Raw genomic sequence first — 55,560 nt, forward strand, 5'->3', positions numbered from 1 at the left:
TCACAGGGGCAAAAGGTGATGAAAATATTATCAAAAGTTACAGATATTGTCAAGTCAACAAGATTATGAACAATGGAAACAGGACTGGAACTGCTCTTTAACCCTTCACCCCCTTGCGTTGTACAAAGGCCCAACAACATTATAGAAACTAAGGTGGTTGGGTCTAACTATTCGGGAGATGGGGTTGATGACCATTAATTTAATTTGAACTGGTCGGTCCTACAGGATTTTTACAGATTAGCTTGTAAATATGAAGGATACACAATCCGCTGGTCATTGGGTCAGCAACAAGGATATAAATCAATTTACGAGACATAAATCAATTTACGAGACATTGTACAGATGTAATTGTGTATAGTGTGTTGGTACTTAAATTTGCAACTTGGATTTTTTCAAAAGTTGTCAAAGAACATTCCAAAGTTCTGAACTATATATAGATAATCAGGCAGGCAGATCCTCATTTACATATTCAGTATTCATTAACAAATCAGTGATTTTTATCGTGATCATGTGACATTATAAGTCAATTGTATATGCCAGACCTTGAGCGGTAAAAGATGATATTTAAGTACAGATGTTTAGAGAGAGATTCAAATGGTATAAATTTTACAAAGAACATCATTTTGGGATGGCTATGGTATTTCAAACCCTGACAGAGCAATAACATTTGGTAATTAAATAAATATGCATACATTAAGTCTATCCATTACATTACAGGTTCAGATATATTATTGTTTGTGTGTTTTCTATGTGTTGCTATGATACAGTAACCAAGGAAATGAGCAATTTCAGGACCAGCTAGGTCAAGCTCTTTCCTTCATTTTGTCCAACCCAGTTATTGTCCTGTTTTATGTTGTATTATTGTCACCACACAGGAAGTAAAAGTTACCATATAAATCACTACTTAAATGGAAACTTTCTCAGTAGTAAGTTAAAGTAAGTACCAAATGCTGTAGTTTATGTGGAAATATTTTCCCTGGGATACTGTTTGAAGTATTTTCTGTGTCTTTAATACCTGTGTACAACCTTGTAAACACTGATACACTTTTGTGTGATGCTGTGACAATCTTGTCTCAATATTTGTGTATACATGACAATATGCAAGTTTTTCATGAACTATTCATGAAATATTCATGAATTATTCCGCAGTGTTCTCATTTATATTAAACATGGATGTAATAACTTCTAATGTTGTAACCAACAACTTTCAAGTTAACTTTACAGACAAAAGTGGTATAGTTCGTCATAAATTATTATTTTTGACATTCAATAGAGCTACCATTTGATAATCATTTTGGTATGTTCACAACTAAACATTAACCTAATAATGTCAGTCCACGGTCCCATGGCTTCAAGAATAACATGTTTTAGAATGAGTGTGGTTCATAGCAGATACACAAACTGCATTGTAATATATGCCAATAACATGGATTCTAATGGAGTCATTGTGGCTGGTCTACTAGTCGCATCATTCATGTACGGACTGTGTTGGTAACCTAAGCCATGGAAACATGAACAGACTGTGGTGGGAGAGAAACAGGAAGCTCTTGAAGATTTTCAGAAAAAAGGCCAAACAAAATAACACCATGTTTTGGCTATCGTTCCTGTAATGTTGATAATTTTACTGTCAAAATACTGAAGTTTTAGGTGAACTTCTCAGTTAGTCCAACAGTTGCACATATACGATAAAGTATGTGGCATGGCTTTAAATTAATGAAGTAATTTTGAAGTATTACATGGACAAACTTGATGTTGTTTGTTTTTCTATGTCATGGAAAAATATTTACTACTTAAAATCTATCATGTACTTATAGACAATCTGTGTAGGAGAAAGTATGTGTAAAATATAACATCACTGTGCTTTTTGTGCGTTTTTTGCTAATTGTCGAGCTAATTGTAATTTATGCTGAAATTTTGTTTTTGTATATGGATTTTTTAGTCACTCATTAGCATGTATTTCTGCCAAACACCAGAAATTGCATCTTTTTTCTGTTCAGACCAGAAATGAGACAGAAAGAATGTTATGTTCTTTCTTTTGGCAAATTCAAAGGTTTAAAACGATGTCACCGACATCTTAAGCAATACAAAGTTAACAACTGTTAAGATCATATTGTTGTTTCCACTTCATAGGTGTTATTTCACAGTGACGTTTATAACTTTTGTTTAATTAAAATCGGAAGAATTTCATTTAAATTATTAATTGAGTAGATTTTTTAAATGTTATGTGGTGATAGGCATTTGAATTAGTATCTTGATTGTTTGATTTTATATTCGATGATAATTTCTCTTTCTAGAAAAGCAATAATAACATTGATAAATCAGATATTTGAATTTCTACAGATTTATTAGACTATGTTTTAAATAAAAAATAATGTACGATAATAAAGATTGACTTTTTTCAATAAATACGACTATCAATGTGTCTTTTTTGTGAAGTGGTATCGTGGGAAGGGTAATAATATCCAAGGGAAACCAACAATATCAAGAGGGGACTCATGGGAAATTTAAGGCATAGGTGTCGTGGGACAGCTCATAATGTTGAAGGGGGTATCACAGGGCAGTCAGTGGTATTCTAGGGCACTTAATAATGTCAAGAGATGTCCCAGGGTAGGTCATGGTGCTTCAAGGGCAGCAAATGGTATCCAAGGGGTATCACAGGGCAGTCAGTGGGGTTTTAGGGCACCTAGCAGTGTCAGGGGATGTCCCAGGGCTCGCAGCACTGCTCTCCTAGGGCAGTAAACAGTATGTACATACTCAGCATGGTTTTGTATGATTTACTTCCTTATTGGGACAAATGCACCATAACACGCTGTTCAGCCAATAGAGAAAATGGTATATCATGAAAATGATACGTGGAAAGTGGCATTTTAGACCTAAAAAGTACTTGGAAAACAGATGACAAAATCCTTGAAAGTCCTTGAATTTGAAGTGACTTTGAGCATATTGACCAAAAATGATATTCTTTTGGCAGGTTTCCAGGTATAACACGATGACACTGATGTCTTAAGCAATATAAAGTTGACACAAATGAACTTGAAAAGTTGAAATGACGTCAAAATGTTGAGTTGTGAGGGAATGCTGTACATAATTTGACAGAAATATGTGGATTTGCACTCTGAGAATCAATGAACAACCAGTTTTTGAAACAACATACTTTATTTTGATAAATTGAAAAGTGTGTTGATTTTGCTATCAAACTATAAATTGGAATGTAACAGAATTCAACATCGTAACATAAAATACTACGACAGACAAGATACCGGGAGATTTCATATTACGTCAAAGGCATCTGTGAACACTGAATTGGAGATCTATGACAAAATACAGAATTCGCCATATTTGATCAGGCTACATACATGTTCCAGTCACTGAAAATATGAATAGATGGAACAAAACTCCACACACCTACAAACGTTGAAATTAAACTACACTGAGTGTAAAACAAAACATATAACTGAGTTTTGTAAAACCAGTAATGATTGACATATTAAAATTATACATTTGACATCAACATCCAATTCACACTAATTCAAATCAGATTTGTATTCTTGAAAACCCATCAAATTATATTATGACATCCATCCCTGGAGCCAGTCCAACATTAATTTGTTCTAAAACATTGCAGTTTGGTTGGTTTTGCTATCGAAAACAGTGAACTTGGGCGACAGTATGGTGATAAAAGGGTTAGGAACACAGTTTCTGTCACCACCTGGCATGGCTTTGTCAGTTGCTAGTTTGAGATACATGTACACTTTAAGGTAGAAAACGCCTTGGGGACAGATGTTTGGACTCTAAAACTTCTACAATTCCTTCCTGATATACCACTTGTGGAGGTTCATTTTAAAGCTCTTGGTGTAAGAAAACTTTTCACAGGCTTAGTTTTTCGAAATTCGAAAATTTTATTTTTCTCCATAGAATTAACACAGGGATAGTGGCCATTTAGAATTTTAATATCTGTAAATCTTGAGTTATTTGTTTCTCTAGTACCAAAATTTGCATGATGATCCCCATTTTTTATTCTTGATTTTGAAACAATGTTTGAAAGATTCCTCAAGGAAAGTTTGAGCAAAAGTTTAAGTCTTTCGCTTTTGAGGCGCACTCTACCTTAAGGTGAAGAATTACAGCTAGAATACTTGTACAGACCGAGGTTGAATCTTTTGAAAATGTTTTCACACACTCCTGCTTTGGAGACACTCTGAATTTGATTAGAAGGCCACCTATCTTTCGGTAATGTGTGCAGCTTAAATAAGGCCACCTAGGTCAAAGGAAAATCAGTACCTAGAAAACAGTGTGCTAAAAATATGTCTATAATTCATAATGAAAGATTGATAACAGATCCTGTTTTCTGTAAAAAAGCAAGATTAAATAAAGCAAATGGCGGATAGCCTTCAAAACATTAGATACAATTTACAGGCTAAGCGATCTGAACAGGAAATAAGACAATAACAATACATATTGTTTATAAAGTGAAACTAAATTTAGCTACCTGAATACACACACTGACAACATACATCTTTTTCTCCATGCCAATCTAAAATACACATGTCATAAATAAAACAAAACCTCTAACAAAAATAGGACTGTATCTTTATATATGTGTGCTTGGTAACAAAAGAAGTCAGTTTTGATGTCACCTCTCACACTTGCCTGCCGCATACTTGTGAGAAACAAAGTGGCTATAATACACAATACTATCTTACAGAGCAGTGTTCTATAAACTTGAACTTCCATTGAATATCAGTGTTACAACTTAATTTTAACCAAAGATATTCAACAGATTTGATTGTTGTTTCCCAAGTTATCCATGGAATTTTCCTGGATACTACCTTTGATTTCTGTTGGCTTGAAAAAAAGAAATTGGAACTGAACGTCTGAAGAATTAAGTCAAATGGGGAAATAAGTCTTCATATAGGACTCAGAGAATAGCTGCCAGCATTGGAAATCAATAAAACAAAAGTTGCGAAAAGAGAGACAGCGAGAAAGAAAAAAAAAAGAAAAACACAAGTAGAACTATATCATATTGAGTTTCAAATTCTGGTGACTTCAAGGAACTGGAATTTTGGGATTATATGTTGTGCAATAAAAGTGCTATGATGTCAAAAGGCCACAAATAAATTTAAAAGAAATGATGACTGTTGATGAAAGCCATAAACGTTATGTGCAGCTGGCTAGAACTCAAATACATATTCCCAGACTTGCTGGTGTCATATATTCTCTGGCAAACGTGTTCTTGTAATGTCTTCAATGTGACCAGAAAAGCCTAGGAAACCTGTCTGTTCTTGAAATTAAAGCTACTTGATAGGATTTTGCTAAATTTGTTTTACAGTTTTACACGTTGGTAATGCCTCCCTGGTGAATCAAGCGTGTGCCGCTGGATTGCTCATGGCATCCAATACGCATTCCACTTGTCAGATCTCCGGATTGGTTTTCACTAGGGTCGTGACTTGACCTACTTTTCCAGGCTGAGAAACCATGTCACTTGAGCAATGACCGACTTGTGACGAACAACGAAGAAGAAATCATCTGACTTGAGAAATCATTAAAACCTTGCTGAGCTCTCATAAAAACGGGCCACAAGGTGCCACAGAAACTTAGATCTGCTTCGGAAAGCAAAATCAACAGTTCCGAAAGCAGCACAAGTGGGGTAGCCAGAGAAAATATCTTGCCAACAAACCTATCAGTGTACTAATATTCAACAAAAGCCAAAACATGTAATATGGAATAAAAGACATATCAAACAAGCAGAGTCATGATTGCAGACCTGAGTGTTCAAACCAAATGTACCGTATCTACAAACATATTTACAAATGTAAGAACCATCAATTGATTGGTTGTCTGACAAAAATGGCACCTGCATGCTCTAACTTGACAAGTTTTGATTGACCTCATCGTGTGATAAAATATAAATTACACTAATTTCATTTGAAAACCAGCATTGTGACAATTCAGAATGGATATCCATGATAACAAACTAAGTACACAGTCATTGTGATTTCTGTGATTCTCTTCTCTGAATTTAAAACTTGAAATCCCTGGTAATTGTCCTTGACTGTAAGTCAAAACTAAGCTGCAATAACTCTTTAAAATCATATCATGTATAGGTATGATTGTGAAGTCTGTACATCTATTTTCAATCAGATTGCCTCTACATATTACTTCATAAACTCTACAATTACTCAAAGTAAGTTTGCTAGGAAATATTTGATTATTGGAAATGTCTGTGTTTTTGTCCAGTGTGACAAATGGATCTCATACATAGGATTAACTTTTCAACAGAAAAACCACACTCAAATATAACAATGACAGACATCATAACATTTTTGTAAAACTAAGACAAGAAGTTGTGTGAGTAAATGAATGAAAGCTGCGATCTCAACCTGAACCCTTTCACAACCATAGTTTAGCCCAAACCCATTGTTAACTATGGTGAGTGCGGACCGGTTTACAAGAAGTCAAGGGTGAACAGGTTAAAATTGAAATTACAAAACTCAACAATTGCAAACTTGGAGAGGCTTGTCAAAACATCTACTTTCTCTGTCAATGAAGTGAAATCGTCTGGGATCTGCAAACTCTCTTCATTTCTGATATAATTCCTCATAAAAGGAATCAGCCTTTCAGATCTAATGAAGTCACTTCATGACTTCTGAAGTTGAACAACTGTTGGTATCCTGTGACAGATAGTGGTGACGTAGAAATATCAAACACCATATCATATCATATCATATCATATCATATCATATCATATCATCATTATATTATATCATACCATTTCACATCAGATCTCATCACTTTGCTTTGCATCATATCATATCATATCATATCATATACCCATGCCCATATTGCTACATCCTAGTGACGTTCAACGTAAAATATCAGCCGTGATATTTCACGGTAAACGTCGAGATATGCACGATGAACGTCATCAGTTTTAGAGTTTTCCCGAACTACATTAGCAGTTTGTTGGTAAACAACGTAAACAACAAAATGGCTGCCGCTCCCCGCCTGCGAAGCGATGTCGCCGACGTAAAAACTTGAAGGGCTTCGAGGAACACGGGTATTTCTGGTCGCAAAATACGGGAATATCACGTTGAGTCTTGAAATGTTTTACAATGGTATTTTTTTTGGTCAAGTTCTAGCAAACATACTGCCGTTCGCACGGCGCCGGCACTGTGCACGGTCTCCACCGAACATGTAGTGAGCGCGTGGCGTGACAGCGATGTCGCGCGCGCGACGACTGTTGACATGGCAACTCTAAAGGTAAACTAACAAAATGGCGTCCCCTCTCCGCGCGAGCTCCGTGCTGTACGACGATCGAAATCAGGATAGATTTAAAGCTGAGCAGTTTTTGATCGGTTACAGTTGTAATAGCATATTGCACCTTAAAATGTTCCTTCTGTATGACGATTTTTGAATCCCGGTATCTTAATTCTTCTTGGGTTTCATTGAGATATGGACGACTTGCAGCGATGTCGCGCGTGATGTTTACATCTTCGTCGTATACTTTATGAATGAAGCCTGTTCACATAAACATTCTGATATTATGCGCAAGGCGTAATAAAGTAAAGCCTCAAAATTAAAGGTTTTTCGTTCTATTAGTAAAAATTCCCTAAAATTATGGGCATGGATATATGATAAATCGGTTATTACCCAATATCGCCTGTTCCTTGTGTCGTATCAGCATTCGTGTCATTTGTGCTGCGTCAAACACTCGACTTCGTCTCGTGTCTGACGTAGCACAAATGACACTCATGCTGATACGGCACAGGAACAGGCGATATTGGGTAATAAACTCTAAATATCATATCATATCATATCATATCATATCATATCATGTCATGTTATATCATACCACACCATATCATATCATATGGCCTATATCATATCATATCACAGCAAACACAACAGATAAAGATTTTTGTAACGCTTATTCTATCCATTTACCATCTGCCTTGTTGGAGCATTTATCACATGGTTGATACATAAGTCAGTAGTTAAATGGACAACACGGTAACAGGGATGGGGGTATCTCATGATTTGAAAAGTTTCAAAGTATTATACACTGTGAAAATAATGCTGCTTTCACAATCGGTATTACGCTTAGTGAAAGAGCTGCTTTTTGTGATTATTTTTGTTGAAAATAACCAAAAGTACATACATACAACACTTGACAAGCAGAGAAAACATCAATATAAAATGGCCTCGTGTTACCTGCAAACTATCTTTTTAAAACTGTTTTTGTCATTCGTCCAGATCATAAACTTAGAAATGTCAAACAAGAGTTCTGGATCTTAATTAAAACTGTTTCCATTAAAACTAAAAATACCAAAATAAGCATTTTTCTTTTCTAATAATTCAGATAAAAACTGAAATACAGCAGTTGTCATGGTGACAAGAAAAACATACTATTTCTAGTGAAAAATATGAATAAAAATAACATGATTGTTTGCGTGAAGAGTTGTAGGAGTGTAAATTACATAGTGAGATTATTGAGTATAATGACAACATCTTGTCCAAATAACCAGGTCACTTTAAAACCATTACATCCACTGTAGAATATATATATATATACATAAGATATCTGATGTAAGTATTTCTGAAACATGTTGAAATAGGAACAAAGGTGAAGATTGGAAGACTGGACAGTCAGTAAACTCATCTACCACAACGTCTAATAAAAGACTTCCTTATATAACGTTTCTTTTACATCTTTTACATAAAAACAAGAATTTACAAAAGTACAAAATAACGGTAACTATTCTGTACGGCACGACGTGGCTGATTAAAGGTGTTGGATGTTTTCTCAAATCTTTAGCAGGCAGAAGGAAAGTTGACTTTAATTAAGTGATTGCATCGCAAAAGACACCCTCAGATTTCCAGCAAGCAGGGAAAAAAATGAGAAATTTGTCACATGATTGGGGGAGGGGGAGGAGGCAGTTGATGTTCACTTGATGTAGAAAGTAATATTTTTATATGTCTATGCACAACGCCAAGTCAAAGATCAGATTGGAAAAAATTGCTTGTACATATATAACTTACTCTATTTCTAGAAGGTCAAGATTAGCAAAGTCTGGAAGGCAGTGGTATTCGACTCAAAAAGTAAAGCATAACTACATTTCTTTTCAATTTGTTTCTAACGTTTTCAGAAATATAAAAATACAAAGTTGCATTAATGTGCTTGAAAGGAACACACACTGCATTAAGTAATCTCTAAAATATGCTAACAAGCACCAAATGAAAAACATTTGTGGAAATCAATGTTGAGGTGGTTGCTCAGCGAATGAGAAATTTGTTCAATGATCGTTTGTAACTATGATTTTGTCAAGCAATAAATCAGCATCAGTGAAGCAATGCAATGAAAGAATTCATTGATTCAATGATGCAGGTCAATGAATGAATGAATGAACATACAACTGGCCTTAGAAATGAATCAATGACTGTGTAAAACTGTCATAATCATTAAAGGTATACTGTCACCTGTTCCAATTTTGCCACAGTTACCATGGAAAGAGAAAATCTAACCAATCACAGATTTTAAGCGGGTGGCCGCTTTTTAAAAACAGCGCCCTCACATGGGCATTTTGGATACTAAGGAATGCCCCTTTTACCATATATGGGCATATTTAGATTACAGTTGACTGTATACCTTTAATGTGAATCTGAAAATAACTTAGTGACAGCAGCAAATCAATACCATATTGTTTCTTTCCTGCCTCAGCAACTTGGCTGCTGTATGAAAGGTCTACACATACAATGAACTCATCATTTAAGATAATAAATGAATGTCTCAATCAAGTTATCAAATGAACAAATCAGTGAAGTTATCAAATGAACAAATCAGTGAAGATATAAAATGAATAAATCAATGAATTCACAAAATGAATCCACCGATAAGCATTGACAGTTGTCAATTAGCTGCCCTACAATACAATAATATGTACAATTACAACTGCATCAACTCTTCAAATATTTATATGTGAAACTTCCAAAACACAATGACTTAATCAATTTTCCCATGTCAAGCAATTCTGGTTTTATGAGACAATTTTGTTTTGGGCTGGAAACAAAATTACATTTGACTTCTAATGTACAAAGTAAAGGCCCACTACCAATTTCCTGAATTTGTGAGTTTTTTCAAGTGGTCCGTCCATAAGCAGAACGTCATTTTTTGAATTCAGGTGATATTCTTGCAAAACTTGTAAGCGATTCCCGGTAAAAATGTGAGCTAGGTAAAACTCTGTGGTAAGTAAAAAGTGTGACAAAAGCTATGTGGAATGGAAAGAATGGGCAAAACTTTATGGTGAATGAATATTTGGAAAACTCCAAGTACGTGAATGTTTTGCAAAATGCCAGGTAAGTGAATGTGGGTAAAACTCTGCCTGGGAAGAACTCAAGGTCAAATACAAGTTCTATAACACTGTGGTATGTGGTATCTATGGAAAACTATGTACGTGGTCAGAGAGTGTTTGGCAAAACCTATGGCAAGTGAAAGTTGAGATGATACTGTGTGGTAAATGAAAGATTTGTAAAATTTGGTGGTGAGTGTAAATTTGAACAAAATAAAAGTCATGGATCAGTGTACATACTGTAAAGCCTGGCAAAGTACACGACAGGTCAAATTTGACAAATCACAGAGATAGGTTACAGTATGCGAAATACAGGTACTTTCAGATGGGCAAAAGCTTGGCAAGATTGTCTGATAAAGGAAAGCTACACACACTATAATGGGAAGTGTGGTAAGAGAACACCCAGTTAAACTATGTCGCAAGCTAAAGGGCTTGTTGATTAAAAAACAAGGATTCCTACAGTTGAGAGGATGGAAGCATTTGATGTGAAAATATAGGATTGCAGTCTATCATCAGATGATTTCAGTGTGTTTGTAAATTAAGAATTTGACAAATTAGAGTTCTGACTGGAATTTACCGACATGTCATGAAGAAGTGTCATAAACCTTCCTGTGTTGGTTAATGAACTGAGAATGCACACTAAAGTCAAGGCTGGGGACCCCATACAGGAAATCAGATATAGAGAGCAGGAAATTGTAAATGCATAATGAAATAGCCGGAAATGAAGAAGAATTGAAACTGGTTACCTGAATACTGCTTTCAGAAAGCAAGGCAGTTTCATACACATCAGATCAAGGAGTTCACTGTCTGTGTGAACATGCCTTGATTTCAAATTTTTTTTGTAAAATCTCAACTTTTTATGCAGTTTTGTCCAAACTTTCAATTCACAGGATTTCTCAGGGTGTGGTTATCTTTGTCAGCAATATTTGGCATAGGAGCAGATGGACATTAACCCTTTGAGCGCCAAAGTTTATTTTTGTCCCCTACATAAAATAAATCCCTGTCAATTTTTCTCAGATTTTTGCCAAAATTTTGAGAAAAAACTGTAGCCAATGAAATGTGATATCCATTTGGTCCAAAATTATCAAAAAATTACAGAAAAATTCATAAAAATTGGTAAAATTTTGTACTAAAATTTTGGCGGGAGAAAATTACAGCGCTCAAAGGGTTAAGTACAGCACATCTAGTGGGAAGTGATTGTAAAATGTCACAGACTTATGGCATTAATTTCTGGATTATCATCACTGTCCATTGTTCTACACACTTGGCAGTTCAAAGCTTGCCAAGTCAGATCAGATTTTACGGCAACTTAAAGACCTGTACACAGTAACCTAAGGATACACATGAGATCTTCAACAGGGTGGTAAAACATGATTTTTTTTCTGCGATGAGAGCTTTCACATTTTTTTCAGATTTAGCTTAGCATGTACACATTTTTCCAAAATGCCACACCCTATGATCTGGTTTCAAGTATGTGAAGTTTTTACAGCAAATTTTCTAAGCAAATTTTTGTCCTACAGAATATTTTCCATTTTGACCAAAACCTTAAAATGATCTAGTAGACAATCCTGTAGACTAGATAGATGTGTATATACAATGCAGTACCAAACATCAAGAGATGTGTATATACAATGCAGTACCAAACATCAAGTGTGGGCTATTAAAATAGATGATGTTTGCCTGAGAGTTGGCTTTGCGGAAATAAACATTTACTAAACCGTAGGCAATGACCCTTTAATCTTCCTGGCCGAGACAATGCCAGGCAAAACCACAGGAAGCGACTAATAGGTACAAGTGCTATCTTTCAACATGGTATTACGTACATTACAAATCTCCTATCAATCATTTTTTGACGTTCCATTCACAAACCATCAAAACACAACCACATCAGGCCCTTGATATAACCAGAATGGTGCTTTTCAAACTATAAACTATACACATTCAGTGACTGAAGATCAAATTTGGCAATTTTGAAAAATACTTTAGTAGACAGCCACGCCCGACCCTGTCAACACGACAATATTTTTTACATGTAAGTTTCAGAATGTTTACAAGCATTGTCATATGTTCAACGCCTATACAAATTTGTTGAAATACATCGCCATGTGTGGTCAGCGTATCTCAAGGAAGAGGGGTCAACTAAAGACAAGAACGACAATAGCATGATTGCTCTAAAAATCAGAATTCCGTGAGGTTCTATGATTCGTAAAACCATTGAGTTAATACAAATCCCACTGCGTTTTGAGAGCATTTAGACAAACACACATGTACTGAGATAGAAACGCGGCCTTCTCCATTCACTTATCTGTTACTGCAACGCTTCAAATGTACTCTTGGGTTCAATGGGACTTTGCCTGTCAAAGATAAAAATAAAACAGAATTGTGAGAAATATTGCCACAGTTTGGACGCCAGTTCATTGCACTTAGACTGCACAAGCAGCAAGTGGATTGAGTAGAAAATACAATTGACTGTATATTAAGTACGTAGTATTAATGAGCTGTGTCCCTGGATCGGGAAAGTGCAACTGATAAAAGACATGTCCTTGGGTGAACCTTTTGATGAAGTTTAACACCCTACTCATATCGCAGTTCAAATCATTCAGTTTGATAGACTTCGGGGATGGAGGCACCCGTGGACTCGACCGATAAATTTAGCAGAGACCATAATCTCTAGGTTGCTCTGTTCTACATTTCACAGCGGCTAGAATCGCTGACAGAACATCAGATTGAAATTTTTGGAGCAAAATGTGACAAAAATTGGAAGGCAGGTTTGGCAGCAAATCAAACTGAGCTGGTTGGCGTGTGTACGACATGGCATGAACTGATTTTAGTACATGTCTAACTAATGCTATACGTCTCAATGAATCACTCCAGTTAATTTGATTGAATTCCAAATGAAAGTAGCGATCTGCTGATTATCGGAATAACATTTTCCCCTTCGATGAATGCAATTTTAACAAACCAGCAGTGAGAAAAAACTTGTTAATGGTGACACGTTCTATGTATTTAAGCTATTTTAGGGTTCAAGGTGGGTCAGTTTCAAGAGGTCAAACTGCATAGGGTCAACTGCAATTTATGCAAAGGGTCAAAATGTATAGAGCTGGGGTCAAAGTTCATAGGGGTCAAATACAAATTATTTGAAACCTCAATGTGCAAGGTCAGTCAATTACAAGATATTAAATTTCACATTGAGTCAGTTGAAACAATTTTACCATTTTATGGTTCATAAAGAACCGACTGCAATGATTTTATGGAGTTAAAGTTCATGGTCAGTAAGTTGCAATTATTCAAGATGATTTTATTTTACTCTGAGCTTCTTTAGAAAAGATTACAATATTACCAGATATGCATAAAGACATGTAAATTATACATAAGTTTACTGCAAGATTGTGTTAATTTCATTTTACATCATTTATTGCAATGTAAAATAGATTGAAATTGTACTTCATGGTGTATGGTCTGCACTTTAGGTCAAAACAAGAAAGTTTTGTCTCTCATCATAGTCTTTGTGTGCCATTTTTTGTTTGTGTGAAAAAAAATTATATGAAATATAACTGTATGCTACTGCTACACATGGCAGAAAATATTAATACGCGTAGGATTATTACTATGTATAGGACAATATGTACATTCTGAACAGTGAACTGATAGTTGTAATTTTACTCTGTGTTGAATTGTAGGTGCATGAAAAAATTCTTGTTTTTGTTATTTTCATGCCTGACTCTGTAGCTGGATATTGTGAGCATAAAAAAAGTGTCACAGCATCATTTTTGTAAGAGACTTACGATGAGAAATAAATGTGTCATTTTGTTTTTGGCAAGAGAGACATCACTTCACTCTTATATCACTAAAACATGTAAAACAAAAGGTGATTAGGAAATTTGCAAATGTGTGAGGGCGCTATTCACTTACTCGCTTCCATACTTGGTATCTTTCTGTACTTGCTTGAAATACTGTTTGTGTTCTTGTTCTAGACATACGATCACATCTCGCAGAGATTTCAAAGTTTCAACTGCTGCATTGATGTCATCCAACACAATCGTACAACCATTTATAACAATGGTTTCTGAATCTGAGTCATCTTTGGGTAAATCTGCAGAAACAGTCAAAAAGACATCATTCCAATTAGTTACTCTCCATAGAAGTAATCAGATGTTGTTTTTTTAACCCCTTCACAACTATACTTCGGCTTATTAAAATTCACTCTTATCAATGGGGAGGTGAGGACATGTTTACCAGGCATGGGGAGGGGTGAAAAGGTTAGGTTTTTCACATCATGATTGAATACATGAAGGAAAACATACATATTTTTCTCACAATAGGAAAGTTTCAACATTAATTTACATTTCTTTATTTATCTTGAGTGCACAGATGACTGACATATTTTTTCACAATGGTGATATTACAAAGAGCACACTTGGATAATGACTAGAATATTTTCAAAGTACAAATGTGTACAGTCATGAGAACCATGAAATAATTCTATCCACTGTTCTGTAAGATGTTACATGATGTCTATGTAGACAAAGAGTTTTAAAGTAATAAGTAAATTATCTGTGGATGATTTTGTCATGATGTTAAAGTTATTGGGGAAAGTGGTTGACAAACTTGTTCTCTTGTGCACATTTGAAAGATGGTATTTTGTTAAATTCCGTTGAAATTAAAAGAATATTTGAGCAATGCCCACTTTCAGTTTTCATCAAAATTACAAAGCAAATTTTTACGGTAATAAAACACCTAATAAGGGAATGACTTAAACTTTTACTCAACTTTTCGTCAATGAAACTTTCAACCAAACTATTTCATCATCAAGAACAAAAATTGGGGGTCACTGTACAAATTTTGGTACCAGAGAAACATGTTATCAACTATTTACTATATTTTAAATTCAAAATGGCCGTCATCCCTGTGTTAAATTGATACAGTCATCGGAACTGCGCTCAAAGGTCGTATAGGACCCATACGACCAATGTAAACACTGTATCCAAGGCACGACAGTGATTGATGAAAGTTAAAACATGTCTGTCATAATCTACATTCTATAATTTTATGTTGCAGCTATGATGATGAGGTACATCTAGATATTATGCACGAAATACATTGTTTGTAAACAAGAAACTCATACGGACGCAGTTTCGATAACGGTTTCCCTTTAACTGTATTGGGAAAAATTAAATTTTTTGATATTCACAAAAATATGATGGGTGCAACTTTTTACTCCACAAGCTTCAAAATGAGCGCCAACAAGTGATAGACCTAAAAAAGATTGTACAATGTTGAAAGGCCAATATTCTGTCTCCGATGGACATTCTAAATTAATATGAAAACTTAGACAATTTACTGTATATGAACATCCTTGTACATAAAGTAATTCAAAATATTATTCAATACATTGGCAAAAAGAAAAACAAACAAAAAACCTTACCTATCAACTTTTCAAGTGTTTCTAAATGCATGAAGAATATTGAGTGTATCCTTTCCAGTTCTCTGTCGACATCGATGTCAATTTTGATTCCTGCAGCTAGTCCACTGTCAAAAATGAAATCAACCACAACACCATCGTTAATACAGAAATGAAGAATCCATTGTCACTTTTGTTTAAGGCAGTATGCAAATTGAAAGTGAAAGACTTAAACTTTTGCTCAAACTTTCCTCAATGAAGCTTTCGACCAATCTAACACCAAATAAACAATAAAAATCAGGGGTCACTGTACAAATTTGATACAAGAGAGAGAAAAGACTTGAGATTTCCCAATATTTTAAATTCGAAATGGCCACCATCCCTGTGTTAAAGGGGAAGTTCACCAAGGCTGATTTTCACATATGGGCTAGCTTTTGTATCCACTTATTCTGGAAAAGCTGTGTTTGCCGCTTATAACTCGTATGAATTTTTACAAAAACGGACAAAAATGGTGGCAGAAGTTGCATCATGGGAAAGTTGAATCATGGGAAAAGTGCCAAGCTTGGCACTGTCATCACCTGATATGGCAGGGACCATCTTTTTAAAGCCGCCGTTCTCAATCCCAGGATCGCGCATTAGTGGGTACTCCACCCTGTCAACATAGTATCGTTTTCATTGTTTTGCGTCAAACGCCGCTATATTAGTAGATTTACAAACATAAATTCACGTCGAACGTCGATGAGCACGTCGGAGAACGTACATTTTGGCATGAGGTGTTTTCACCATACTTGGTGCGTTCGAGTTACAGATTTCACCGATTCCGGCAGTGTGTCGCTTGGCGCCGGATGCGGACAGTGTCCTCGACCATCTTCCCCCCATACTGTCTATGCCTCGATCCACAAAATTACAAGTCAATATACTGGTATGTAAAAAACACAATCTGCATCGTTCGAATCTCTCAAATTCTTAGAAGCACTGTTTTATTAAATTTGGAAACATCGGTGTCGAAATAACATAAAATGAGTATTTCCTGAAGATTGAACCATGATCCCGACGTACTCAACCAGCCCAACGTAAAACTTTTATGAGGCCAAGATGGCGGTCAGAAGTCAGAAAACAAGTCCAGATCATCGTGTATTACATTATTTGCCAATTTGTGTTGCGAGACGTCGTTTGAATTGTAACCAAAAAAGTACAAAAATCAGATGCATTTCGAAAACTCGGACAGGAAATCTCGTAATTTAAAATTTCTCAGACGTAATGAACTTTGATCGATATGCAGCGGAACTGCATGGCGTCGGTTATCGATAAGATGGCACTTGCTCACGAGGCTACGTACACTCGAAGTGACAGCGGAACGAAACAGAGGAAGTCAAATCATCCTTTTTTTAGCTCCATGGTCAAATAAACATTTCGTTTATTAGTAGACTCACAGAGGTACAAACGACACTCCATGGGAAACTATACACGGATACCGTACCGCTTCACACCTCTGTGCCGGGGTATTGAACATTTCTTGATTTGTCATTCTGAGTTTAGTATCATTAGTTTGGCAATGACAACGTGTCTATCTGACTCTGACTCTGTCGGAAGTATTGGGATATCCTTGACCGGACACACGCTTGGCGTGATGAGTGATTTTTGGCCCGAAAACAGCATCTGATGCAGGCCGATGACGTACTCGTCAAAAGAAGAGAACTGATATGCCATTTTGCGTGACTTTTGTTGTCCGATCGTTATATCCAAATTTGCCCGGCGTACCATACACATTTGCCATCGTTGGGTGTACGGTAGAAGCCACAAAACCAAACCAAACGGCCCTTTTCAGGGCCATCAAACTTTCCAGTAAGAGAGAACCCGATAATACATTTTCTTTTTCACGGCACGTCTTGTGGAGGGACCGTGTCCACGGTTACTAAGATGTAATCGACTTGAATGTAGTCTGATCACGTTTTTATCCCCAGCAATGCGGCGGGTAGGTGCAAAAGTTGGAGAACTGTGAAGAAACTATTGCGCACGTCTTTCGACACTGGAAATCTTGACACATATTTTATTTATTTCAGTCACCATTAGCAGATAAGGCGAATGCTAATCGACATTAGGTACACATCCAGCTGACTCGTGTCTTACTTTGCACAAGGTTTGATTGACAGTGATATTCAAATCCCCATCAGCGTCCTCTGGGTCGACGTTCTCACTGGCCACACACAATTACTCACTAAAATTGTACCGAAAACTTGAGTCATTATGCATTGATCAGGTATTTACCCTGCTGTAGAGCATTCCCATTTCATAAATTTTCATAAAAAAACACGCAAAAAACCGCAATCTGTGGAGCTCTCAGTTCAAGCTACTCGCACGGCGTCTCTTTGCATAATGAGCGTCCTCTCATGTAATCCGGTATTTATAACCAATGGGCGTCTTTAAATGGGTATGGCATTGTCATTCATGTTCACACCAGGCTTTGATCATTTTCATAACAATGGTTTAAGTTTTGCAAATACTGATAGCCTGGCGTGAACATGAGTGAGTGGTTTGATTTCAAATCAGCATATAGCTGGTTAAAACACACAGGTATTGCTGTAAATTTCATTGATCACTTGTATTTTTGTACTTGTCTACACAGTGTACATTGCTATCACTGCATGGAATTAACTGAAATGCCAATAGCTTTGTCAGTTCCATAATGATTATACTTACCCTGTGACTGGGGTACAGCCTTCTGAATTCTCTGATACTGCCTTACAGCTGGAAATAAAAATGATAATATACTACTGTGAGTTGTCAGCTTCCAAGATTACCAGGAAATCACAGAAATGATTGTACAGGATGATTTAAAACATTCCTGGAAAGAACAACTTGTCTTCATTTCAGAGTAACGTGAAATTCCCCGAATCATACCTCAGAGTGTTGTATGTGAAAATATGCAGGGACCGGCACTGAAGCAATCCAATGCTTTTATACAGGCACTCTTTTTGACTCACAACTTAATATAGAAACATGGAACTATGGAATCTTAATTCCACATTATTAAATAAAAGAGTTCATCAAAAAGTTTGTGCATCCAGCAAGTAGACAAGTCAAGTCATAGAAGTATTAATTTATTAAATTTTTTTGTTAATACTTCCTAAGATAACACAGTGTGTACTTCAGCTTAACATTGAAAATGTCTGTCCTTAGGTATTACTGTACATAACAATATTTTTGTATCATTGAAAATTTTACTTGATAGACTAAAGTTTAAAAATCTGGTTATAAAAGTGTACTAATCAATGTGATGGGTTCACTTAGACAAAAAATTGACAATTCTGCATTAAACTTTCCAAATTTTAGTTCTAGTTACAAAATTTGGGTGTACGCTGTCTGACTGGCAATGCTCTGCATAAAACTAGGATCAGTTTACAAACTCTTGTCTGAATCTGTGTTCAACATGTCAAATGTGAAATAAACTTACCAAATCTCGGATTGGATTACTGACTTACCAAATGTAGGTTCAAATAATCAAACCCTGGCCAAATTTATGAAGTCTACATTAACTTACCATATCCAGTGTCCATGGAGATAGGCAGCTGGGTGATATGAATCGAGACGCCTATTGTTGGATTTCACAATTTTAGTCAGCAAATCAAGCCTACAATTATAAGAATATTAATAATAAAAGAGGACAAGAAATTTATTTCTCATTGAGATCATCAAACATAGAATTTCAAAAAATGTAGATCATTTTCATTATTTTACTGTCTGGAAAACATCAAGATCAGATGACATATTTTAGCTGCTTCAAACATGCTAGATATTGAAACAATATACATTGAGATCATTAGCACAGAAATAAAAAAACTAAGACATTCTTATTTCTGTCATTCATAATTTCTCTTCTGCAAAATGTTCTAAATCTTTTCCACAAATTTTAAACACTGAAAGATGGAAGTAAGAAACCAAGACATACCACTGTTTTTCCTCCACTGAGTTGCTGGACTGTATGTAGAGCGCCCTCTCTGGCTGAACTATCTGAAACATCTGATCAAGCAAGCACAACAATAAATGCTGTGAATTTACATGATTATGACATCCATGGTTGATATCTCATTGAACATATGTGTACACTATGAGGATTACAAGTAACCTTTTTATGATTCAACATTATCCTAGGGGCATATCTCTTCTTACAGAGATTGAAAGATACCCTAGGTAGATGAATTATTGTTAAAAGGACCCTGCCCAGCGTTCATGAAGCAAAGAAATTTTTGGTCAGCGTAAGCATCATCTAATTCACTCATTGCTACAACAAGAATGACATGAATTTTCAAATGTGTGAATTGTCTCTTCCAAACCTGAATGATGCAAGAAGCATTTTGTCCTTGCTGTTGTTGTTGCAAATGTCAGGTTTAAATACACTGTATAAAGTGATCTACAAACCCTCATGACTTACATGAATTTTAAGATTTGCAAAGTCTTTTAATAAATGAGCAAATGCACCTCATTTAGTTCCTCTAACAGTCTTATGTTGAGTATGAGGTGTTCAATCCCATCCCTCCTGCTTGTACATGAGCCCTCAATAACCTTGAACCCTGAATCCCTGAGCAAACTTTGACATCATGCCAAGATTAACATGTGAACAGTGGGCAAGTTTAAATGGTGAAGCTGAGTGTAGCTTAGTTCAGCCTGCTGGCAGTGGTATGCTTTGTAATGCAATGCATACATAGCTTGGTGTGTGAGCTTCACTCCATTAGATTACTTGTATTGGAGGCAATAGATCTATGCAGCTTTACAGCACAGACACTAGACAGAAATTCAAAATGTTGCAATTTAGATGTTTTGTTTTAGGACGTTTGAAAAGTCTTTGCAGACAGATTAACAAGTGATGGTAACAAAACTACTGAACTGTAATGCAAAGGATTGAAGGTCAGAATTTTCTTTCTTACATGTTTCATTTTAAATGATTCTTCTTGCAATCTTTCGACTGCTAAGATATCTTCAACAGGAATGTGGCACAACGGCTCACCATCTAGAAGAAATGACAGGTGTACAAATAAGACATAGTATCCAAAATGTGATGGAAAACAATACACAAACACTCCAGTCCTTCATGTACAAAAACCAATGATGACACCGTAGATTAAAATATCTACATACCTTTCTCTTTACTGTACGTAAGCTCCCGTGTCGTCAGAACAAACCACCTCTTCTTGAAATTTTTCAGTCCAAATTTTCTCCTTCCCTGAGCTCTCTTGATCATTTCTCTGATAGATTAAGGAAAGTCATCCATCAATGAAAGCAAGTGATGATGTACTTACGGTAAGGAATAGGTGAATGATCACCAGCAGCCAGTTATTCTTGATTTGCATTTAACAGCCAATTTTAATATCACTGACTATTTGCCAAGTTTCAGTCTTGCTCAGTTAATTGTGGTCTCCGATAAATATTGATGATTGGAAAAAAATCTGAGTTTTAGACCATAAAAGACCTAACAAATAAACAATTTCAATTAAATTTAAGTTTACAACAACGAAAAAACATGAGGTAGAGAGATTGTAGTTGTACTGCCCTCTTCATGATCAACAAAATATCTTTTGTTTTTATTCCATGATTTAAAAGTTTTTTGACAACACTTGTATGTATCTCTTACCCCTCTTTGAGTACAATTGGCGTTTCTTGTGTCTTAATCATGGCTCTACTTGATGACGAGATAATATCTAAAAACTGAAACAAAAAAAAATGTATTATTGTCTCAACAAACTCTGTACAATGCTGTCCATTGCAATTCACACCCTTTCACTACATCACAATGGTTTAACCCTATTGCATGCAAGGATATGGTTGAATCTATTTGAGAGGAAAAGGGGAGGGAGGATGTATAAAAAAGGTTGCCACTGAACATTGGTTTCTCAACTTGTCTGGTACACATATAAATCTGATGATTATACATTTCAAACACAGCGCAGCGAAATTAGTTCTTCAATATTTACATTTACACTTCTACAACGGCATCTCCATAAAATTTGAAAACTACACCATCAGCCGTTCTTCATCAACAAAACATGACTAAACTACTTTTCAAATGCTGACATTTTCTGTATTTGTACATGTTCTGAGATATCTGTTACGAAGGCACTGGTCACTTTCCAAGCCTTCACACATGCCATATATCATTCAGCTTACATACACCTCTGACTTACCATTTTAATGTTACCAATATGTTCCGTATCGAGCAGTTTACTGTACATTTCTGACATATATTCTTCTTTCATTCCATGGCAACTCTGTCAATAAATTCATCAATTTCATTTCAGAAAAAGTTGAAGACCCTGCAGAAATGGCTGTCACTGACTATGCACACTGCAAATCAGTGGCATGAAGTATCTGTTTTCTCATCAGTGTCTTGCACTATCTGAGTTTTAATATTCAGATACTCTTTCATTGTTCCAAAATTCAAGATTTGAGCAAAATAACTGTAATGACTACAAGCGCAGCAGGAATTTTAAGAAAAAATCATAAATGAAACACCTCTTCATCTTGCTCATTGCTATTTGTACTGCTATCAAAAATGTGCCCTCATATTCATGCAGTAATTTCTGTAGCTGGACAATTTTGCCCATAATATGATGAATAAATAACTGAACTATCTTCTCTCTGCTTATTATGCATTTTGATCTACATACAAACCTTGGATTTGTAGCGGTAGAACGTACAGGTACAAGAAATGAAATTTGTCTTCAATCATTGAGCTGATATTGCTTTGTCTGTTTGTAATTATCAAACTGAACAGTGATGAATTTCCAAGGCTATTCAAGAATTTTGTCAACAGAAGTGTAAGTTATCATTCCATGGAATGCCAAAGCATGCAAACTCATTTTTCACAAAACATTTAAGGTCATATGTGCCTGGAAAGTAAAAGACTTAAACTTTCACTCAAAAGTTTCCTCAAGCAAACTTTTAATCATTGTCTTTCAACATCAAGAACATTAATCAGGGGTCACTGAAAATATTTTGGTACTATAGAAACAAATTATCCAACATTAACCGACATTTGAAATTCAAAAAGCCACAATCCATGTGTTATCTCTGTCAGGAAAAATGAAATTGCTGATTTTCACAAAACTAAGCTCATAAAAACTTTATTTACTCCATAAGCTTCATAATGAGACCCAACAAGTGGTAGGCCAAAAGAAATATTGGAAAATTTTGAGAATCAGAGTATCTGTCCCTGAGTTGCATTCTACGATAAGAATTGGCTGGCAGACACCCATTGTGGAGTGTACTGGCAATGCCTTTGTCTGGTTTGCCTGCTATACCACATTGGTTGACAGAACCCATGAAAAGTCAACAAAAGATTGCTATTTTTGCATTTTTTATAGTAGACTTACCGTTTTGGAAGGAAGCGTTGTATTCGCTAACGTCTGTATGGCTTTGGATATCAAAGTCAATGTACGACCTGTTACTTCATCCTGAAATTATTGCATAGAAGTGGAAACATTGATTTTTTTTAACACTATAAAATCACCCGGTGTCATGACAACCAAAGCTTTGGTTGCTGAAACAAAAAATCTGTCGACAAAACAAACTGAATTTGTAACATGCTGATAAAACTAGTAGTACTTACAGCGTTATCTGGGCGTAGTTGGAACAGTTTTGGATTTAGTATTGCTGGCACAAAGAACCTTAGGAAGATAAACGCACTCACTGATGCATAATTTGCTTCAATATCGTCTGTAATAAATTGTATACGTGTTATTAACCCTTTGAGCGCCAAAGTCAATAATTGTCACCTTTGAAAAATATATCGCAGTCAATTTTTTTAAGATTTTTGCCAACATTTTGATAAGAAACTGTAGCCGATAAAATGTGATGACCATTTGGTTCAAAATTATCAAAACAATTACAAAAAAATTCATAAAAAATGTAAAATGTTGCACTAAAATTTTGGTGGGAAAAATTACAGCACTTAAAGGGTTAAATATGTGGTATGCTGTATTCAATGCGTAAGTGACATTATCAGAAATGATAAACTTGTGAAAAATTATGGTCCCTGGTGCAACTCTCAGAACCAGATGTCTATGGATTCACAGTACTGTCATGTACTTATTGGAAATTTGTACCAAACCATACCAAATCACAAAATTTAAAATTCACTTAATGTCAGTCAAAATTTACTGCGAAATTGTGAATTTATGATGAGAAAGTCCATTTTCATTTGTCAGCACATCTCACCTGTAGAAAATTCTGCACATCAGAGAATCTTCAATAAATTTATCAAAGCTATGATTTGTGTGACATAGCTGTTGCAGCAAGTCAACAAAATGTGAATCAAACATACACATTATGCATACACACCATGCATCATAAACGCAGAAATGAACTGTTAGATTCTGAATATCATGCACTCAGAGATCCTTGCCGAAGCACCAGGGTGCCAAAACACTGTTTCCCCATGGAAATTTATAGACAAATTACCTGGAAAGTACTGTCTTGCTGTCCGTTTCAATCCGTAGAAAACTTCACAGATTTTGGTCGGGCAGGCCATTGCAGAGTCTATTATACACTGATACACCTTGTCAACATAATTCTGCAAATTACTCTGAGTAAATAATATTTGGATTTGTATGAGATTTTGATCACGGTAGATAGACAGCAATACAGAATAACTTGAATCTATCCAACCTTTAGCATGTTCCCCCCCTAATTCCCTTTAAAAAGGTCTACACCAGGCATTAAAAACAATGGATGCTGGTCAAACTATTGAGGTAAAAGGCTTAAAGGTGAAACCAAAGTCTGACTAAAATTGTAAAATTCCAAAAACATCAAAAATGAAAGTGTTACACCATGGTAGCTAGGTTACTGCCGCTATCTGGCATTTTTCAAAAGCCCAGTTTCAAAAGCAACCTTTACACTTTTATTTTATATTCTACGCACTGCAAAGTTTGAAATGAGGCATGGTGTGTACACTAGAATAATTGCAATCATACATTGATTCATTGTGTCATGATCAATACGTATACATAGTCAATACAAAAACATACAAATCTACCGAAAGAGAACTCTTTTGGAAATTTCATGCAGATTGCTTTTATTGTAGCTACATCTGAAGAGTTACAAATGAAGTGGAATGCACCATTTTCTATGACAAACGTTAATAACTGCAAATGATGGACTATTTGTTTACGGTAGAACACGCCTCCGGGACAGAAATTTGAACCTTCAAATTTTATCAATTATCTTCTGACCTACCACTTGTGGGGGCTCATTTTAAAGCTCATGATGAAAAAAAAGTTTCCATTGACTTTGTTTTTCGAAAATCGAAATTATTTTATCCCTATTGAGTTAACACAGGAATGGCGGCCATTTTGAATTTGGAATATTGGAAAATCTTAGGTAATTTTTCTCTCTAGTAGTACGGTGACCCCTGGCTTTGATAAGAGAAAGGTCGAAAGTTTCATTGAGGAAAGTTTGAGCAAAAGTTTGTCTTTCACGTTTGAGGCGCATATTACCTTAATTGAGTAATATTTCCCTTGGCTGTTTTCGCATCTTGTTAACACAAGTTATAATTGTGTTAAGCACCAATCTTAATATTGTCAAATCATTTTTCAAGAATTACCGGTACAGTTGCTGTAAACTACGCACACCTTAAAATGATAGTAAGCAATAACACATGTCAGCTTACCAGATTGTGCTGCAAATTTTCCCCATCACGTAATTTCAGAGGATCAATTTCACACGGCAGATGCTCCTCATAGATCTCGTCTATGACTTTCTTCAAGGTGTCTTGTAAATAGTGGTTTCCTTCAAGCTTCATGTATTCATCGATACATTTTGTAGTAAGGGTGTTCCCCCGAAACAATGTGTTACTATTTCTGTAAGTATCAATATGCAATCAAAAATTGGGATCACTGGACATTGCAATATGTAGTGTGTGCAGGGGTTAAATTGGATATGGCCATATTGTTACCACTCAATCATAACGTAGTCTGTGGTTTTAACAGCAAATTGCCGCAGAAATGTCACTTTATAGTTATGCAGTGTTTACTTGTAAATTATTTACCAGGGGTCAAAGGTTGGAAAAGGAGCCAATCTTCTGAACATTGGTTTTATTTCTTTTTTATTCTATTATCCAATGATTTGAAAGGTTTAGTCATCTAGTATTAGCTGTAACCGTTTCTAAAATAGTACATACGCCCTCTAGCCCATACAATTTCTACATTCATCGAAATCAACTTAGGAATTTCTACAAATTAATGTATGTTGGCTCAAGATCAGTACAAGAAAAGAACTTTTGAAAATCACTTTTGAATCAACTGCAGTCAAATCAGCCTTGTATGCTCACTGTTCCTTGAAGTGTTTTGAATACTGCACATGAGTAACAAAATGGAGTTAAAATAACGTGAGAACAAAGTAAAATCTTGAGATTCATGGCTGGAGGATCAGTAAAGATTACTTACGAGGTTTTGGAGATTTCATGATCGGCTAAAGCTCCCAGGAGATCAACGATTGATCCATGATTGTAGAAAAGCTTGACCAGAGATTTCGCCGTACTCTGTTTGTCTTTGTGAATCTCTCCGAGAAGATAAGCTGCACTGGAGGTGATTGGCTGGGAAACAAAAAACAAACAAACAAACCATGATACTGCAGACCTACGGTATCATGTATCCATAGTGATGACACAAAAATATGTCAAAGACTATAAACCAGAAAGCCAATTATAGCTTTAATTTTGAGGGGTTATTCAATACTATGAATTTCGCTATCTCTCATTAGATGGTTTGTTAAATCTTCTGTACACTGTATTTTAGTTTTAAATTCCTGCTTGCTTTTCTCAAGAAGCTGTAAGATTAATACAGTTAGTGATAAATACCTGTACTTGAGGGGATTTCAATAAAATTTGTTTTAAATCCTTGTAAGATGGCGACGGGAAAACGTGATCTTCATTGTACTGAATCAGTACACGTAACGATCCAAGCTCAGCTTTTGGTGACTTGGCTGGCGTCTCCCTGGGACGTAAAAAATACCTGACCAAAGAGAAATAAACAAAGGGAAAGATAGGATGAGTCAATTGAGGGCTCCCTTACAGTCTCATACTGGTGAAGGTAATCAATAACAAGGCATTTCATGACCATACATGACTAAGTTTATATGATATTTCAGGTATAATACAGTAACCAAATGAGATCTTTTGTTGTGAGGAAAATGTTATGTTTCTTTGACGAGTGGGTACAGTACCAGTGGCAATTTCATCACATAATGCAGTGAATATGGTTGGCTATATAATATAGAGAGTTCTATCGACTTAGTGAATTCTCTTGAACTATAGTTCCTTATGTAAGGTCATGTTGAAGTTACGATAATAGCCAAATGATCATCAACATCCATAGAATGAAAGGAAAATAATAAACCACAGATTGCAAAATGTATGCCTGGAAATCACACCAAGTTAACCAGTGAAAGTGCAGTCACTGGAAATATCCTAAGAGTGAAAACATCCTATGAGTACCTCTCTGCAATTATACATCAGTCTTTTCAAACTAATTATCTACCGTCATATTATATGTATGTTGAAGTTTTTGTCTGAATTACAAATTATGCAATGTTTCAGAAGTATGGTGCACTGTTGAACACAATGGTAAAGCAAAGCAGTGAACAAGTTTTTGTAACACTGCTGAGAGATTTTTGTTTCAATAAGAAAGTGCTTAGATGGATGACAAGTATAAGCTAATAACCCCATGTAAGAAAGTAAAGTCATGTGCAACTGTCTTTCAAAGGTAAGCAAAAAAACTGCAAAAAATCTTAAAATGAAAGATGTGACCAGAAACATGAACTGTTGTATGACCAGAAATCAACTTTTTTTCTTTTTTATTTAAGTAATCTTTCGAACTCTACTACGAATTAAAGCTGGCCTTACCATGCCTTGTGGTTGCCATTGGAGACATCGATGTCGCTTAGCAACACCTTCACTTCTCCAATAAAGACATCGTTATATTTTCCTGAGCTGAGAATTGAAGCATTTTGTGCGTTCCAAAGTGACACTCTGTAAGAGATGGGACAGGAACATACAACTGAGAATATACAACTTATAAAATAGCAATCATTTCATTGTCAAGAGTTTTTTTTTATTGTTAACTCTGGTGAATATGTCCAAGAACAGTGTATACAAAAGGTTCCAGTCACATGGTATATGAAAATTTGCATATACCTATACTTGGTAAAGCCAAGTATTTCAGCCATGCCTGTTTACAGAACAGAAAATCTTAGCAGCACACCCTTTTGTAAAATTCAGTAACTGGCTACCATCCATGTGACAGAATTCCTTGAAAAACTAGTACAAAATCATTCATAGATTGTGTAAAAACTAGATGTCTTGATAGTATTTCTATGATCATACAATGATATAAAATGCAAAGTTACAGGCTTACTTTATTTCTATTTTACTGATATCTTCTGTACAGTTCGGTTGAAAAGACGTCTTCTCAACACTGGAACTGTTTGGTCTCTGTAACTACACATAAAGCAAAATATATTGTGTTAAAGTACATATCTTACACAAGAGAGCTGCCTAAACTTGCTAAAAGAGATTACTTTGGTTAGAATGATGGTCCTGGAGTCAACAATGTTTATTTTTTTATGTATAGATGAGTTAGATATATGGTTGTTGGAATAACACTGTGTACATGACTGTACAAAGTTTACGATTTAGTCACAGAGCTGGTAAATGTCAGGGGTTACCTAGCCATTTTGACAGGGTTCACTTGTTGCATTAACCCTTACACCAAAGTGGTTTGGCCCAAACCCATCATTATCCATGGTGAATTTGGACCTTTTCACTCGGAATTGGGGGTGAACATGTTAAACCTTCCACCATCAAACTTTGGTACATTCCAATCATTTACAATACTGTGTTTGGTCTTTTTACTAGGAAAATGGGGTAAGGGTTACAGCAGCCGTACTAAATGACATCAGAAATATCACGCGGGTTCTACACCATTTTAAACCTTTCCTAGATCTCTGCAAACACACTGCTGTACAATCTACTACCGCAATACACATTTTCTTCATGCTGTACTGATACTCAATATCATTTCATTTCAAGCGAGACTGTTCTATTTGTTCTGAATAGTAACTCGGCAAATGATTGACATAACCAAGCACTTTCTCTTTCCATTCATACAGTAGTTGACAATCGAAGAAAAAATCTCTGCCTTACCTCAAAGGAAAAGGTTTCATCAAAATGAGGATTCACTGTTCTCCTTCGAACTTTTGTTTTCTTTGTTTCAGTCCTGTCCATACAAAATATATGAAAATTGGTGAATAAATGAAAATGTGCCTTCCATCTCAGAAGTGACTTTGATAGCACATGAATGTTTAGGTGATGCAAGGTAGAATATGCCTCGGGGACAGATATTTAGACCCTCAAACTTTTCCAATTCTTTTCTAATCTACCATTTGTTGGGGTTCATTTTAAAGCTCTGGTGTAAGAAAACTTTTTAACATCTTAATTTTCCAAAATTGAAAATTTGATTTTTCTCCATAGACTTAACACAGGGATGGCAGCCACTTTGGATTAATATTGGTAAATCTTGGGTAATTTGTTTCTCAGGTACCAAACTTTGTACAGTGACCCCTGATTTTTAATCTTGATTTTGAAAGAGAATTGTCGAAAGATTAATTGAGGTAAGTTTGAGCAAAAGTTTAAGTCTTTCACTTTCAAGGCGAATACTACCTTATCATACAATGTATAGCAAGTATTGCAATTATTACAAGTTGTCAGTTCTCTACTTTTAGAAATGGATCGATTCTTGGTAACAACTCTCCCCTTTATACCTAGACTGACAGTGCAGGGCAGAACGTTTTGCTTTCAGAGCACTCAACGAAGTTCACTGGTTCACTTTTTTTCATATCACTACAGCTAAAGTACATCAGAAATCTCAGAAGCACAATCTTGTCTTTGTGTCTTAGAAGGTAACACTGTGAAAGATTGAAAAGCTGGCTGACAACCATTGGTAAAATGAGCTGGTTTTGCAAAGAACATCTAATTAGAGTGATTCACATGACTTTCACCGAATCACCTGCACAAGATTTGAATGAACTTACTTCACAGGTGATGTATACGTGACAACTGCGTAGGGATCACACTGTCCATTGACAATGGTTAGATCACTGCCTTCAAGTACTCTGAAAAGATGAAAAGAACAATTTATGCAATAAAACTTGACATTGATGCCCAGTAGTGCAATACATGGCATCCTATCTGTTGTATGGTACTCCATTCTGCAGTACATGACACTATCCTGGAAATTATGATGCTATGTCCTGCAATACATGATATTGTATCCTGTAAAATGACACTACTGGAATATACCATAGGGCATAACAGGACACTACATCCTGTGTGTTATAATGCAGTGTTGTGATACGTTATGCACTACCCTGTGGTGCATGACACTATGATATTTTATCCTATGGCATAGAAGTCCACTACCCTGTGGTGCATGACACTATGATATTTTATCCTATGGCATAGAAGTCCACTACCCTGTGGTGCATGACACTATGATATTTTATCCTATGGCATAGAAGTCCACTACCCTGTGGTGCATGACACTATGATATTTTATCCTATGGCATAGAAGTCCACTACCCTGTGGTGCATGACACTATGATACCTTATCCTATGGCATAGAAGTCCACTACCCTGTGGTGCATGACACTATGATATTTTATCATATGGCATAGAAGTCCACTACCCTGTGGTGCATGACACTATGATACCTTATCCTATGGCATAGAAGTCCACTACCCTGTGGTGCATGACACTATGATATCTTATCCTATGGCATAGAAGTCCACTACCCGGTATTGCCAAATGACTATCCTCACTTTTTCAATGCTACAATGTGACCCAAATCTACATGCATATACATGTATACTCTATTAGTATAGCAAAGTTGGAGTTCTAAACACAGGGGTTTGAAGGCCCCACCGTTATATTATCAGATTTATCAAACAGGAAATTTATTTAGTCGATAAAAATTTCAATACAGAATAAAAGACTTTCAAAGTGTTAACAAGCACTTTTCAAACCTACGAAAGCGAGATACAGGGATTTAGATACCACTTTTATTGTGCCGTCCCTTTCTGCTACATTTCTTAAAGGTAGGGGAATCGATCCCAGGGATCGAGTTTGTTCTAGTCTGTAAGAAGATTATGAAGGTGTCATAGCCTTTTGTTTTCCAATGAAACTGAAATCTTCTCAGTGAATTTCATGGCAAGACAATCTGACGCCTGAACCATGCCTTTAAGTTTTCTTTGAGTTTCCAAGTTGTGGCAGCAAATACATTTTTCCCATCTCACCTCCTGCAAGGTCAGGTACACTATGTCCTATGAGATATGAATCACTTCAATGCAGATAAAACACAGGAAATTTTGCAAGGAAAACCAAGTGTCTCGTGAGAAATATTTTAACAGATATAACTCCTCATATGGTAGAACAAACAAATGACCGGATGCAGCCATAAGGAAAAATCATAATCCCACAAGGAATGTTATCATACAAGGAATGTAATCATTGAGGAAATTTTCCCCAAAATGTGACAAGAATGTATTTCTAAACATTTAGTTGTGTGCCATCGATCCTGCCAGGGGAAAACTTAACCTTAACAGTACAGTAATGACACTGAAAACATCATTGGTAGCACCTACATCTGAATGGAATCTTCCTAAGACCCTTCACCCCTGCTTCTCTATTTATGGATCCAACCACTCAACAGAAAACAATGGATTTGAACTATACAACGTTTATGAGAAGGGGCACGCCCACACGTTGCTGAGCTACAATGTACAGAAATAATATGACAGAAGTATCTATTGATATGGAGGAACTGTATGGTAGATTTATGACTATTGTTTTGATCTGTCAGTGCACAGCTAGCTTGCCATGTCCTCAAATTTGACACAATATTTGATTCACGGAGGCAGAAGTTCACAATAGTATTTGGGGGATTAGTTGTTGCTTTAACCCTTTGAGTGGTGTAATTTTTTCCATCAAACTTTTGGTGCAACATTTTACCAATTTTTATGAATTTTTCTGTAATTTTTTTGATAATTTTGAACCAAATGGTCATTACATTTTATGGGCTACAGTTTCTGATCAAAATTTTTGAAAAAATTTTAAAAATTTGACTGGATATGGTTTTTAAAGGCGCCAAAAATTGACTATGGCGCTCAAAGGGTTAAATATATGAAAATGCCATAGAGATGTCAGTGTGTGTGTTGTGTGCATGGTCCACCTGTCACCCATACTGTGATTACTCTATCATCGCCATGAACTATTTATGAACAGTCATGAAATTTTCATGCACTGCTGATGAAGTTTTTATAAACTCATGCAGTATTCATGAAATATTCATGTCCTTTTCATTACCTGACTGTAACTTTGTTCAATGAGGTTCCACTTTCACTCAGCAGTTCATTGTAGCGAATTTCAATGTGAACTTTGCCCTGTAGAAAAGGGGAAAAATAGAATGATTAAAATTAGGGATTGTCGCACACTGTCATATAAAACAGTGAGTATTACAAAACTTGTGAAATTCGTTGTTATGAATCTATAGTTTCTATTTAATGTGCATAATTAAAAATGAAAAATTTGCAATCAAAATAAGTACCACGGTGAAGTTCACAAACTGAACAGCGATTAAACTCCCTCCCCTAGGTGGCAAAATATGCTGTTTAACTTATGCGACAATCTGAGACAGTCTCTTAATTGTGATCCCTGTTATAACTTAACACTAACATATAAAAATTGCCTATTCTGTAAATGTCAACTACACATTAATCATGTCACTGCCTTCCCTAGCAAAAAATGTAAAACCTCATGTAATAGTCGTAAAGTCAATGCACAGCTTGCTTACAATTATTCTAAACATTTCAAAAATTCATCAAAGTAAATTTTTCTGACTACAAAGGGCTTTACAAGGAGTCCAAACAAGCATAAGTCTGAACGTCTGTCCCCGAGGCACATCCTACCTTAAAACTTGTTAGCAATGCTGGCATTTGAAATTACATATAAGATAGTAATAATTGTTGTACTGGAAAATTACCTAAACAACATTCAAGAACTAAAGAATTTTTCGTTACAGATTTATTCACATTTGATGGAAACTTTTTCTCTGAGAGTGAAAAGGAATGTAAACAACAACGTAAACCACAAAATTACACTTTCAAATTCAGTACCTTATCTTGCAAACAAAAGGTTGATATCATACTTAATGCAATCTCTTTAATCAAAATTGAATGACACAAGAGGCATTGAGTAAATCTATTTGTACATGCCTGGTCCTCATGACCTGTCTGCTGGTCCAAGAGTTTAGTCTACTGGTTCAGCATTCATTACTTATCAGTTAATTTCATCAGTGTTTGCTGGTCAGTCAGACAAACTACTTCAGGCCAAGCAAAATTATTTCTTGTCTTGGGCCTTTGGCCACTTGCTTTGCTTATCTTTTGAAATGATCAGTTGGACCATAGACCCTTCAGAAAAGCACTTCTCAAGGTTCTATGGTTAGACACCATCTAGTACACCGTTGCTATGCTTGTTTTTACAAGCTTTCAATCCCAGTGTTAAAGGACAATTCTAGCTGAATGTGCCTTATGGAAAGATATTTGCACACTAAATTATTTACATTACAATATTTTCTTGGTCTGCTTTTTGCATAAACTTCCTTTGAAAGCTGTGAAGTAGAAACATTTTTCACTGTTTAATCTTTCCAAAAGAGATATCTGCATTCTGAATTTCAAATATCGCTAAATTTTAGGTAAGTTATTTCTCTAATCCCAAACTTTGCAAGGTAAAGCCTGATGTAAATTCTTGATAATGAAAGAGAACAATTCAAAATTTAGGAAAGTTTGAGAAAAGATTCCAAATGTTTTGTTTCTATTTCTATTATCTTGTCTATGTTGTATTGCCACACATCAACAATTGTAGGTTTTTGCACTGTCTAATTTGATACAAATATTTTAATGTATGATAGGTTTGTGTACATCATTTAAAGAGTAACTTGGATTAAAACTCAATAAAACCTGTTTGACCTGAGGGCATTAAAGGGACAATAGCTGTTAGTTTTGATACTATTTTAATTATCTTTGATCAAATATAAAAGTACATTTCCATATTCTTCACTCTCACATATGGCGGGACATGCCAACACAATGCACTGTGTATAATATGCTATGTTATTGTTGACAAATGAATTCCACTCCAGACTAAAACTCAGTTGTCAACAATAACATTGGACTTGTAGCACACATAACTGTCTTGACAAGTTGAACACAAAGGATTTTGACATAATTTTGAAGGACTGGTACAAACAGCTGTGCATTTTACAAACAGAACTAAAATAATCAAAAAACCAAAAAAATTATGGAGCTTGAAAACTAGAACAAGATTACATGATTCAAATCCTATCTACAAATACAGGGCTCGCGTTCACGTCTATTTCTTGCGTTTTCACGCAAAAATATGCTCTGTGCACGCAAATATTTGGTCACGGTTGCGTGACCGGCACGCAAACAACGCATAGCGCTACCAGTGACGTCGACGCCGCGCCTGCCTTGCATTGTCACGATAATGTAGGTGCAGTAACCTAGCGACGGAAAATTTCGCGCTGCCTGAGCTAAATAAGCATCCTCCAGGCGCCATGGCTTGCACACGTATGTACCTGATAACCAAAACAATAGACGCCACTCAATGCAACCATCCCGTTTTCCAGACATTCTCATGCAAATTATCAAAATAAAATGTTTCAATTTTGAAAAATGTGACGACTTTATCGAACACGTTTTGAATCCTAGAGTAAACAACGACTATAAATCATGGCAGGCAGACAGCTATCGCTCTTTGAATTACACGTCGCTAAACGTCAAAAGACGGCAAAAAAGACCACTGAGGATAGTGCTGTGAGTGAGAGCCAGTCTAGTAACATCAAGCACGATGAAGTTACCGAAGGAACCAGTGATGTTCCACACAAGATACGCACGAAACGCTATCAGCGAGATTGGGAACGACAATTTAACTGGCTCACGCTTAGCGATGCATCGTCGGCTACCCCCAAAATGCTGTGCAGGATTTGTGTCCGTGGCAAGAAGAAAAATAGATTCACCATAGGTTGCGACAACTATCAGCGATCAGCTCTTATCACCATAGCGAAAGTAAAGACCATGCTGATGCAGTGAAAGAACTTGCCATGAAACGGAATTTCGTGACCGCGGTAAGCAATGCCAATAAAGCCAGCGAGGAGACTTTGATTGTTCAGTTACGAAGCGCATATTGGCTGATGAAAGAGGAAATGCCATCTCGATTATTTCCAAGTTTATTGACTTTGCAAAAGTTGAATGAGTGTCCGTCTGTAGTTGATGCAAACATCTATACGCATCATGATTGTGTGTCAGACATGCAGGATGCTATCGACAGCGTAATACGCGAGGAAATTGCCGCGGACATCACACGCAGTCGAGTTATCGGTTTGCAACTCGACGAAAGCATTGACATCGCCGTGTACAAGAAGCTGGATCTGTATCTAAAGCTGGTCATTGATGGAAGGGCACGGACTCGGTTTGCCGGGAATATTAATGTCCCTGACGGCAAAGCAGAGACCATATACAACGCGGTCATTCAGTACTTTCAGGACAACGACATTCCTATCAACAAATTAGTCGGACTTGGCAGCGATGGGGCAGCCGTAATGACAGGGCAGCGGAGTGGCGTCGGAGTTAGGCTGAAAGTTGATATTCCACACCTGATACACATTCACTGCGTGGCCCATCGACTCGCCCTTGTCAGTCTCAAGCCGCGGCTTCAGTAACACTAATCGAACGATATCAGGAAACTGTAAACCAAGTTTTTCACTACTTTGACGCCTCGGCTCAACGATACGAACGTCTCCGAGCGCTTCAGGATGTGGTTGAAAGTACCAACGTAACACTTAAAAAGCCAACTCCCGTGAGATGGCTATCGCTTGAGTCAGCAGTGAAAGCGATTGATAAATGTTGGCCAGCTATATGCCTAACTCTCGAGAATGACGCAACTACAATGCCAAAGCCCATGGAATACTCACGAAAGTGAAGGAATATTCGTTCGTTGCAATTACCAAACTATTATTGGATGTGCTTCCAACCATTACGCGAGTTAGCAAGACATTTCAAACTCAAAACCTAGATCTTTCCGTTCCACGAGTGATGGTCTTATCAGCCATCGATAGTTTGACGGCGATACGTGATAATAACGATCTACTTGTTCGCGTAACCGACTTCAAGGCAAACATCCAACATTTCGACGGAGAACGTGCACGCTTTCGCGACGTCGAAGTCCTTCAGTCACACGATCAAGTCAAGCTCAATTTGATCGTGCTGTCACCGACTTCCTGAACAAACTCATCGACAACTTAAATACCCGATTTCCCATCAATGCCCTTGATGTCTTGTCCGCATTCGACATCATATTCAATCCCCAGCGTCTTCCAGCTGCACAGAGAGAGATCGCAAATTTCGGTACGGCGGCCCTGGAGACGATTGTGAACCACTTCGGACACCAGAACGGGCTTTTCGATGTGGCACTACTGAGAGCTGACTTTCTGCAGTTTAAATATCTCGCGAACGGATATCGTCAACTGCTATTGCCCGATTTCTGTGAGGAACTTATTATGAATCACAGAGCAACATTTCCCGACTTCGCATCCCTCGCGGAAATTGCGGTGTGCATTCCGATAACGAGCGTCGAATGTGAACGTGGCTTCTCGTGCCAGAACAGAATAAAATCAAAATTCAGAAGCTGCATAGGGGAAGGAAGGCTTCAGACTCTGATGCGTGTATCGATAGGGGGGCCAGATATGGCAGTGTTCGACTTCCGCCGTGCGCGAGAAATTTTTTTGGCTCAAAAACGAAGGCAGAAGCCTTGAAGTCGAGTTCATAGGCGGTCCAAGACGATGATGATACTCTAGGGTCTCTCCTTGGTTTCGGTGTACGCCTAGCTGCTTCTGTAGGTTTTCTGAGGCAGCTCAGCGTACACCAAAATCAAGGAGAGATCCTAAACTATGATGATGAACATTCTCATAGGTCTGAACTTTTCCCCAGTGACTTGTGTTTATATTTCTTGTTGATGAAACAAAATACGTATTAAATTCTTGATTTGAAGTTTGCAACCCGCACTTTCATCTTCTCCAAGCAAACAACAATGTAGTAGCGTGAGCACGTGTCAACTTCATAATGTATGTAAATGTTATTCACGTAGTTGTCTTTATACATAACAAAAGGATCTAGGCCGGGCGACATTCGCGATCGTTTTTTTCCAGTGGGCGATATGCGAAAATGTAGTCGGGTACTGCAGTGTATACCATTGTGTTTTTGAAAAAAAAAATTCAACACAACCCCTTCCAAGGTACAAAGTATTTTATTCGCCACATTGTTTAAAGCATTAGCGTCACTAGACAGTTCAATGTACGCATTAAAGTGGTTACTTACCTGCCAAGCCAGTTTGTCTATTGTTACTTTGTTGCACGTAATTGAAATTGGTATTCACGCAAATTTTTTTAGGGCTTTGCGTGCACTGCACGTGAAAAATAAAATTTCGAACGCGAGCCCTGAAATACAATATGTTCAATGATTGAATGCATGTAAGTCCATATGCTCAGATCATATAGTCTTGGAATAGACTGAAATTTGTAGATATCATATAATACTGACAACTGCAACCACTGCTACAGTTACTTCTGTAAATCTACGATACGAGGAAGATATTATCCTCTGAATACAAAATGAAAATCAATTTTTACCTGAACTTCAGAGTCTGCATCGACTGGTTTTAAACTCAGCCAATGGTCATGACCATGGTACTGGTGCAGCTCATCGCGTCGTATACTGGTTTTGCCGATCACAGCATCAGATCGTTTCATACGATCTTTGTCGCAAATATAAAATCCTAAAGTCCGAAATCGTCTTGGCACATCGAATTCACATTCCTCAGCATAAAAAGGACTGTTATGAAAGGCAAAGAGATATTTAATAAGGAACCATTATAGCACAGAGTTTTGTGAAACACTTTCCTTACTAATTCTAATGGTGAAAAGGTACAATTTTTACTACTGCAACACAGTATTGCATGTAAGCCTGATTTTATGAGGCAATCTACATGAAAAATTATTATGCAATACAGAGAAGTATAAAATTTGCGTATTCTTGGTTTCCCATTTAAAGTATTTTATATACTGCTCATTATAAAAAGACTGATATTAACTTCTTTCATGTTTACAGCTGGAAAGTTTTATATTGATTACTATCACAATATTTTATATGATGTCGCTTAATACTCCTGTAGTTACTGTGAAGGCTAAACAAATCTTTATTTGTAATTATTAGTTTTACCAGTGTTGTTGTTGTTGTTTCTGAAAATTAACAAGATGCTGTCTTTCTGTTTGTGTGATGAGACTGGCTGTTTGTTCATAATATTAATCTTCAGATGACAAAAGCTGTAACTATTGATATTTCATTTGAGAAAAAAAAAAATAAACTGACTTCTTCCTTTTTAACTAAAGCGTTTTGAAATACTGAGTATTAGCCTTGCAACACACAATGTATACAATTGTTGTAAAATCAGCAATGTCACCGTTGACAATTGAATTCCAGTCTAAACTACAATTCAGCTGTCGATGATGACATGTGCATAGAAGCTTTGTGGAAAAGCTAAACACTCATATGATTAGAGAATAGAACAAGAATCTACACTTCATAAATAGAACAAAAATACTGGAAAATACATCTACTGTTAGCATGAATTGAACTTAAAATTGATGCCAGATATAATACATACACTGTATGATGCAGGCAATCTGTACTGAGAACTAATCACATGTCATTTGTGGTATGGTTTGGTTGTTACTATTGGGTTACAATTAGCTCAACAGAATAGTTTTCACAGCAAACAGAAAGATTCTAGGTGTATCAAGTTTTACAGGTGAGAAAATATACTGACACGCAGGGAATGAGCAATTTACTTTGATGGATGTAACTGTTGATTCCACTGTAGCCTGTCAATAGTGCTGTTCACGGTTACAGGTTTGTTACTAAATATAACTGTACATGTGGGATATCATCACTGCTGCTTGAAATGCGGACAGATTTTGTGAGTGTTGCATGTATGGCTATTGTAACAGCTTGTCTGAGTCAGAAATACATCTTTTAGTATTCATTGTTTTGCTGAAAGTCACCTACTGCGAGGTATTTTCATCATTCTTGCATGCTTAATATTCATTAGTGAAAATCTAAAACAGACAAATATTTATTTTTGCATATTAATGAGAGAACAACCGCAAACAGCGATATTCTGCAAGGTGGATGGTGTATTGGATTACACACATGAAGTAAATTCAGACCCACTGTGCTAGCACATACTTGCACTCATTTGTATAATGCAAACGAAAATTATAAAGGTTTTAATTAGCAACATGTTTTATCAGTATATCTGCTAATTTCAAAGTACATCCAAAGTATTGAGATTGTTAATTTCCAAATGATGCCCAAACTTTACTGAATACATTTTCCAGCCTATCAACAGAAGATATATACATCCGTCCCAAGGTCACTGCCCCTCTTCAACCAAGGACCAACCCAAGTCTGGCAAAAGAACACATCCCTGCCAAACCCAAAGTGAAATATAGACACAAAAAAGCAACATAAGGAACAAATTACATAAACTATTCCAAGCTGATTAAAAGCATGTGACATACTTGCTTGTTTTCTCTTGAACTGCAGTACGGTAAATTTCTTCCTGATCCAACTTTACGCAACAAAACGTATCTTTACAACTTCCATTGGGTCCACCTAAGTTTTTCACTTCTCCTGAAGAATTATACAAAGAAAGATGTGAATAAATACTAGTTCATTATTTAATAACTATGTTATTATGTACACATACACTGCTTGCTCTCTCAAAGAGAAACTGGCATAAGTTTCAACATTGTGATGAAATTACACTCGTCTTAAACTATGGCAAATTGTTATACCAGTAGTTATTACAATATGATTACAGTAAATAGTTGTAAATTTTGATAACACTTATATTATCTTTGTTGTTTGAAAAAGTAAGAGCATTTGTTACTTCTTCTCTGGAGAGAATTTTGGAATGTCAGTAAGAAGTATGTGCTTTGAATACACAATACTTTTGTGTATAGTACGCAATGTTATGGTTGACTAATGAATTCCAGTCGACACTGAAATTCAGCGATAGCATTGCGCATGACACATATCTAAGCTGTACTGACAAGATGAAAATAGAGCTTATAGCTTTAACCCTTTGAGCACCAAAGTCAATTTTTGTTGCCTTTATAAAATATATCCAAGTCAATTTTTTTCATATTTTTGTCAAAATTTTGATAAAAAGAGTAGCCAATGAAATCAGAATTATCAAAAAAATTTCAGAAATATTCAGAAAAATTAGTAAAATCTTGCACTAAAATTTTGGCGGGAAAAATTACAGCACTCAAAGGGTTAAAATACTCCATAGAAGACATTCACTCCGAGATGGAGAGCATGATTTGGTAGATTTATGAGCTTTTCATTTATAGTCTCATTTAAAAGATAGCTATTGACGATTGCTAAGATTTTGAGTATGGTAGTAGGAACAATCATCCAAAAAAAAATTCAATTGGCTTAGGAGAGAGCACCAAGGGCAGTTACTCATTCCTCATACACAAACGGAATGTTAGTTCAGAGTATGAAATTCTTTGAGAGCGTGCTGTAAATAATTACAGCTTTAGTGTGAACAGAAGTGCAATTTTCAAAGAAGTGAGGAAGAATTTCAAATATGTAGCAGACAAATTAAAATTAGGGTGATCATATACCCGTAATTGCACTCTTTTGAATTGGGGTATGAAGAATATGTTTCTGACAGGCCTCCTTTCCATCTTAGGCCAAATAAAAAATGTGTTTCCAGTAACCCACCTACCTTATTTGAAACACTCTGACCGTAAACTTTTTTTACATTTTCAAAAATCACGCATGATTTTGCCAAATTTTTCCATTTTTGAGGGGCCACACTCAAAGTAAAAATAAAACGTTCCCAACCAACCTACTCTACTTCATGGGGGCTTGTCAACGGAAGCACCATGTTTTTTTACGCCTTAAATGACAAAGGTAAAACATTCCAGAAATGTGTACAGGTGATGAGAGTTGCTGTTATTGTGCTAATACCAATAAAAAGATGCATTAAACAATACGCAGAATTTAAAACCATATTTGCAAAACTGCAGGGAACATGTTGAATCAAATCAGGGTTAGTGTACATTACAGCATCAAGTGTATTGCAAAACAGATATCGCAATTCTGAAACTGTTTGCAGTAACTGCGATAAGAGTGCCTGCTCAGTTACATTAATGTAATCAATGTAACTGAAATATTATACAATTGAAACAATTAATGAATTTTTTTCTACAGAAAGAGTAGAGTAAACAGGTTATCTTATTGCCACAATGGAATTCTTATCAACAAAACTTTGAACATCTCTAGTTTCATTTTAGCCTTTCACCAACAAACTTTTGGTTAGACCTCGTTGTTTTTCAGTGAACCACAGTACACGGAAGAGGGCTCAATATTGGAGACTGACACCAATCTTGTGTGGTTGTGTTAATGTAGAGTGTACATGTCTAGTGCTCAAGTGTATTTGCGTGGGTGTATGACTGTTATGGTAGAATTCTATTGAAATATACCGTGGCAGTAGTATTTTGGCTGTCAAGTTTAATAAGCAAACTTAACCAACATGACTTAATTTCATTGTGTCCGAACTGTGTTTTTACCTAAAAATTTTTTTTTTTCCAGGACACGTGTGTGCAGTGACTATGCTTTGGATTCTGATTCAAATAAAGGACTGTGGTACAGCGTGTCTTCAAAGAAGCTTCTGATCAATAAAATCACAGCAACGATTAGTGACCTAAAAATAATTGGCCAAGGAAACCAGTCTGACCAGAAATGGTCATTCAATCAACTAGGTGTATTGTACAACAGAGATACCAATTACCATGAAAAAAAAAATTGCACTGCACATCCGCTGGTTTTACATTTACAGTGACCATAAAATATTTGTTGCATGAAGCGATGTAAAAGCTTAGCACCCGTATAGCAGGGAATGTTTCTAATTCTGCTTGGTTTGTCAATGGTGAAAATGCATGATACAGCTAGTTTGATACTTTGAATTGCGTCTTCGTCGCAGCGTAAATCCCTTTCTGATGCACTGCAGCAAAATGAACCATCTGCCATGGGTTATTCTTTGATAACCTCTGACAAATCATAGACAGTAGAGGGGAAAGACCCCTTCTATACTGTCTATGGACAACTGAACAGTACTTGACACATTTCCTGAGTCTATCAAACTCATAATGGTTTGATAAATTCGTATGGAAGTGAGACAAGAGGAGGAATTTTCAATTCAAGCTGTGTTTACCTTCCTAAAAATCAAAGAACAAAAAACTAATGTGGTACTGTTAGTGTTCTGCATCAGGAGTGGGTATGGTGTCACTGAACTAAGCGGCAAAAACTTAGTTTGAAGGACTAGCTTATATATTTAGTATGGAATGTGGAAAATGGGCATAAAATCCCCATTAAAAGAAATTTGTTTAAACCCTTTCAGGCTCAATAGGAGTAGCTCTGGTAAGTTGCCAGAAAGACGGGCCAGAAAGGGTTAAGACCTGACTACTGTCAGTTTCAACCACGGTCACTCCATAAACTTTTGTAGAGTGACTGTGTTTCACCATACACCCAGGGTCTACGGTTTTAGCACAGGCTACCGTGGTAAATATGTTGATCGAGTCACAATCCCTCCACATAACGGGTGTGTGAAGGGACTGTACAAAGTTGCACAAAAATATTGAAATCTTCGAAATATCTCCTATATGTCCATTACAGAGTGTTTTCAATTGTGATGATACAGTGTGTTTACCAATGGACAATTTGGAATCATGATTACTTGCAACTTTACCACATTGGCTGTACCTTAAAAAGCACACACAGGATAGCAATTACATAATAAGAACAACTATGGCCTTGGTAGATTATTAGCTATTCCATGACCTTGCCAATGAATAGTTGTCTCACACAGATGATATAGGGCATTGTCCTTGGGTTTTGTTGATATACAATGGGAACAGGAAGTCTTTTCTACTTTGCATACATTCTGTTTGCAGAAGCAAGCACGTACCTCAGATTTCTGAATATTATATTACCACATTCTGAGGTGGTGAAATCTGACTGATGTTTTATTTTCATAAAATGCATTTGTGAAACTATATGTACATCTTCTGACACTGGTAGTAATACAACAACATATGGTGATTCTCATTGGTGTAGATACAAACAGATATCTTCGGTATTTGTAAATCTCTTGAAGTTTCCCTGACATTCTAGACGATTGGCCAAAAAACAGATCTAAACTTCTTATGTTACATTATACATCACATAACATTTTCAACGCTCATTGCAATGTATAGGGGTGATGCAGGCATGTTACCACAACATCTGGCTATAATTTATACTCAGTAATACATGTAAATAAAAGATTTCTATCTTCATACTATTTCTGTATTTGAGGAAAGTCATCAATTTTATAAATTTAAACGTTGAACACAAGGATACACACACAACATGCTTCATAAACTAATACCAATTTCATCAGAAATTGCATCAGTGGACAAACACACTGCAGATGTCCTCTAACTAGCTACTTAAAACACTTCTGAACTCAATCTCAGAATTTCTTGGAGTCAGGGGCTAGTCCCTCTACGCAGGGATAGTGAGTCAACCCTACACCTGTATATGCAATATTTTAAACTTCCTTGAGTCAAAGAGAAATTCTCCACTCACTTTGGCCACAGAACTGCCACCACTTGACTTAGCATGGCGGTAAAAAAAAGACTAAGGGACTATGCTTTGGTGTAAATAGCACACTGATGGATATAATTTAACCTGAGGAACACAATAGTCAACAAGTATCTGCCATTAGTGCTTCAGTTAACACCTGCCTGTAAGCTCTCCGTTTATTGCCGACACAATCAATTCCTAAATTACCTTTTGTTCCCTTTTGTTTTCCACTAAATACTTCAGTCAACTAAACATTTCCTAAGTCTTTGTGATGTTCTTATGTTTCTGTAAAACAACCCTCTTTATTGATCAAAGATTGCAGCAGGCTATTCATTTTTTACCACAGTTTTATGATTGAACAATAGAAAAAACACTCCACTGGATACACAGGTCAAAAGTATTTGGTTTTATGATATTTTTGGTGATTGAACAATGACTGATATCCTGCTAATATAAACCATGACAAAAGAAAACTATATACAACAAAACTGAAATATACTTTGAGTACAATGCTACATATCATTATTACATTATTGAACAATTCTTGCATCAAATTATAGGTTAATCAGACAAACGAATTTCAATTCTAGCTCCTGTACGGCGCCATGTGAGAAGTAATGTTGCTCAAGTTTTTTGGAAGCCACATAATCATTTGTTGGTTCCTTAGTGGTGGAAGCCAACATTAAACCACTGTCCACCCACAAAAGGAGCTGTGGTTGACCTCTGACATTATAAGTATTTCTCACTCTCTGTTGGGGAAATTTCAAATGCGGTACTCAATTAGAAATTAAAACTGAATTTAAACTGAACGATATTAGGGAAGCCTGTATTCCGTGATTTGAATAAGTCATTTGGCATTGCACAATAGTGGCAATTTAATTAGGCAGCTATGATTGCAACTCAAAATTAATTAAAATTGACAACTAATTAACCATAAATTACTTACAACATTTCAGATTGTTTGTATTTAAAACCCTGGGGATTAATCATACGATTGGTGCACTGAAATTCTTTTCCCATTATTTTATACAGAATCAAACCTTGTGACTGTGTTTGTTCCTTATACATGCGGAGAATTTCTTGAATAAATAAATATGCAGCAAAACTTAAAGCTGCTTGTCTAGTGCACATCACATGCACTTTGAAATTGAACGACAGAAAGATGCATTGGCCACAGTGTACATCAAGCTAACCTGACACTGGAGCACTTTGTATAATGCTCAAAAAAATCAATTCTTAAAAGAGCTATGTTGCTGAAGGGATTTCTACTGTAAACAATGGTGACCAATGCCACTGGCAACCCTATATAGCAGTATTCTGATAGGATTTCCTTTGGACAGTATAATTAGGATATTTTGTAACTTTTGGTAACCTTTTTGTGACCTTGCAATTACTGGCATAATAACCATAACTGGTACGGAATCTTAGCATAAATTCTAATTGTTATGGTTTTGCCACTTCTTCGCTGAAATTAACAACGGCTACCATGCTAAAAAATAGATTAGAACATTCCTTATGTAAATTTTATGTGTGAAAATAAATGGAGGAACAGGTTGAAAAATCACCAGGTTTAATAAGTACAGGTATATTACATGTGATCTACACATGATTTGTTTGTCCAGGGCAATGTTACAAAGGGAAGAAAGACACTCAATATTAGACATCTGTGACAATAATCAATCTACATTTAGTTGGTATGGGGTCTAGCTCACTTGACTAATTCTAAAATATGGAACACTTGCAATAAATGTTTAGAGTTTGGAATTTGTAGGAGACTGGAATAAAAATAACGTATCAAAGTAAGTAAGCTGGATTGTCGTCAAAAGTGTAATATTGTTTCTCTATGGCACATAAGTAGCACGGCGTTGTACTCAACACCGGAGGTTTGTTGTGTCAAAACATTCGAATAGTCTCTCTGGCTCTTACATCCTGAGCATTATTACCAGTATATCAAACATAGTACATACTTTTGGTCCACACGGTGGAAGGTTTCAAAACCAGCTACAAAGTTTTCAATGTACACATATCTTCCTCCAATGTGACACGTATTAGTCAACAAAATACATATTAACTGCCAACATTGGATAAACAACCCTGTGATAGAAACAATCCATGACATGACTTGACAAATTTCATCAAATTGGTCGGCTTCAAGTTGACCATGCCACATCCATGGATGTCAGTTTGAAAACATGTGAATCTGGGCCTGTCAGTGTTACATACATAACTTCATATCATTCATAATTAATATTCATAACACAGAATGAAAGTGAAAAATGGAAACCTCTTTTCAGTAAGTTTTCACGCCATTATTAGTCATGCTTGGAAAGGGTTAACGACGACTGTTCTTTGTGATGTATTGTTCAATTTATGCCCTCACTGTTAACAGTAAGTGACACTTTGATAGTTTGACATTTCAACACACCTTGTCATCAGCGTTCAGAAAGTAGCGCAGACTACGCTGGACACTGAATAAACTTTTTGATTATTAAATAAAAATAAATAAAATTTGAGCCTGTCTTGGTTTCTAGAAGTTAAAACTCGCAATTTAAATACAGAAACACATGTAACAAGTGTACCATGTTGGTTTTGCGTTGTTTATTTATTATCTGAACTTCATAATGTTACAAATGGGGAACATTTACAGTGTGCTCACGACTGCCTGCCATTGCAGTCGTCGTCTCCGATTCTAAGCCACAAAACTTTATGAAAACGCATTTTCAGATAGATGCTGACGCAACACTCATGAACTAGACTTATTTCCGAACACAAAACCCCCAAGATTATTCACTATCACAGCGTAACACCGTCAAAAATCGAACACGAGGAAATCAGTCACTGGTACGACCGCTGCCCTGTTGTCCCGTCTCGGATTCGTGACAACACACTACAAGCAGCAACTACATCAAAAAGTTTCAAAAGATTTCGAAAGACATGGGGTCATTTGACACAGAATATCTTAAACTTTCATTTTCACGTACGTAAGTTTACACTCTTACCTATTTTGATCCGTAGACTTTCTAAAATTCGGACATTCACCCTGTCTGACTCTGAGTCCGCCATTCTGGGCCCGGGCCACGGTATGACCTTTGACCTATACCGCATTTGACTACAGATCGTCACCACAGCGTGACTGAGTACGCCATCCGCCGGTCTCCTACTCCTAAATAGGAAATAATTTGAAGTTTGTTTCAGAAATAGAGATATAAAAGGGACTGTGTTAAATATTTGACCATTTAAACGTGGACACTGCATAGGCAGACCATTATTTTCCGAGCAGCTCGATCATGAGTTCGATTTTTCCATTTGTGGGTCAACGGGGGGGGGGGGGGGGGAGGGGCGCGTTAATGAAATTTGACACGCAAATGCACGTTGTATCAGCTATTTTTTAAATTTTTACCCTGAAAATAAATATAAACACAAATAAATCTCATATGTTTGCTTTTTTGCCTCCATGCTCTAAGCTAGAGAGAGAGACAATGATGAACCACAGTCACTCATGAGCTATTCAGCTCTGGGACTATTCGCCCCATAGACGTGTGTACATACGCGAGAAAATTTTCTCGCTTTATGTACACACGTCTATGGGACGAATAGTCCCAGAGCTGAATAGCTCACGAGTGACTGTGCATGAACTCAAAGACAACCCTTAAGTTCAGAAGTGATGATTAGCCTAGTTCCCAGACGAAGCACGTTCATCTTCGGAGATTTTTGGCCTTCGCCCACACTACAAAAAAAAAAAAAAATTAAAATAAAAAATAAAAAATCTCCGAAGGCAAAAATACTTCGTCTTGGGACTAGGTTATAAAATTATTGGAATTTCAAAACATTGTCTATTCAGTTGAAGATACTACTGTGACCTTGACTCACCTACTCTGCCTTTATGATGATCTATAACATATTAAAAACCACAAAATAAATTAATTAGTGTGAATTAAAAGATACAAAATAATTTTCAGTACAGTATCATTTGAAACTATCAGGAATATTTGTATGCTATTTTTCTTTGTTCTATGCTTGACAGGAAATTCAAAGCTGCCAAGAGATTAAACAGAATATATAATATGCACATTATGGGTTTTAAAGTGCTTATTAAATCATTTCAATTTCAAAATCTCTGAAAATTGTCATTTTAAGAAACCAAAAGACGTTCTCTTTAACCTCTTCAAGATTAACAGCCATGGTATTTGTTGTTTGTGTAAAACTTGAATTTTTTTTTGCAAATATCATATAGCACAGTAAGCCTAAAAAGTTTTACTTGAATTTTCTTCATGTTTTATATCACTTTTATTGTAAATTTATTTACACCTTTTGAGTCACAACTAAGTAAATTTTGGCATTTTACCAAAGATACTCTCATTCTGGCATTTGGTGAATTTGCACAGTGATAATCCCCCGGAATCCATTTATTGTAAAGTAACTTTACAGGTGTTTCTTTTGTTTGCAATACTGTTTGCTTTTTTGTTTTCAACTTAACAATATACTGTTAATACCATGATTTCTTTCAAATATTTGGTAAAAAAGTTAACGTTTTACTGCACTATCTAGAACATATCTTAAACTGAATAAAAGTACTGACACCCCATTATTTCTGTCATTATATATACATGATATAATGCAACATCAAGATCTAAAACCCAAGTGACTGAATTTTTTTGAATTTTTAAAATTTTGTTTTCTGTATCAACTCCACTTTCATATTCAAGTAAGCAAGGAGTTAAAGTACACGTGACACGCAATGAATCTGGGTGTCAGTATCTGGATTTCAATCGCACTATTGTTCAATAGGTAAACAAGCCTGCTATTGCACAAGCTTTCTTTACCGCCAGCACTGCCCTCATCCTCAATGTTGTTTTCACTTTTGTATTTTGGAACAGATTTTTCAATAAGACTGTGAGTGATAGTGATGACAATTCAGTTTGTTTACTTATAGATTCTAAACTGTGTCCTCACATCCATGACCATGCATACGGAAGTTACAATAACTGTTGAAGCCAACAAATATGAACACAGAATAAGACTCACACAGGGCGAAGCCTGATCCTGTTTTTCTGAGTTGCTTAGCGCCCTCTAGTGGCACTTTCTTTAAAAACGTTTACGCAGACATACTCAGAAACTCGACCACCATGGAAAGTTCTCACGCATCCACCTTGTTCGGACGGAGCCAGGATAGATGCATGGTCCCTGTAAAGTAACACTGGAGATTCCCCACTAACCTAAAGACCTGCTAGTGAGCTATTTGGGTTTGCCATTTCCACATCAATGATAATACTGAAACAATTAGTATGCTAAAACATGTTTTATTTACCATTTTCTTCCAAAATACGGAACAATCAACTTTTATGCTCTACTGCACTGAAAGACAGATACGACATAAATATGCCAGCTTTGATATGATTTCCCTTTCAATAAATCACAAAAATTGAAAGCACTGCTTCACCTGCAATCACACATGGGTTAAAAGACACTCAGAGTTTAACAATATTTTGAGCATGATTTTAAATAAGTTGTTTTTGCTGTTTTCTCTTGTAGTCATTTCTAAAAAGTACTTTTTATCCTGAAAACAAAATATCTTAAGTACAAATGGTACGAGAGAGCTATCATTAAGACTGAATAATATGTCACTGGATATTAAGTACTCAAATAATTTACAAGTCTGATTACAGTATAAAATACAATTAAAACTTATTCTTTCTTTAAGTTATTTTAAAGGTCTAATAAAAACTGTGTGTTTTGGTAGCCTGACCTACTTTAAAAATGCTGTTCATCCAAGACAATTTTTTTTCCATTTTCAAAAAGTTTCAAGGTAATTCTCTAAATTTGACCGTATTTTATGGGTCTAAGCTGACAAAAATAGATAAAGAAAAAAATTCCCTCCAACCTACCTACCCTAATTTTCAGAGGCATGTTACCGGAAACAAACAGGTTTTTTTATTTGGCCTATTTTATTTGTTTTTTTTATTTTCTTGATACATCGTTGCATTATTCTTAGCAGTGAAGTATAGTCATCATGGTTGAATGAGCCAATATGTGATTCACACGTACAATGACTGATTTACACACACATCAATGTCTTTGGTTTTCAAGCGGTCGACTGGAGCCAGTATATACGGAATACAGCTGATCACAACTCTGCATTCGTTATAAATCATAGCACTGCAATGTGCGACATCGGTACTTGCAACAGAAAGTTAAACTTACATAATTATGATGCTGCAGCTTTTACCTGAAACTCTTTACGTGTGATTTTTACAATAAATCACCATTTTTGTCTCTCTTGACTGCATTATTTCTGAAAATGCTATGCAAAGACTCCAGTAAATGTTTATTGTTTACATATCAATGAAAATACTGCTTGGTCATTTGGAATCGGTTCTACTGTGCTATAAAGTACATCCAACATACCGGGACCACCAGACTTCCCAAGACAACTAGGTTTCCCTTGATAGCAGTGCTGGGTACAACCAATTACTTCACTGAATCGCTAACACTGTAAGTCACTTACAACATGATAACTCATTGCTTTGCAGCTGTGAACCAATAACCGTTAAACAGGGCTACGGAAAAACATACAAAACTGCAGCTCATTAAAATCAAAAACAATTATAAACTGCCAAACCTAAGAGCTTCCTTAATCAAATGTCTTCATTAAAATCTCCAAATATTTTATTTTCAACAGCCTAATTTCCCAACAGATATTTTTTGATCATGTTGACAACCCTGTTTAAGACTACCCTGCCTGTATCTATGCACACATCAGCCGATTGAATACAGCGTGAAAGGTTACAAAATGTGACTTTTTGAACAAACTATCAATTCTTCTTCTTTGCTGATCGGTTTTTCTTGGTTGGTAAAGCTTTGAGCGCGATCCATGACTGGTAGAGTAAAGCAATAGGAATCACCACCCACAGACCGTTGAAAAACACCAGATAACACCACAGGTACAAAGGATTACTTGTATCCAAGCTTGGGCTTCCAACCAACCAGTCGGGGGCAAAGGTCATAAAACCTGGAGGAAAGAAGAGTTGAGATAACAGACAACAGAAGATTGAAAAGGTGACATCAATGAAGCCAATGCATGTATTTTGGTTACAGTTATAAATTGTGGTTTGTGAATTTCAGACTAAATCATTCATTGTTTCAAACCTTCACAAGTTATGAAAGTGATTTGTTTAATTTTTCGAGAAAAACAAAGTGATGTGGCGGCGATGGAAAATACACCAAAGCTATGGCTGTTTGTAACTGTTAGCAGCTGTTGGTGGCGAGTGCAGTGAATTAATCTGAAAACATGTGGGGTGATTGTGACTGGCTGTGCCAATCACACCAAAAAAATTGAATGTTTTTTTAACAGTGCACATGTCTGATTTATATCGTCTTGCTTACAGTGGAAATAAAACAGCATTTGCTGGAAATCTGTCCTCTGTTCACTTTAATATCAAAACTCACACTGAAATCTTAGCAAGTCAAGCGATGATGATGTTTCCTTGCAATACAAGAAATTTTTAGCCAAATTTTGATGTCACGACACATTGGAAACTTTCATGAAAATACTTAAAATAAGCAAACTGCATTTAACAGTTTTTCGCAATTAGTTGGAATAACCATTGTTTTTTGTTTCAGAATCGATTGGTGCTGCAGTTCAAAGTTAAGATAAGGACTTAGAAACTGAAAATTTTTGGTCCAATGAAACACTTTCCTCTTGTATTGAAATTTAAAATCTTATACTTTGAATTCTACCATAAAAATAATTTCTTCCCTTTTTGATTCTATTTCCCATTTAATGGCATTTCTTTCATGTTTTCATTTTGGTTTTCATCTAGGCTCATAATGTTTAAATTTTATTCTTCCTTGATAATATTTTACTTGAGTAATCTGCTGTTTGTTTGACCTGAATAAAGGTGATTAGAAATTTGATCACCCAATCAGCCATTACCAAGCTACATAGCAACCCATATGTTGAATTCACTTGGTAATTAGAAAGCCACTTTATTAACTTGATAGCGGTATCGCTTTCCATTTCAGTCAACTGCAGACACTTTGTGCATGTGCGGGCATGTTGCCATAAAGCTTATCTGGGTATGGATAATTCATTATTTTTAGGGGTGGTTGCTTGTTACTATGCGGGGGATTCAGAATGAATAAACACAGTAATATTATCTGGGATAATATTATACACTATACACTGCTAAATAAACATACCATAAATTGTCAAGCTACAAAAAAATTATAATGGTCCTTCAATCTAGTTTGGTAGTCTCCTCTATGCATATTTTATCAGATGATTCTGGCCATGTACAGTACAAAAAATTTGATTTGTATCCAGTCGTTTGCCACATCACATGAATCACAAAATCATCACTGGCAAAAACAGGGAATTTGCAAAGCCTAGACTGAATGATATTATTTTCCAACTTACCTCCATAGAGTTCACATACACATAGTGTTATCTGCACAAAGTGTCTGTAGAATTTATTTTTGATGATGGCATACACTAGGAGCACAGCTAATGGCCCTGCCATACCCACTGTCAGAATTTCCAGGGAAACGATTGTTGGATCAGAGTGCAACCATCTGCTATCGGCTTTGCCATATTCCTTCCCTGGAATTTGAGGGGAGATCGTGTAAGCTGGTAATTTCAACTGTGAAAGCAAGAGTTGGTAACAGGCTAGCATCTCTCAAAGCCCTTTTGTTAGCTATACAGATTCTACGGGTGAGAAGGTGATAGCATGTGTCATCTGTTATGGAGTAAATTACTCTACAAAACTGTGAATAACTCTGTGTTTTTTGGGGTGTAACTTCCAAAATTAATTTTACCAAGGCTGCCTTATGCCCTTTCTTTACAAATATACTAGAATACAGCTGTGGTGGATACCATATTTCCAAAACTATAGATCTGTATTAATATTTTGTAAAGTTCACTATGTACATAAATATAAATGGTTTGCTTTTACTGTTTGCAGGGAACTTACATTAATGCAAGGCCACACAACATCATATCAAATTCTGACATGAAAATTACATAACTCACAGCTGAGCTTCAGCATAATAAAATCAAGCTTGACATGGTGACATATAAAAATTGCAAATTTTGATATTTTTCTGTACTTCTCCATATCAATCAAAAGTGGTTTGCCCCTTACAGCATTTTATGGATAGGATAACAGACTTTTGTACAGGCATTCTGACATCTAACTTTATGTCCGTTGCAGAGCTGAAAATATGTTCTTCATAAAAATTGTACCTGTTGTACATTGAATAACAATAACAGAGTTTATGTTGAGGCCAGTACCCAGGTAAATTTTTCCGGAGTTCCTAAGTCATGTTACCAGCGTTCCCTTCAGAACATCAACACAGTTACATTAACCCTTTGAGCGCCATAGTCAATTTTTGCCCTCTTTGTAAAATATTTCACAGTCAATTTTTTCAGACATTTGCTGAAATTTTGATAAAAAAATTGTAGCTAATGAAATATGGTGACCATTTGGTCCAAAATTGTAAAAAAATTACAGAAAAAATTCATTAAATTGGTAAAATGTTGCACTAAAATTTTGGTGGGAAAATTAGAGCACTCAAAGGGTTAAGAGGACAGCAAAATTGGTGGCCGGTTCCTACCAAACCTTAGCAAAAACACCAGATAAGCATTGCATGCGGAACATATACACAAGAAAGAAAATTCTATAAAAGTCTTTACAAATTCACAGATTTTGTGTGAAAATTCATCACTTACAAAGCATTCCGATGTAGCTGTCTGATTTGTCAACAGTTCCAACTAGGGATAGATACACAAACGGCCCTTCCTGTCAAATAAAAATTATCAGATCCATATTTTAAATAGTAATAGATCATACTTTCAAAATAAATAAATAATATATATATATATATATATATATATATATATATATATATATATATATATATATATATATATATATATATATATTTATATATATACAAAAAATTGAAGGCCAATTTAAAATTACTCACAATATAACACACATATCTCACATAGAATGCAAAGTCAATGAACTACTTTCACATGATTTATATGCACTGGATGTTGGGAATCGGGCAAATAAAGGTATAAGTTTCTTATGCTAGCATCAGAAGTCACTTGTTCTGCACTTTTACTTCGTGCCAAAGAGAGAATAGCTGTCATGATACAGACATGATTGGACTCTTGAACTCTCTCTACACTTGTGGCTGCGGATATTTTCATCATGTCATTGTTGAAAAAAATTACTTTCTTCTAATACAAAAATTGCGACACAAATTCGATTTTCAATTTCAAATATATGTAAATATATGTAAATGTATGGCGTTTATTCTTGATAGTGAAAGAGAGCATTGTAGTTTCCTTGAGCGCATCATGAGAAAAAGTTTAAGGTTCAAACTTCAATTATCAAGGTGAATTAATTAAATAAAAATATAAAAACTGACAATAGTAATAGATAAATCATATAAAACTTATTGTTTGGATTAAGTGATCAGACTAATTGTACATTTACGACTAATTACTTTTACGATTGAGATGAAAAAGGAGTGATTTCACTGTAAATTTGACAAATAATGAATTTTGAAATTTATGTTGCAAAACAAGATACGCCTACTTTAAGAAATTTGACCACATTATTTCAACCATGGATCGAGGTAGCAGATGGTGCACAATAGTAATAAACGTAATTATCTCAGTTGTGACTCCTTCTCTGCTACCTCCATGTTTCAACATAAATATGCAGTGCCATATCGGAACGCTCCACGCAGAGCAGTGAATCATGTGAATCGCGCCTGTTGCCAGTGACCCGATATGACCTGTAGCGATGTGACTTGGTGTGTGGGTGCCGCATGGCCGTGAGGGTGTTGGCTCTACAACATGTTAATAACCGGTGTCTAACCTTTGGACACGAGTATTCAGCACAATGCGTTTTAAAATCTATTGTTGAAATGACATTTGCCGAGGAAGCAAATAAAAAAGACAAGAAAAATCGAAAGACGAGGCTGAGATTCATTGAAACAAGTTGGTTACAACAGCAACCCTGGCGTGCATATCGATATCAAGCAGTGCAGTATTATTTTAATTAATGTTCACTTACCAATGTAAAATGAACGATGACGTCGTAAATCAACCATACCAGAACCCACTTTTCGACGTTTGGTAATTTTTTCCCCACAATCTGCGCTGCAATATACGCAATTAGCATCTGAGAGAACGCAGCAATTAAACTGACCACGGTCACCGTGTCAACCAGTTGTTTGTCCGTATCTGCAGCCATTTTCGTACAGTGTAGTACTGGGGCAGCTTGGAATGAAACCACAACGCGAGTTAAAGCCCCTTAACTTAGCTTTAAAAATAGTCCTCTATGAAACTACTTCCCAGGGGGTCCAGCAGTCCCTGAAGTCGAGTCGTGACCACACAAACAATGTATTCTCAAATTCGATCAGAATGAAAATTTTTCACACTATCTTGTATTGGAATTTCCCATGGGGTAGTTAGTTCACAGCTGTTTTACACGGCCCTTTATTGAAGCAAAAATAAAATGTTGGCCGGTAAATTTACTTTTACAAGTATGTTAAAATTCTCATTGATCCTGTCTACACCAAAGTGAATTTTGTCAAAAAGTCTCTTTCATACTTTTACATCTAAAATAAATTCGAGAAATTCAAGTTCAAATTCACTAATAAATTCAGGCTATTTCATGACATTGAAGTGGTGACTTACCAAGTTAAATGAAACCAGCAGGGTTTTTTTCTGAAACTAATTCAATTGGAGAGAACTTGGGGTGGGGGCTGGAGGAAATGGGTATGGCAGCAAACTTTTTTTCTCGCCTCTGTAGCAGCAATTGTTTTCAATTTTCTGTCATTACTGGATATTAAGACATTACTGGATCAATTTTTTTCTTCTTCTTCTTCACCAGCCAACAATTTTTTCCCCCCAAAATCCTC

At 36.0% G+C, this 55,560-nt stretch overlaps 2 protein-coding genes across 2 annotated transcripts; both read right to left on the minus strand.

Moving 5' to 3' along the window:
- Positions 1 to 8,184: 8,184 nt before the first annotated feature.
- Positions 8,185 to 46,752, minus strand: LOC139119237 (ras GTPase-activating protein 3-like). Its single transcript, XM_070682926.1, has 24 exons — positions 46,620 to 46,752; positions 39,501 to 39,612; positions 37,551 to 37,752; positions 32,153 to 32,229; positions 29,824 to 29,904; positions 28,937 to 29,009; positions 28,149 to 28,231; positions 27,638 to 27,763; positions 26,594 to 26,747; positions 26,181 to 26,329; positions 25,406 to 25,595; positions 24,199 to 24,322; positions 23,348 to 23,454; positions 23,112 to 23,192; positions 21,924 to 22,007; positions 21,374 to 21,447; positions 20,881 to 20,987; positions 20,670 to 20,752; positions 19,694 to 19,764; positions 19,286 to 19,375; positions 18,445 to 18,492; positions 15,769 to 15,872; positions 14,256 to 14,436; positions 8,185 to 12,697 (listed from the first exon to the last, which is right to left on the minus strand). Exons 1-24 carry the CDS (start codon positions 46,723 to 46,725, stop codon positions 12,652 to 12,654), a joined length of 2,553 nt encoding a protein of 850 aa, XP_070539027.1. The 5' UTR covers positions 46,726 to 46,752; the 3' UTR covers positions 8,185 to 12,651.
- A 2,152-nt stretch (positions 46,753 to 48,904) lies between these two features.
- Positions 48,905 to 55,004, minus strand: LOC139119238 (emopamil-binding protein-like). Its single transcript, XM_070682927.1, has 4 exons — positions 54,711 to 55,004; positions 53,348 to 53,417; positions 52,037 to 52,219; positions 48,905 to 50,629 (listed from the first exon to the last, which is right to left on the minus strand). Exons 1-4 carry the CDS (start codon positions 54,888 to 54,890, stop codon positions 50,433 to 50,435), a joined length of 630 nt encoding a protein of 209 aa, XP_070539028.1. The 5' UTR covers positions 54,891 to 55,004; the 3' UTR covers positions 48,905 to 50,432.
- Between the last annotated feature and the right edge of the window lie 556 nt (positions 55,005 to 55,560).

Source organism: Ptychodera flava, chromosome 19 (assembly GCF_041260155.1).
Source record: "Ptychodera flava strain L36383 chromosome 19, AS_Pfla_20210202, whole genome shotgun sequence".
Taxonomy (NCBI): domain Eukaryota; kingdom Metazoa; phylum Hemichordata; class Enteropneusta; family Ptychoderidae; genus Ptychodera; species Ptychodera flava.

What these genes read in the sequence shown, in the direction of transcription:
- LOC139119237 (XM_070682926.1), bottom strand. Translation starts at nt 46,725, where the DNA reads ATGCGGTATAGGTCAAAGGTCATACCGTGGCCCGGGCCCAGAATGGCG. An exon ending in AAGTCTACGGATCAAAATAG is followed by an intron (nt 39,613 to 46,619) that starts GTAAGAGTGTAA and finishes ATAATTCTTCAG; the next exon opens with GAGAAGTGAAAAACTTAGGT. An exon ending in CAACGCTTCCTTCCAAAACG is followed by an intron (nt 22,008 to 23,111) that starts GTAAGTCTACTA and finishes ATTTATTGACAG; the next exon opens with AGTTGCCATGGAATGAAAGA.
- LOC139119238 (XM_070682927.1), bottom strand. Translation starts at nt 54,890, where the DNA reads ATGGCTGCAGATACGGACAAACAACTGGTTGACACGGTGACCGTGGTC. An exon ending in CAGCTACATCGGAATGCTTT is followed by an intron (nt 52,220 to 53,347) that starts GTAAGTGATGAA and finishes CTCAAATTCCAG; the next exon opens with GGAAGGAATATGGCAAAGCC. An exon ending in TGTATGTGAACTCTATGGAG is followed by an intron (nt 50,630 to 52,036) that starts GTAAGTTGGAAA and finishes TCTTTCCTCCAG; the next exon opens with GTTTTATGACCTTTGCCCCC.